Below are 72089 nucleotides of genomic sequence, written 5' to 3'. Positions count from 1 at the left end.
ATTTTTATAGATTGTTTATCACCCTGTTTTACCAAACATGATTTCTGCTGCTGTGTACACAAGAAGACTGCTAAGTTTTTAGCAGAATAGTGTTGCTCTGGGACAATTCATAGAGCCCAAGATAATCTCACTGCACAGTTGTGAGGAGCCAATTTAGTTTTGATCTCTGTCTCAAAACAGGTTGTCAGAGGCATGTGGAGGAGGGGTGCACATGTGCCATGTGCAGGAGGCAACTGGGACAAGATGGGAGAAAGCCAGGTCTCTGGGAGGCTTTGCCTGGCAGCCAGTTCATGTCTCACAGGGCACAGGCAGTCAGCAGGGGAACACCAAGAACCCTCTGGAAAGGCTCTCCAGTGCCATGGCAAAAGGTCTCCACCAATGGACTGCAGTGGGACACTGGACTGGACCAATGTCTCCTGTCAGCAGGCTGATCCTGGGAGGGGCGAAGGAGCATAAAAGGAACACCATCACAAGCTCTGGGGGCTTTTGAGACTTGCTTTTTTGGCTTTGTGCTTTTTGATTCTGGGGTTTGGTGATTGGGGCACTTTGAGAATTGTATTTTGGGCTTTTAGAGTCTTGTCTTTAGCCCTGTGGTTTTTTGGGTCTTGTACTTTTTCCCTTGGCCTCAGCCTGGCTTTTGGCTCTCCTGCCCTCACTGGCTCTTGTCTCCCTCTCCATTCCTTTTCCATTTCCTTCCATCTTTTCTGTCTTTGTTTTTGGCAACTCTTTGTTGTTTTTCATTACCAATGAACAGTTCTCAGATACAATGCTTGTCTCACTTGACTTAATTTCCTTCTAGACCATATATTTTTAAAACAACTCTCAGTTCCCCACAATGGAACATGACAACAGTGCACCAGGAAGCAGGACTTCACGGGTGTACGAGGTGATCATCAAGGAATCCCTGGGGATGCTTGTACTTAACCAGGTCAAGCTGTGCTTCTTCAGGCTGTATGACATCAGCATTGGAGCCAAAATCAAGAGGTGTGAGAAGAGTGTGTCAGAAATCTTGTAATTGAGAAAAAAATGAAGAAATATGACCTTTCAAAAATGCTATTGAATCCTAGAGCATCAGGAGCAATTTGGAGGCAGTGAGGCCTAGAACACTGGAAGTTTCCTCTGTTGAGGCTTGCTTACAGTGAGATCACAAACTATTTACGTCTCATTTAGTATTGTATTTCTCTGAGTGGGGAACTGAGCTCCAACATCATTAAACAGAACAGGCAGCAATTGTCCTGTGAGCCTAGCATATGAGCTATCTCCCAGTGCACACACCTGGCATGCCAGAATGGATGTAAGGGACTAAAAAATCTGCTACCTAACACTCACAGAGCAGCAAAGTGTTCAAACAGCACATTGCTGAGATCTCTAACAAGCCCCCTGAAGCACCACAGGAAAATGTTGTTCCTGCAAGACATCAAATGCAGTAACAGGTTCTGTAGCCACTCTAACAATCAAAGAATTTCACAGTACTTAAATGATATCAAATTGGAAACATAGTGAAAAAAATATCTTTCCCTGTGAGGCTGCTAAGAAAAGTGCAGACACATGGAGAAGGAAAAGGACAGGAGGTCTTGCAACGGACTCTTGTGCCTTTTAAGGTGAACAGGAAGTTCCTTATTGATATCCAGTCTGATATCTTACTCCTGCTAAAGCTTACTAAGGGTTCATCATGAGTGTTGCTCAGCACTGAAATATAATTTTCTAGGAAGCATTCTTTTTTTTATTTTAAAAAGATTACTTCTGCTTTTCTGGACATTAAAACCTAAATTATCATGCTCTGAATATAGTTTTTGTTAGAAAGTTAGTTTACCTTTTGACCAGCCCACAATGGTAAGGTAAGGATTAAGCAAATGGACAGCATTTTCAGTGGTCATGCTTCATAGCAATGTTGATACATTCTGACTAAATACAGCTATTACAAAATGCTGCAACTGAATAAAAATGTTGCAACTAATACATTGAAGTTTTTCGACATAAATGTCAGTATGACATCCCCTGCTTGAACAGTACCTTATGGTCACCCCCAAAAGGAATTATACAAAGTGACCAAAATAATTATTTCAGATAAATGTTTCCCCTGCTGAGAGTGAGGAAAGATGAAGACACCTTGATGCCTCTTTTTAAAGTGGCACTTCATTGATGACATCTGATTGTAGAAGCACTTTTTAATCCAAGTAAAAACAAAAATAACCCTTAGAATTTATAATTTTTAGTCCTAATTTCAATCCTTTTCTGAATAGCAGCCATCAACATATCTCCCTGAAAGAATATCAATAACAAGGCTAATGGACACAGCAGAATATGCTTTATTCTCACAGAGGAGATAAACAATTTGTGGAGTATAACATGAAGCAGTAGACTAATATAATAGTTAAATAGAAGCAATTTTATGTTTGCAAAAGCTACCTTCTAGGTGCCAGATGGATATTATATTAATTTCTACAGAGTCAGAAACGCTAGTTAGGATATTGCATCAAAAGCAGTAGTTCCCAAGTAAATGACCTTGGTAGGTGCTGTGGCATGTAACAGTAGAGGGATGAACTGAACAAAAATAAACTTGTAGAAGTGAATATTATAAAAGAAATTGTAAACCAGGAGGTGAAACTCCAACTGAGGTTACATTTGAGAAATGAGAATTGAGGATATTTTAATTCTTTACCCCATTCTATTCTATGGATAATACATGCAAGTATTTCTTATTAATTCACTAAGATATTACAGGACTACTCCAAAATACTGCTTTAGACCTCACCCTTTATCTGGAGCTTTGCTGATTATTTCAAGTTACTTTGGCTATCATGCTGTGTATGACATTATTCTGACTAAGAATCTTTTCCTGTAAACCAGAAACAGCAATGTAACAGCAATAGTGGTAGTTTAACCTCACCTGGCAACTAAGCCCATGCTCATCTGCTCAGTCACTCCCCCCAAAAGAGATGAGGGAATAGAATGAAAAGGGTAAAAGTGCGAACCAATGAGTTTTGATAAAAACAGTTTAATAATGAACATAAAATAATAACAGAAATAATAGAGATACTCAGAGTATTTTAGTGTAAAGAGAAATAACAGAGAGTGATAAAACCTAAACAAGAAAATTGATACAACTGAAAACAATTATTCAACACCAACCAAAGTCTGGCCAGCTCCTGAGCAGCAGCCCTCATGGCTACCTCCTCCCTAGCCTGCTGAGCATGGCAATACATGATGTGGGTATCCATTTGTTCAATCAATGCCAGCTTTCCTGGCTGAGTGATCTTCCTATTCATGTTAAAAAACAAACATTAAGAAAAAAATAGTAGAGCGGGAATAAGAGCTTGTCAAGTTAATTCTTGCAGAGTCTTCTGAATCTCTATTTGTTGTTGACATACCTCCTAGCTAAGATATCCAAGAAAGCAGATGCAGTGTCAAAACAAACTTTGTAAACCCGTCTGACTTTTCATATAAGTACACTGACCTTCTTTCTGCAATTTCTAAAAACTGCAGCCCAAAGCAGAAGCTAGTATTTTCTTTTTAAACAATACAAATTAGCTCAGGAATTAAGAAATTAATATGTTCCTTTGTTTAAAGTGGTAGTTGCATTCTTGCCTTCACAACTGCCGATACTAAGAAAAATTTATCATACAATATTTAATATTGATGCTTACTTTACAGATAAATTGATGCCTTAATTTTAAATAAATATTTAAATGTTTGTATTCACTTACAGGAATATACATAGTTGACAGAACATGCACATTTAGTTAATTATTTGGAATGGTCCTACATTTCACTGTAAGACATTACCTCATTAATTCAAGTAAGCTACAGTTTTGTCATCTTAATCAAGTCCCTATCTAAATACAATTAATTTATTAATCTATTTTTTCTCTTTCCTCAACTGTTTATATAAAAAATATAAGTAAATTAGGACATGATTTTAGAAGCCTGTGAATAAGAGAAGCCCATGTGTCAAAATGCATGTCTAATAACTTTAGTAGGGTATTCTTCCAACAGTGTGATCTACCTTCCTAAACACCACAACTGAGACGGCTCCACAGGTAAACCTAGGGTTAGATTTTCATTCATCCAGTTACAATGAAGAAGAAATCACTGCTCACATAGTTTCAGCCTTTTAGAAGTTAAACATTTAGCCTAAACTGTTTCCAGTTTTTAAAGAAAGAATAAAGTACGCAGAAAATTATTTTTTCTAGTTAATTAATTGGCCATCTTCCAGCACAGCATCCCTTCTTTGTTAGATTCTGGATGACTTGTCTTTCCTAGGCATACATACCATATAGATAATGAAAGATGTCTGGAACTGGATGGGGTGATTCTCAGCCTTTCTGTGTGCTGTGGATTAACACAGAGTTTCATGCAGAATATTAACTGTGTAAATTTGCATCACAACATGTCACAAATTATTCTGCTCAAGCAGTCTACCTCCAAGCATGACACACTCATTTTACCTCTCAGAATTTTGTCCCAACAGATTCATATTTTCACCCAGGCATGAGATTCCAAAAGATGGAGCAAAGCATTGTTCCAGTACTGATGCTGGAAGATATGATGGGAGTAGAAGAAATCTGCAAAAAGTGATGTTACCGGTGAATATATATAGGGTTCTCTGGAACAGTTTCCAGTTTATTTTATTCAATTTGTACTTCCAGATACCAAAATATCACCTTGAGAGTATATTTTTAGTTTACATCTCTTTAGCAAAAAACTTACTCCATGTGCAATCAGGAAACATCTAAGAATTGTGAACATTTGCTTGTGGCTGGGGCTAGGAGTGCTGTAAGCTGCCTGCTGGAAACAAAAATAAACCTATTATGGATTTCTGTTAACCTCAAATTCACTGTAGAAGTAAAACTTAATACTAGAAAATGAAACCTGGAAGGAAGAGAGAGAGGTCTTCCACGTCAGGCTTCTGTACCAGGAGAGGATTGGATGAGGTATATGACAGAGAACTGTTCTGTAGACCTTAAGAGACACAACCTCTCCACACTATTTATTGTAGTTACTCACTACCCTCCTTATTAGAATGTTTTTCCTTATTTCTGTCCTGGACATTTTTGGCTGTAGCTTAGGCATATTATATTTCTCATCCTAGCTATTTTTCAGACAGCTAGATTATTTCCTTTCCTTTTGCATACTCCTTCTCTTACATAAAGGTCATTGTCTTTAGTTCAGTCTTTTGTTCTGCTAATAGCCCCACTGGTCATGGCTTCTGGATCTCTCACCAATTCTGTAGACTGGACTGGACTATCTCTAAATCACTCTGCTCTAGACAGTGTCTTTACATATCTCTGGAAATACACGTGCTGACAACTGAAAATTTCACTCCAGCCGCAGTTGTAGTAATGCTGTTTAGATTACAAGTATTCCAGATGCCTTGATGACTGTTCTCCTCCTCTTAAATTCCAGTACAAGGTGTTTAGTAGTATCATGATATTTTTAATTCATGCTGAAACTGTTATGAAATATAACATCTTGATCACTTTCAGAACAACATTTACTTTTAGCTGACTCTTCCTCATCTGTGCCATTGATACTCGTGCAGTTTCTGGTATTTTTTTATGTCAAAAATTGAGTAAGTTTTCCTAAACATTCCTCCAATTTTTTTCTGTTTTGAAATCTAATACTCTTTTCCAACCTTACCAGCCTTCCAGTTTCACTTCACTGACAATTTTTAATGAACACACTTCATATTCAGACAAAATTGGATAAATATTCTGTGCAGGAAAATGACAATGCCAAGAGCTCCACTGTCATGTGAGGAAAAGCCTGAAGCTCTGTGTAGCCATGTACTCAATCACACCTCTCAAAGCATATGAGGTAGGACTGTAGAAGTTGTCACTGCTGTTAAGGAAGCTCAAAGCACCTCATGGCTTTTTGTGCTGTTTTTTTGTCCAAACTACTTTGTCTCAGCTACCACATTTTAAAGATACAGCAGCAACAGACAGAGATATATTGTGATGAAGTGTGCTGTTGTGTCATACAGCTCTCTGCCTCACTTGCATTTTCAAGGTGATCCTTTTGTCACACTGGAGTTTAGTTAAGGAATGCATGCACAGTGAGAAGACAGATTGCTGTTATTGTTTCTTTCTGTGAATGAGTAACACCTATGGTGAGGTCAAAATGACATTAAGGGAGTCTTTCTCACCACACCAGCTGACTTTTCTTCACTGATATTTGTTTTCTCTAAATTAAAAAATATTTGCATAACTAAATATTATATACAGCCATCTCATATTGACTGAAGTGTGCATTCCAAAAGTAGTTTTAGACCCCAAGTTCTATTCTATGTATTCTTTTAGCATTCAACATTCAAGTATCTATCAAGGGATCAATCACTGCCATCCATTAAGAAAACTAACCAAAAGGAGAGAAACTGTGGATGGATATAGCAATAATTACCAGTACTAGACTGAGAGTACAAGATAAAGATGCTTAACTGATTCACAGAACAGGAATCATTTCAGCTTGGTGATGCTATTCAAAAAACATGCCTTGGGTAAAACTCAGCTCAGTTGCTGTTAGTGTCCAGCATACGCAGATCCCTCTCTCCATCATTCTCTATTTTCTTCAAAACTAACAAATGGGGTATCAGTTAAATAACTTTTGTGAAGCTAATGATTTTCATTCTGAAGATACATGTACTCTGCAGATAAAAATACTCTATTTTTTTCAAGTAGACAAAGAGTTCTATATGAACCACCTCAGCTATCCATTTCATGTTACTCATATATACCTGATGTATATATTGCCTCTATTCAGTTTGAACTCCTGGAAAGATGCAGTTCAGCTGATCACATGGTTCACAAATGTTCTTGTAGGCCCTTAAATTTACAAGAACAGCTTTCAAAAACATTTGTGAAATATAAATTAATATTTCAAAAAAATAAAATCATATTAAAAACTTACCTAGTTTTTCCTTCTTCTCACATTAAAGTCCTGAAATAATCTCGAAATTTTTTTTGCGCATTAGGAAAAAATAATATAAACAAAACATAGAAAAAGGCAAATGCTGTAGATGGAGTTCTAGCACTGCTTAGCACTGAGGTTCATGACCTTTCCAGAAAGTCTTGATGTCAGTCATTTATAACTTCATCAGACCATGACCTTTAGCAATTACTTTTTGCATGCTTCATTGTCTGCATAAAATTGGATCTTTCATAATTTCCTTATGAATTTATCAGAAGCGGCTTGTTTTTCCCCTCAGAATGCTAGAATAAAGGGGGATTTTATGCTATTCAGTTATTCAGTGATGAACTGTAGAATTTTGTACAGTGAAATAAGGATCCAATAAATGTCATGGGATATTATGTGAGGAATTTAATGGCTTTGTCATATTAGTCTGGCTAAGTTATCCATTACAGTTGCAAAGCTAGGATCCCAAAAGATAAGATTCAAGATTAAAATCACATGTAACCCACTATAAATCCACTGTGTGCATGCTGTAAAATACACAATTCCTAGTTGCATAAATACAATTTTTTGCAAGGCCCCTGCTTCGTTCACTTCATGAGGGCATTGGCAGCTATTCTGCAAGCCAGTGTTTTGCATTTTTTATTAATGCTCATCTGTCATCAAAATGTGCAGTGCAGCAGGCTATAATCCAGGCTGACAGGACATCAGCTGTCCCCCTAATCCCCTTGTGCAGGCAGGCACTGCCTCCCCAGCACAGGGAGGGAGGAGGAGAGGTGGATGGGAGGAAGATCCTTCCCCTCTGAAAGAGCAGTAGACTAACACACAGATTCTCTCAGCTGTAGTGAAGAGTAACCACAGAGAATGATCACTTCAAAATTACTGTCCTTTAAAAGTCTACGTGTATAAAAAGTTTAGTACTTCCTTCATAGGCAAAATCCTCATTCGGCAAATAATGTTCAGTCCAGCAAAAAAATCCAGTGGATTTCACCTGCAAAATTTATATCCAAGCTGATTCACTACCAGAGCAAGTCTACCTTAACTATGCTACGAGTCAGGGCTCCTGGAAAAGACAGCTTGTGGGACATGCAATTTCAGAAGACAGATGCAGTCAAGCAGGATGACTTAAAACACTGCATAGGATCTTCAATTCTAATGTTTCCTACCTTCAAATATTTAATTTTGTGACCTCAATGGTCTTTTATTTTATTATTTCTATATGCATATCAATGCATACTGTTCCTTAGGCAAAGTATCTTGCCTTTTTTTTCTTTTTATTTTTTATTTTCTTATTGTTCCTATCTACACACATGAACATTATTATTTGTCATGTTTGTTTTTACATCCACAGGGCTGGGGATTTGCCCTATTAATCCATGAATTGCCATGCACCTCCATGATGTTATATAAATATAATAAATGGAAAAAATAAACCAGAAACTTACCTTGTGGAGTCCCACTACAAAGTATTGCTGAACTCTTGAATTAGATGTTGTTGGGAACAAGGGGTTGAAGGCAGAAGAATGGTGAGGAGGATGATAAATTATCTCAAGTGGCCTTGTAGCTGGGAATGCCAAAACCTAGAAAATAATTGTGTGGGAAATGCCATATCTTATGCCTACTACTGTTTTCACTTTGTCTGTTTTGAGAAGTAGAATTTTTGTGTAGAGATAATGCAGGTGTTTGGAGAGATTTGGAGGCACCCTCACTGGCATGCTTGAGCTGCTCATTTCAGGAAAAGAAAAGACAAGAGAACACCAAAGCTCAGAGTTAAAAAAAAAATGTACAAGGGAGGTCACAGCAGGGTGGTAAACTACAGGTGCATGAATCAAATGGACAAAACCAGGAGTCCCACCAGTCACCAGGGTGGTCTGAGCCTGAGGGTGCCTCTGTTCCTGCTTGACTGTCTCTCAACACCTCCAGGTGTTGCTTCAGGGTCCTCCCACTTGTGACACAATGAAATAAATTTACTCTGCATTTCAGCCATGATTTTGTGCTGCCTGCCTGTATCAACTCACACAGGTCTAATTGACTTGGTATAATTAAAAATAAATTTGATGCTCTGACATAATATTTTTCTGTACTTTATTGTACTAAATACAAAATGATATTGCCTTAGTTGGTCTAATGCAGCACACTAAGGCAATATGATTTTGTATTGAGTACAATAAAGTGCTACTAAGGAGACAGCAATTCAAAGGCAGTAATGCTTGCAGCCTAAGCTTATGGCCGAGTTGTTCAAAAAACTGTGCTGCCCTTTTACTGACATTTACTTTACTGAAAAAATATTATTCATCTTGCAAGGGCACAAATATGAAAAAAGAAGAATATATATTGTGGAGAGACAGGAAGAGAGAAAGGGAGAGAGAGAAACATGCCGGGAACTCCAAATGTACACCTCTGCATGAATGGATGTAGGGAATCATAGAAAGTAAATGTTCTCTCCCTACAGTCATGGATCTACCACTGCCTTATAGCAATATAGATACACACACCTGAGATCCTAGTAAGTTCAAAACAATGCTCATCAGATTTCTAAGCACTGAAACACAAATAAAACAAGATATTTTAACAGAAATGTAGAAAATTAAAATTTCAACAATATAAATGTTGTAACTAAGGCAGTAGCAGCTTTAAAAAATATGAACTCAAAGTTGACTAAAATCTCTCATAAAAAAGCTTATTCCATGTAATCTAAAACACCTCAGTAGTTCACAGTTATTCTTATCATATTTAATGAAGAAACCTGGAGGTACCTTCAGGATGTCCTGAATTCCTTGAAATGCCCAACTAATGGAATTGACAACCTATGTGCTTCCTTAGATCCAAAAGACAGCCAGGACCACCTGTCTCAGTTTCAACTGATCCATTTCTCAGGCTATAAAAAGTGTATTAATAATCTGGGAAAACAATTACACTTTGGCTGTAGCTACTGCAGCCCAAATAGAGAAACAAATAATTAATTAAGATAAAGTGGTATTTTATTAAAATAAGTGAGGAGGGAAAAGTAACCAGAATGTTCTTTGAGATCGATTTTGGAATGCCAAAAGTGAGGTCTGAAAAAGTGTGTATTCCTCAGTAAGAATACAGTACATCTCACAAATGCAATAGAAATGCCTCTACAAAATAGAGGCCAAGGAAAGTTGTTACAGTATAAATATTTGTCTAAGCTATAGTCTTGCAATCACAATCTCCTTCATCCATCAGCATCTTTTACTGAACTTTTTCTTGTATGGCTAGTGAGATTGATAAAAAGTGCAACCACCATGGAGCTGCCTTTAAACTACTTGAAAGACTGCAAGATGGAAGAATAACTGAACACAATCTAGAGCAATGGTATCCATTTACAGTGTATTTCTAAAATCTTGGTGAAATTCAATTATTTCTGTTTTCCATGGTGCAGGTCTTCCATCCGTGCAAACACATCACTCACAGGTCAGATATGCAGTTTGGTTTTGCACCATGGGTTCTACACTATTGTATGACTTGCAAGAGATTAATCAGGCTAGGTAGGGCCTAGGAAATAAGCATCAGCTCTCCAGGTATTTCAGAGAGACTCCAACACTCCAGCCCGGATCTGAGTGTTATTTGGATGTCTGGAGCCATCTGCAGTCTTTTGAACATATGTGCCTCCAAACTTTTCCCATAGCATGCCTGTTTTCAAACACAAACTCTGATTTTCCCCATTATAGCACGACAACATGCGCAGCATTCACTCATAGACATTCATGATGTGCACCTGGAAAATGTTATATGCAGATTATATACAGAGATTTTTTTGCTCAGCAAAACCCCCCAACAAAACCACCCCATCTTACTCCACAGATGTGGAGAGGCAAAATAAACCTATTGCTTTAAATAACTCCAAATTTCATACTGTTTTATTTGAATAATTTAAATCTGCTGTATTATGCATTTAGACATACATAAAAGAAAAAAAAAAAGAAATAGAAGAAGAAGAAGCAGCAGAAGGGAAACTAAAAAAAAAAAAAAAAGAAACAGCTTTTGATGTTTGATATATAACATGCCCTATTTCTTTATTGCTCACCTGCTGTTAGAAGTGCTGTGATTGTGACTCTTCTGGAAGGACATTATTCATATGTGATTAAGGTTGAAAGGCACTGTTTTGTGCCTCTGTTTCCACCCTAATGGGGGATACCTGCAGTACAGTGTCTGACTAAATACCTCAGCTGCTGCTTTTTTAACTGCTGATTTTTTCTCTTTGTCCCAAGCACATGTCTACATTTGAAAAATAATCTAGGAAAATGCTCCTTTTTCATATAAGGCTGGTTCATTCTATTTCTCTGTGCAGCAAAACTCATAAGAGTTTTGTTTAACTATGAAAATGTCTAGAACAACATATAGGCATAAAGGAAGTTTTGATAGCTTTGATTAAAAAGTCTACCAGACGTAGAGAAGTCACTGTTGTATAACATCAATGTAAATAAGATTTAAATCAAGGTAACTTCTGCTATCTGTTTCAAAACCGTGAGATCTCAAATGGTTTCAGTTCACAAGAAGCTACAAATGCTTTTATGTGTGCACTTGGGTCAACTTTGACAGAAATTTGGTTGAGACTGTTTTTCCCATGTTCTCATTTGGGGAAGATAAAAGAGATCTTTCAGCTTCCCATATTCATTATTTGTTCTCAGTTTTATTTGAAATGGGTAATGCTCTTGTCTTGTCCCCTAGAGCTCAAAAGCTTTTCTATGGCCATGTGATGCTTCCATTCTTGCACAGAGCACCTGCACCTTACCCGTGGTGTAACAATGGGAAAAAAAAGAAAAAAATATTATGCTGATTTAATTCCTTCTGATTGCTCTGCATAATTCTATAAGCAAGTGTGGTTTTAAAGCAATGTTTGAATTCGAACAGATTTAGTCCAAAATAGAACATTAGAGACTGTTTAAAGACATTTCAAATGTGTGTGTGTGCACGTGTGTGTATTTGTACACCTACAGGGAAAAACATGCTATCAGACCTGATCAAGTGGTGTTTATTTTTTCTAATCTGAACTAAAGAAAAACTAGAAAACCTGCCTAAAATTTGAGGATTAGTAATCTCTGATTATGAAATCCTTTTGCTTTTTGGCAGAAAATCTATTTTCTTGATGACATAATAACTGTTAGAAGTACAGTTTCTTTCCAGTAAAATTCTTTTGTATGCACAAAATTAGGTAACAAGTACCAGTATAAACAGCTTATTCATTTAAATAGACAAACTTCTGCTCCTCCTGAACATTGAAAGGAATGTTAACATGCTTGCAATCCAAGGATTCCCAAATCAATTCCATCATGGACAAGATAGTGTCATTTGAAGCATTTGGAAGAGTTCAGATTATTTTTTTTAACACACTTTAGTGTAGTTTTTATTCAGAGACAGGCTGTGGAAAAGTTAGTTCACTGCTAAATCAAGTGTCAGAAAATAAAATACAATGGAAGACTGAAAAGTGCCATTTGTGCAATTTCAAGATATTACCTTGGACAGTAGTAGACCCCAGATACCTTTCAGCATCACACAAATCAAAACTAAATTATTCATTATGACTCTGATATTAACTAAATATTTATTCTGACTGTAAAGGCAGGAATTTGGGTCATGTTAACAGATAGTTAATATTTTGGATTATAATGTTATAGCATTTTGTAGCCTGATTCATTTGACAGTGAATCCTGGATTGGAGGTGCTCATGCTGTTCAGCTGGAAGATATATATGACCAGCATGCAAGGTCAGCTCAGATCTGGCAGGTCTCATTAGTTCAGGTGCAGTGATGTGGAAATGCTTCATAGCTTTTCCAGAGCTGGCACAATCCAGAAATAGTACATCTGCCATTTGTGCATCAATCAGACACCGAGACAATTATAAACCGGCTTCACAAAAAGACATATTCTGTATCTCCACAACTTGTTCTCACAAAGAGGAGTATTTCTTGCTATTTGGTATACTCTTTGTGCGTCAGAAAACAGTGTGGGCTCACCTCAGAGTACTAGTTCTGAGCACCACAGGTGTCAGCTAATTCATTTCCTAGGAGTGTTTAATAGACTAAAGCATAAATGCACAGATGCTGCCTGTGCCAGCACTTCATTTAAGCAAATACAAGACCCTTGACCACAGTGCAAAGATCGAGCAACTGGCTCTGTAGGAAACAGCTGACAAATGTTATGCAGAGAACAAAACTACAGCTGCAGCCAACCTGTTTCTTGCAGTGTCTCTCTCCTCACTGTTCCTTGAGATTAGAGAGGGGTTCATTGACAAAGATATGACAGGAGAATTTAGGAGAAATAGTATAGAAAAGACCCATAAGTGGGTTTATACTGGATTTGCTTCTATTTGTAAGCATGCATATATATATATAACTGTTGAAGTAATTTGTACTGTTTACAGGTTATACTTAGTCCAGCCATGTTTCAGTTGAAACTAAAAATTCAGGAGTTCTGTGTGCCTCTTGTAGGCTTACAATGACAATATTTTTTACTACTTTCATTTCTGCATCTCTTAAGGACCTGAAAATGTCACCTATTTGTCTCTATTTACCTATGTCCTTGATCTAGCATAAATGTGGCTGCTTTTATAATCTATATGAATATATAATAGCATTATAATTAAATTGGAGATGTTTAAATGCCAATGCATATGACTAGGAGGTGTGACAGCTAATAATACAGCACCTCTTGCTCAGTGCAGTCCCCCCTCACAGTACATTTCCATCCAGGACTGCTCTGCTTTTGCACTTTAAGATGGCAGCAGAGGAATGCCCATCTAGGCATAAATCATTACAGTATGCAAGAGGAGGAAAAGTGGATTACCCCGTCCATTAACTGATCCTGCAACCAGGGGGAATCACAATTGAACAGGACGAAGAAAATGTGCTCTCCATGCTCTGTGTACACAATCAATGATGAAAAAAAAAGGCTTCTCTTGTTGGAGTAACTTCATGTTAATGCATTCATAAGCACTGACACAGGGGTTTCCAATACTGTTCTTTTTGCTGATTATGGAAGTCCAAGATGGTTGTCAGAGGCTGCAAACATATCCAGCATTTTACAGACTGAAGTGCCCGGGAAATGGCGCTGAAACAGAATACTCCCATAGTTACTCAGTCTTCTGTCAGTTAAAAGGTGATTATGTATCCTGCCTCTTTTATTTTTTTTCATCTTCATGGTGGTCTTCATTCAAAACAGAGATTACTAATGCTACTTACTCTTCTTAAGATTTTTTCCCAAATCTTCTCAAAAATTAGTTTATCATCTTCTTGTTGCCCACTGCCATAGTAATTTTCTGTGCTACAATTAAATAATTATTTTAAGGAAAGATTTACTTTTAAAAAATCTTGGTTTTTATCCAGCCAAAACTTGCTGTTGTATATGCCTTTCCTTCTTTCAGCCATTGTTTTCATGCAGTGGATTATTCTTTAATATTCATTTAAACAGACACATCATTTCTATGAAAACAAAAGCTAGAACCAGTATCTAGTCATGGACATGCAGTAAAGGAAGTAATAAAATCTGCATTGTCCCACATAAAATTTTAGCCTGCATTGTCCCACATAAAATTTTAAATTTAGACATCAAACTTCCTCATATCACACTCTTTAATGTGTAAAAAGTACATCTTACAACTATTCTTAATCACTGGTGAGCAAAACCATCAACACTTTTAAGTGTGACACATTTCTTGTTTTGAGGTAAAAATAGAGGAGAAAGGTGATAAATGTGGCTGTTTCTTGCAAAAAATATAGTATTAAAATATTTATATTTATATAGATATAAAATAACACAGATATAATTACAATTACTGTGAACTGATAAGGAAAATACCTCCACAGCCCTAAATTTTCTTGTTACTCTTGATTTCATATAGCAAAGAGTATTGCTACTGACATTTCTGGACAAAGCAGTAAATTAGTATGTAACCAAAACAGTCATAATTTATAGATTTTTACAATGAGCAGGCAATTCAATTAACTTGTTGGACACCTCCCCACTTTACTTCTCTTTAATGGTACTGAGTTTCCTCTTCGGATTGCCACTAGTGTTTTCCACTTATTCATCTATAAGTAAGTGAAAATTTTATGGAACACATATACCTGGTATTTAAAATCTATTAAATATTTCAGGTCTGGTTCTTATAAAAAATAAGGTTCTTTGCAAGTTCTTGGATAACGAAGGCCAAAATATTTGACATTACGGTCCTTACTTTTTGAAGCTCCTGATCCAGTTCAGTTTTTCTGACTCTAAAAGAGGATATCTGTTGTGAAAGGTGTCTCTGCCTGAAACAGGGGGTTGAAATGGTCTTTAAGGTCATTTTCAATCTAAACCATTCCATGATTCTATGACATTTGTTTTTGTGTCACAACATTGCTTTCAGGCTATTGACTCTTGATTTTCTCTAAATGTTGTCTTCTGCTATTGTCTTAACATGGAATAACTGCTTCCATCAAAATTAAAATGAAGTAGATAATAAATAACTCCCAAATAGCACATGTTTTTTGCTCAACCCGTGATTGAATTCAATGATCTGTGCAGTAATTTTGTATGCCTTAAGCAAAATGAGTCACTTGTGCATTCTTTTTGTAGAGGTGTACAGTCCCATTTCACTGACACTAACTCGTTCTATCATAGACATCCTTTACTTTTGGCTGTAGGTATGATTACATGTTGAAAAGTTGAACTCAAATAAAATTGTCAGTGGCATTGTACCTCTTGCTGCTATGCATTTTAGGGAATTTCACATTTAATCAGACAACAAAGCGTCAGTTTAACTTCAGCATTCCCTAATATAGAAATGGAGATGACACTTCAGAAAACACCTACCTTCAGTCTGTAATTCCCTAAAGGAATTACAGTACCACACTTGGTCTTGAGCAGAATTCTAGCAGGGCAAACAGCATCTGCAAAAGTTGCCTACACTTGTAGGACAGAAACAAAACTAAAAATTCCCTCTTGGAGAATGAACTTTAAAAAAAATTAAAAAGCCTCATTATGGCAGCTTAACTGAAGAAAGTCCTATTTCAACATACCTACTTTTATTTTTTCCAAACCACCCAGTCCCTGTAACAATGAAAACAGAAGGAAGGCAACACAATAGACACTTTATTGCTACAAATTTGCAAAATTTGTCAATTGCATAATTTGTTCTTGTAAATTTTACTGATCCTACAGTCAGTATAGTAAAGAAATGAGATTTGAGAATATTCTAATAACTCACTTTAGCAAATAATAGTGACTGCTGAAAGCAGAGGTCTTCCAAAATATATTGCTGTAGTGAAGGCACTGAAACTCCCTCAGATAGTCCCAAAAGGTATGGAATATTACAAAGTTTATTTTTGCTGCTATTATAATGCACAACTAGTTGGACACCATGTAAAAAATATTAATTTCTACTGTATATATTCATGATGGGTAGGAAAATCCACAAATTTACTGAATCCAAGAAAATCCAAGAAAATCCAGATTTATGCTTATTAAACATTTCCAGAAAAAAGGAGGAGTGATTTTACTGTATTGGTTACTGGCCTTAAATAGAGCTGGCCACACAGCACAGGAAAGCTTCAGAATGATACTGTGTTTGTTAGGATATGCTAATATACAATATTACATGCAGAACATAAATAATATACTCCACTGCTGTGAGAACCTTACCAAAAATCAGTATTGCATAACTCAGCTACTTGTATTAAATCTCATATGAAAAGAAAGAAAAAGTAAACCATGAACAGCCTAAAACTTCTTTGTTTCCCTTACTGGAATTCCCCTCCACTTGTGCCCTAAGCTGACCCAGGCCAGCAGCCAAGCACCCACACAGCCAAATGCTCAATTCCTCCGGCCCAGCAGGACTGAGGACAGAATAGGGATATCAAAAAAAGCCACGTGTCAAGATAAATGTAGTTTAATAGGTGAAGGATAAAACAACCTCACAGCCACACCAAATGACGCAGAGCTGGTCATCTACCACCTCCCACAAGCACAGTGACAACCAGCAAATATCAGATTGGTGGCTGCCTTGGAAGAATCCCACATCCATCATTCTTCAATTATCCCCATTTTTGAATGCAAATCATGGTAAGACCTATCCCTTTGTTCAGTTGCAGGCAACTGCCCAAACTCTGTCCCTTCCCAGCTTGTTGTGCACCTCTAGCTTACACACTGGGACAGGGGTAGAGTCAAAAGTGAAGAAAGCCTAGACATTGAGCAAGTAGTGTACAGTATAGGCAAATTATTAGTGTGGTATCAATTCTCTTTCAGCCAAAATCAAAGATACAGCACCATATCAGCTTCTGCAATGAAAGCTAATTCCTTCACAGCACAGTCCAGTACAAATGCAGCACTGGTGATTTTTTCCACCAATTTAAGGTAAGACTTCCCCTTAAAAAACAGTTCATAGTCTAATAATGACTTTCCAAAAGCTTTCCCTGCAGATCTCCTGACACTTGGATGTTGATAGGAAAAGAACGATACCAGGAAAACATTAGGTTTTCTAACTTCTTCTCCTTTTTCTAACACGCAGACAGTGCCAGTAAGAAATGCACTGCCATTACAGCAATTGCCAAAAGTCTCACTGAAACAAACCAAAAGCAGAGACCTCTTTAAATGGCATGAAATACGAGACATTGGTATTATGGCAGTTCTACTGAATATCAGGGGGTGTGCAGTCCATTTTGCAATAAGGAAAGAGAGACAGTGTTTTGACTGAAAATAACGCCTGTATCCCATATTAGTGCTGACATCATTTTATTATGGGGAAGAAGGAAGTGGACTTTTCCTGCTGCAAGCTTTGCCCATCACGGGACACCACACTGTGTCATGCAGCAGTCACTGCTGAAGGAGACCTGCCCACTCTGGCCTCACCCAAGGCTCCTCGTGCCACTCAGTCCAGAATGACCCGCACCAGGAGCGGTTCGTCCCTGGGCTGATGCGGGCAAAGGGTAGCAGCACTTTCTGGCTGTGTGGTCTCATTTTCCACAGGAATTAATTCCGTCACACAGGGTGCTGAGGAGGCCTTGAAGAGGGACTTTCCTTCAAGCTAAGTGTCTGAGACACTGGAGTCTTCTTCACGTCTGCAGTTGCTACAAATAAAATAAAAATATGATATTTTTAATATATCAGTATGATAAAATATGGGAGAATTTTGTTGTGTGAAATATAGCAGGAAGGGTGATACTGTGCTACAACAGGCCCTTGCGCTGCTCCAAAAGGAGAGTCCTTTCCTCGGCGAAGTACACACAAAGCACCAAAGGACACAGAACTTTAATATTCCAGAATTCAGCAATTCGCAGTTGGCAGGTGCACATATATGCACGCACTAGTTTTTTCCCTTCCGAGAAGCCGGCAACAGCCACCCTTCGATCCTCTGTCCCCAGCGTAGTGTTTAGCAATGACACGTCCGTCCTCCAAAGTCAGATGCCCGAGGGGCGACGCGGGCGCTACAAGGAGCGCAAGCCAGGGTCCCAAGGAGAGCCGGCACGGCGGGGTCCCAAGGACAGCCCCGTCAGGCGGCACCCAGGGACCCGCCCCACAGGGTCCCCACCAGCCCGTGCCGCGGGGGCCGGGGGACACGGACGGTCCCTCGCCCAAGGGAGAAGCGACGCCGGCGGGTCCGGGGGCCGCAGCGGTGCCCGGCCCTCAGGCCGCGGCCGCCTCCCCAAAGAGGGGTCCGGGGGGCCGGCGGCCGCGCCCGCTGGAGAGGAGGGAGCGCTCGCCCACACCGCGCTGAGGAAGTGGCCTCGGCTGCGAGAGAAAACGAGGAAGCGGCGGATCCGGCGGCGCTGAGAGAGGGTCCGGCCCCGCTCCGGCCGCACCCCGGCGCGGCTCGGCACGGCAGAGCCGCCCGCCCGAGGGCTGCCTGCCGGGAGGAGGAGGCGGCGCGGAGCCCAGCGACCCCGAGGCAGCGGTGAGCAGCGGCCCCGGCCGCCAGCACAGGGAGCACGAGGGAGACCGGCCCGGGGCCATCGCCCCTTCACCGCCGGGCCCCGGGACGGGGACGGGGACGGGGACGGGGCCAGAGGAGCAGCCGGCGCTGCTGCCCCCGCTGCAGGGTTGAGGGTGTCGCGGACCCCGGCAGAAAGGAGAGCAGGAGAGCTCAGCGGCGGCTGGGAGGGAGGGTGAAGCGCTTGGAGCGCAGGAGAGTCCTCAGGAGCGGCGGCAGAGAGGGACGCTGGTGTCGGGGTGGGAGCGGACGGCTGGAAACGCACCGCCAGCCTGGAACCTTCCTGTATCGCTTCGAAAAATAAATACCACTAACCCGGCGTCTCAGGAATTTAAATCTAAAACTTAGGTGGAAAAGAAAATTCATTTTGCTTTTTCTCGAGACGTTACTGTGGTGGCAGGTTTTAAACGGAGCCAAGTGTATACAAAACTACGGTTTACTGTCTGAATGGTGCATAGCCTGAGAAGGATTTATACCTGAAAAAAGATATCTTTAAAAATGCGGGTTTTCTTACCAAACTTCCCTATTTTGTTTCCAAGTAAACAACTGTGCTTATTGTATCACTAGTAATCGATTCTACAATCCTGGTTCCCGAGAAATTTCTCTTAATTTTTAGTTCTGCCAGTATTTTCCAGTGACCTTTGTTAGCGCTGTGCTGCATGCACTTTATGATGTAGCTGTCTAGATTAGTTTGAAGTGATGTTATTTTGGACAAAGTAAAACAAGACTTTTGCTAGATAAAACAATCCATTAGAAGAATGGCAAGTAGAATCCTAGTCTGGCCAAGGAACATGATATATTATAAAACAATTATTTAAAGTAAATTTAAAATGAAATTTGTTCTTCTTTAGGGAATGAACACTTTATAGGATTTTTAAATGTTCTTTTCCATTAGGTTTTTTCATGCTCTTTTTATCCACAGATGCTTAGATCTCCTGAGCTCTTGGGTTGAATCCTTGGGTGTAATCCATGGACACAACCATCCAGTGCAGATGCATGCCGTTTCAGCATGCAAAGCTCTGTATTTTTACAGTCTTGGATACCTGTAAAATACCATACAGTGGATACCATACAGTGTAGCAGTGGAGACTGAGGCAGTCCCCTTAGAGGAACTGTGACTTCTTTTTTTTTTCTTATTTTCTTTTTTTTTTTCTCTTATCTCTTTCTTGAGCATTGAGAGATAAATAAGGAAGTTTGGATGTTCTTTATATTGTGACAGTTATCTTGTGAGAGAGAAAGATTGTAGTCGTAGATATGTATATTTTAACTAAGGAGTTTGAAATCAGCTGTGATTATTTTAAAATGGCTGAAAAAGAAGTGTACAATTCTTTTGGTTTTCACAATCACTTGAAATCACTACAAAATACCATCAGAAATAGTTGATTTGTTCTGGTTTTTCTTCAGTTAAAAAATATTAGCACTCTGTGAAAGCAAGGGTGAACTGTGCAGCTTTCCCGTTTGCACATTGTTGCAATTCTGATACAAGAGCAAAATTAGATCCGAAGTCACTCCACAGGAAGACAAAACTAATTTATTTTTAGACTTAGCTAGCAGTTTATGTTGAGCACAAAATACAGTTTAGCAGAGTGACGGTGAAATTAGAAGCTTGTCTTGTTTATAAGCACCTTTGAAGATACCAATGGCCAAAAAGAAAAAAAAAAAAAAGAAAGGAAAATTAATGAAAAAAATCTAGAGTAATTTTCATAGTCTCCCATATTTTCGTCTGTATCTGTTAGGATACAGAAGTATTAAAAGTGAGAGAAATCACTTCTGAAATGTTGTGTTCAGAAGTCATGGTCTCTCAATGATGATTTTCTCCTTTTTTTGCGAGTTACACTTCTTTTTTTCTTCCTAATCCTTTTTTTCAAGATGCAATATTTAGCAGAAAACAATTAGTCCGATGCCATTGCTGGAACACTATAAGAAATTCTATTTGCATCTGAATCTACAAAAATTCTAGGTAGTGTTATCCTTTTTCCAGCTTTATAGACTTTTGGGTCAGTGCACCAAGATCTGTTGCTTACTCATTACACAGACTTCCAGAATCTGCCTTCAGTTGCATGTGTTTAGCTCCAGAATAGCACAGATGAAAAGGGGAACTTGTCAGGGTTTATGTTGTAATTGCAAGGAATACAAGGGTTTTCTATGAATGTGAGTAATAGTCACAGAAAAATCATTCCAAATGAGTCTTCTAATCTGTTATGTTGTGCTCGACATAAACTGCTAGCTGCTTCTCAAAAGAACTTCTTTTTTCTTGAATGTAAACATGTGTTTGAGTTGCTCCACTGGGGCAAGAGTACTTACACCACTCAAGGTGTCTGTTGCAAAGCTGAACATGGACTTGCAGGTGTTTGTGGGTGTCAGTAGGAAGGTTTGGTCATAAGAATGAAAAATTCTCATCTTGCATGGATTTACAGTATTATATTCTTAATTTCTAATTTAAGAAAAAGTACAATACCAATTCATTGTAGGGAAACAATTTTGTAGTTCAGTTTAATGTGGTTTTGCTTGCATTTGACAAAAGAAGAAAAACTTGGTGGAGGAGGAGAGGGCAGCTCACTAGGTGTCTCAGCTGGCATTTCTGGAAATGCTTTTACAAAAAAAAAGGTTCTTAATATCTATACTACTTTTCCAGAAAAACATTATTAATTTCTGCACTTGGATTTAAGCCTTTCAACCTCTCTCAAGAGAAAAAGAAACCTTGGGATTTGCAGTATCCTTTCCTAATTTTCTATCCTACATTGTAGGATAGTACAAGACATGATAATTAATATTTATTTGAAGCATGGTAAAATAATTGGATCTCAAAACTCTGGCTTAGTAGTTGCATTTTATTTTAATATTCCAGCAACAAGGGTACTTAGCTGAGGCTGTTTACCTTTTAATTTCATGACATGGGGTAATGTGAAAGCATACAATTAAGAAGAAAGTATTTCCCAGTGACTTCTTCACTGGATGTTGGGGTGATTGGAAAACATCAGCATTGCAAACACAAGAACTGTGAAGGATCATGTATGCCCCTGAACCAAAAAGAAAATAATGCCAGGATTTGCTGTAGCAAATGATAATTAATAAATATCAGGTTTGACAGAGAAATAGTGCCTGCCTCAAAGAAGTAAAATGCAATTTTCTAGTCTGTGTATGCATTCCAGATTGAAATTAAGTTATAACTTCCTGTGCTTTTACATACATGATTAATTGTAATGATTAGTGACTCTTCTGAAAGTGAAAGAAAAGGTAAAAATATTTTGGAGCCACTGTTATTTAATATCTTCATTAATGACAAAAAAAAGGATCAAGTGCATGATCAAGAAATTTTTAGATAACACCGAGCTAAAAGGTTCAGTTTACACACCTGAAGGGCGGGATACAATGAATAAGATCAACAAGTGGGACCATGGGAACCTGAAGAGATTTAACAAGACCAAGTGCAAGGTGCTGCACCTGGGTCAGGGCAAACGCCCGGTACCAACAGAGTCTGTGGGATGAACAGATGGAGAGCAGCCCTGGGGAGAAGGACTTGGGGGTGCTGGTGGGTGAGAGACCCAGCCATGGGCACTCCCAGCCCAGAAAGCCAAACGTGTCCTGGGCTGCATCCAAACCAGCGTGGGCAGCAGGGGAGGGAGGGGATTCTGCCCCTCTGGTCTGCTCTGGTGAGACCCCAGCTGGAACCCTGCATCCAGCTCTGGGGTCCAGCACAGGAAGGACATGGAACTGCTGGAGGGAGTGCAGAGGAGGGACACCAAGTTGATTAGATGGATGGAGCATGTCTCCTGTGAGGAAAGGCTGAGAGAATTGGGATTGCTCAGCCTGGCAAAGAGAAAAAGAGAAGGGTTCAGGATGACCTAATTGCAGCCTTCCAGTATCCAATGGAAACTCCCAAGAATAATAGAGAGACATTCATAAGAGCATGTAGTGATAGGACAAGGTAGAATGGCTTAAAACTGAGTTGATATTAGGAAGAAATTCTTTACTGTGAGGGTGTTGAGACACTGAACAGCTTGCTCAGGGAAACTGGGGATGTCCTTCCCTGTAAGTAGTCAAGATCAGGCTGGGGCTGGTCCCCCAGGATTGGGCTCTGAGAAAACCTGGTCCAGTGAAAGGTGCTTCTGCCCATGACAGGGGGATTGAATCTAGATGATCTTTAAGGTCCCTCCAACTCAAGCCACCCTATGATTCTATGATATGCAAAATGCTGCTTTCCTTTATACTGGGTCCTAGAGCAAATAATTTAAGATGTACATGTATTAGAACTTAAATAATGAGTGTACAGGAGTATAATTACAGATAGTTTGTCCAGTTTCATTAACACTCAGTGTGTAGTAAACTGATATTGTAATATGTTGGTTGAATAGTTAGGACTACTCAGTCATTGCTCCAGTTTTGCCCTCATTTGCTTTGAGATAGCATTCATCCAAACAGATACGAATTTCTAGGTGTCTTGGGTGGCCAAAATGTCCAATAAAAACTCCAACAATTTCTCCTCCTTAAAAAATGGAAAAGGCAGCAGAAGGAATTTTTCATCACTGACACTGAGCAGAAGTAAGATATGAGGTGCTAAAAGCTTTGATAAAGAAGCAGGACTTTTGGCATGGTAGTATGTGTGTCCAGCCATGTAAATCCCTGAGACAATATATATGCTAGGAGTGGAGTTGAAATTGGCAGGAAACACAATAGTGATTGGAGGGAACTAGAGAAAACACATCCCGGAAGTGTTAGAGTAGGATATGTACTAAGGAAACAGGCAATTGTTCAAATATTTTAGTATCACAAATCCTTATCTTAATCAACAGATTCAGTAAAATTAGTAAATTGTCACCATTTCATGCATCAGGCACAGCTTATCCCTACCCTCTTGGAGAGATACTCTCTTATTTTTTACCCCCTGTTTGTATAAAACAATGAAGTAAATGAGTGAGGGGAAAAAAAGAGGAAGAAACCACTAAACTTCTAAGACCAGAGTCTATAGAAGAAATAGAATCCAGAACATATAAAGATAGTGTGTCTTAGCTAAAGTCAGTGTGACTGAGAACGTGTGGTATACTGGATCTAAATGTTAAAATATGTGTTGCTGCTGACCACCGAGTGTGTAGTTCTGCTTTTAAAAGTTCTAGTATCAATTTCAAAATTAGCTCAGTTTAAAACAATGTCTACATGTTTTTTACTAAACTGATTTCTTGATTTTTTTGATAGGGTGGCCTGAAAGTTGATTTTCTTCATCTAGATTCAAAAAATGAGGTTAGAAATATGCTATAAAGACAATCCTTTCCCCACTAAAATTCTTGTAAAGTGCATTACAGAAAAGCTTCAACTGAAAAGAAATATTTTCATTATTTTATTTGGAAAGAACACGGAAAAAGAAGCTGGTATATGTGTAATAAGGAGTTGCTTATGGTAAGTTCCTACTCTGGGAAAGAGGCCAGATTTGATAACTTGAATCAAAAGTTCAATCTATACAAAAAACAGCAGACCTAAAATTCTGTCAAGATGTTAATCTTTGATATCACAGTACCACAGAAAGGTTCGGATTGGAATGGACCTTAAAGATTATTTATCTCCAACTGTACTACCATGGATAGGGAAATTTTTTGTTAAACCCAGTTGCTCAATATCTGAAATATGGGGAATGTTGAGCAAAGCAAGCAGCACAAATATTGTCAACTTTGGCATAAAGTTATAAATGTCACTGCTGCATTTTACAGAATTCATATGAATTCCACAGCTCAAGAGTTAGTAAAGCAGTCAGGATGTTTAAGATTATTTTTGAAAATCAGATAACCAGATTACATATCTTTTGAATCAGTGAGAACCTTGCTGCTGTGAAGTAAAAATGGCAAATTACTTAAAATAAGTATCAAGTGGAACAGCAGTGCTCTGAACAGGTCTGACACCCCAGAACTGATATGGTCGTTGAGGGAGGTGTTAAGTAACCTTTCCATCCTCAGTTATCAGATGCAGTTGGCAAGAAATCTCACGCTGCCTCAGGTGCCCTGAACAACTGTCTGACTATCATCATCCAATAAATGCATCAAAATCTGGTCTGCAGGTATTTGTATGCATAGAAGTGCAAGGGAAACCCCCAATATGGGATGAGCAAGCTAAAACCCACTGGAACATGCTTTCTGAAAAGGACACAGAGCTGTGTTCACTTGGAAGCAGTGGTGTGTTGAGGCCATGATGTTGCTAGTGTGAAATCCAGTCACCTCCACCTCTCAAGAGACAAGTTTCACCAAATGGTGGTGGCTTTTTTTTATCCTGATATAGCAACTATCCATAGTGACAACTACCCATGGACCGTTTAGAGATGTAGCTGTTGATGCTGTGCAGAGGACAACACACCATGAAAAAAGAGGCCTGACTACAGGCTGTTTTTTCCAGCCTGGCAGTTTGTCACGCAAGAGATAGGGAAATACTGCCTATTGACCCGCAAAATGCTGAGGCCAGGTGCATCCTCCTTCTGCCCAGAGTGATAAATTTGCCTTGTCAAGAGTATTTAGTTGGTCCAAGAGTTTCAAATGGGCTTCCTCTGCAAGATCGGAGGAGAGGGCTGATACGCCTCTCTCTCGCTTTCCATCTCTCTTTCATTCTCTCTCTCTTTCTGTAGTGTTTATGGAACATTCTATATTTTGTATGAGAGGGTAGGTTACATTTCAGTTTCTTTGCTGGCTAAAATGAGTGCCTGCCTGTTAAGAGACTGTTCTCTCTTTATACCAATGAGAAGAAAGTTTTATGTGTGCTGATTGTTCTGATGATAAAAGCTGATACTGGGGAAGATACAGACTTAGTCTTTTCTGGGTGGCTGATTGACTGCTGCACTAATTGTTATGAAGTGTCTCTTGCAATGCAGTCTTTCTTTTATGATGCCCATGTCCTCATAAAACCTAGTCAGGAAGAGCTGGTGCAATAGTTGGATGATAGTATTTTTTAAGAGAAGCATTCCTTTCTGAACAAAAATGCTGTTAAATTAAAAATGCTTTCTGGGAGAGTGTTGAGGCACTTGAACTGGTTGCCCAGAGAAGCTGTAGATGCCCATCCCTGGCAGTGTTCAAGGCCATATTGGATGGGGCTCTGAACAACTTGGTACAGTGAAAGGTGTTTCTGCTCATAACAGGGGGCTTGGAACTAAATGACATTTAAAATGCCTTCGGACCCAAACAATGCTGTGTTTCTGTATTTCTAATTATTCAATAGATTTTAATAAACTGATCCTTAATGTTGTCAGCCTGGCTGTGTGAGCTAGTATTACATCTTGCTTTCAAAAAACAGAAATGTTTGGCTTTTTCCATACCTCTGTGGGTGTCAGTTCTTTCTGAGTGTAATTTCCACTAAGAGATGGTGTTTCTATAGCAGTGTGTCTGTAGCAGAACACTTACCTGGCTCCTAGCAGAAGTTTTTTTAAAAATAGGGTAAAATGGCATGGTTTTTATAGACTCTAGAAAGTGGCACTGAGAAGGCTTGGCCAGTTTTATAGAAGCTTGCCTATTCCAGGAGTATGAAAGCAAGTTATTTTTTGTTTCTGCAATAATTTCTGTACTTTATATATAAAGCAGTGTACTACAGACTGTTTCAGACGACAAAATAACCTTGGCCTGAAAGAGGAATCTGCCTAATTCTGCCACTCTGACTCATGGGGCCAGTCCATTGAGGCATCTATTCAGCAAAGATTTTAGTAGTTCTAAAGATAGACCAATAAATTTCAGATAAAGAAATTAAGTATAATGGGGTCCAGGTGCTCATGGCTTGTTGTTTGCTTAACAGTAAGTGAAAGCTAATGTTCATGGCTGAGAAACAGATGATTTATACATCTGTAGCCTCTAGACTTGGAACTAAGTAGAGATAGATTTGCACAAAGAAGAGGAGTTCATATCTTCATAACAGCTTTGGAAATGTTAGCCTGCAACAATTACTGGTTTTAGAAATGTTAAATTAAGACACTTACTGGAATGTAAAATAAACCTATCTTTTGAGATTGCCAACTAGTAAGACCACAGTGGTCTTTATATGAAATTTTGAATTAAATTTGGCATTTTGTCTTAGTCCTGTAAAGCTGTAAAATTTTGAGACTGGTGTAATAATGTTGAATTTCTCCTGGGTTGTTTATTTAATAAATGAAGCTTTTCATTCACTTTCTATTTGATTGTAGCTACTTCTTGTAGAATTCATGACGCTTTAGTTCTGAAATGCCTTGTTTACCAGCAAATTTGCTAAAAATGTCACAAGGAAGGAAAAACAAAGTTATGGATTGTGGATCCATCCACACTTAGACCCTGATCCTTCTGGATGAAGCCAGCCTTTCTCAGTTCTCATGGTAATGAAAATTCACAGTATCATCAGCTCTTTGACAAGGCATTTTTTATGTGTGTGTTTGGAAATTGGGCAGATATTCCAGGTTTTGCCTTCCTGAAAAAAGAAGAATGTTTTGAATCAACGTTTTTGGTATAACACCCTGATAGATCTTTGTCTGGCAACTTCTTTCTGAGTTGTGAAAAATAATAGACTGTAGTGAACTTTGAAAGAAGATTTTGGAGTAATTTGGGAAAATTTAGTAATAGTTAGATGTGTCTTTGTTTTACTGTGCTATCACTGTCTTGTCCATAACATTTTTGTTATTGCTGTCTCTGTAAAAAAGAAAGTATATTCTACTTGGCAACAAGCTATGCTATCACATTTAATGTCACAGTAACTTTGAACTGAAAATATGCAGGTAACTGTCTAATCAGTTCAATCTTCTATTAGTGATTTTAGTGATTTCTTGCAAGAAAGATGATATTTTTTTATTTTGCTCTTCACATATTTTCACTGACTTTTAAGTTCATTTCACAACTCCCTCTATGCAGTCATTGTGGGATATATGGTATGTGAAGGAGTTTTGCTTTTTGCTGTTGTTTTGGAAATGAAATATATGTGTGAAACAAAACCATAAAGGGAGGACAATATATACATACATATATATGTGTGTGTGTATGTATATATGTATGTAACTATGTATGCATGTATGTCTCAGTAGTTCCTGAAGGGAGGTAGTTGGGGCTCCCTGAATAAGACTTTTGTAACTGCACCCCAACTTAGGCTTTCCCCCCCTCCTTTTTTTTGTGTCTTGTTTTTTTTATCCAGCATTGGGAAGAAATAATTATACCTGTACTATTTCACAGTTACTACAGAGCCACAGGTGGTCTTAGCAAAGATCTGTCTGTGCCCAGAGAAGTTTGTTCACATCTTGTCACAGCAGGAAAGTAGGAGATTAAACAGGGGTCTGCCTGCAGTGTCTTAAATGCTTTCCTGAGGGTGTAGCTCATCCCAGTGGTTCCATTATTTATAGGGTGGTTTAATAAGGATAGTCGAGTACTTTGTCCAAAAGGGAGCAGGCTTCCTAATACAAATGATGCCGCCCATTTTAGGTCTGAAATTCTTGCTTTGACTAGGGAAGTGTTTAGTGAGAGACAATGTTTGCATTTGTGACAAATGCACAAATGCTCTTTTGTAAGAGTGGAAAAGGAGGTAAGGGAATGAATAATAGAGCATGGTAAAGATGTAGAAGAAAATGCTCACTTTTTTGTGTAAGTAGTTTTGGTTTTTCTTTTTCTAAGAAGAGGGAAATAATTGATTTGGTTTGGGGTTTTTCAGTTGTTTGTTTCTGTTTTAATATATGTGAAAATAATAGGATTTTTACTTTCAGGGAGAGAATTTTTATAATACATAAATATCTGGTTTGGTTTTTTCCTTTCATATAGCATTCTGAGCTTTTTAAAAGATCAAAGCAGAAAAATCTTATTAGAGGAAAACTGTGACATGTGAAAAGATTACCAAAGACATGAGAGTCCCAAAAGAAAGTTTTTGTATAAGAGAGACAATAGATTCCTAGCATCAGTGAAGAATGTTTTTTTTAATATTGAATGCTCCTCCATGAACACAGTACAGAACCTTTTGTAGACAAGCCTTGAATAGAACATGAATGCTGTGGTACTTTTCTTAAGCATCTGTTTGCCTTGTAGTAGGGCAGTAATTGTGTTGACAGGTCAAGTAGTTTTTCCTCAGGAAATATTTCAATAACTAGAGTGCCTGGAGTAGTCTGATGATATCAGAATGCCAGATGCGATTTAGAATAAATGAGAACATTTCTGGCATATTTCAGTGGAGAAAAAACCATCTATCTATGTGTCCTTGGTATTGATTAAGACAATTCCAGAAAGTAAATCTATAGGAAAAAATATTTATTAAATCACAGGGATTTTTTAAGCTAATTATGATTTTAGGTGTGTTTGTGATATTCCTTTTCAGTTCAATTTATGAATGACTCCTTGATACAGGAAAGGAGATAAATGGTGTTTTCCCTAAACCTAGTAGATGAAATACCAATACTACCTGTTTAGTAGGCAATTTTTTGCTCTGATGTGACAAAAATGCTGAGGATTTACATGAATGACTGCAAAAACTGTTTCCTCTAAAGCTGAGAAAGATGCTAGCTAGGCCACTAACTTTCATAATAATGGTAAATGAATTTGTTATGGATTGGACAGTCCCAAAGCTCACTGATCATATTGTTTGATCCAGATTTTGAATCAGCCATCAGAAAAATCTTCTGGGCCAAAGCTACCACATTCCCTATTTTATCCTGACAAATTTTAATTAAGTTATGTTTCTGGTAAAGAATACATATCACTGTTTAAAAACCTTAGCAGAAACACCACTGTCACCCTAAAAGCATCACAATAAATCAAAAATATCTGAAAGAAAGAAAATGCTTCTGAAACTGAACTGTTGAAGTAAAATACAGAACTTGACACCTCAGACAAATATTTTTACTAGGTAGAAGTGCTAAGTAAAGAGCCTAGGGCTAAAGAAATAATAAGAAATGAAACTGGCTAAAAACTAATGCCTGCTTTGTGTGTCTATCAGCACTGGTCAGGAGCATGTGTGGAATAATATGAAAGTCTTTGGAGATGAAGAAGGCATATTTTTAGTCTTAAGTACAAAGCAAAAAACAGAGCATTGCAGCTTAGATTGTCAGTAAAAGGTTGCAGAATTCAGAGAGATGAATGTTTGATGAGGAAAGCTTTTCATGGAGGGGCTGGAGAAAGCATGTGGAGAAGGAGGCCCACGCATGAGTGATAGAAATGTTACTGTAGTCTGTAAGCTAGTCTGTAAACTGATTAGAGACTCAGTAGGTGCAGGGCACTTCCCTGAGGAAGGTCAGCAACTCAAAGTGTAAGTGTCACTTTTCCCTTTTAAACAGTGCTACAGTACATTCCCTTCAGTGTGATGAAGGGGACATTGTTTCAAGATGTCTACAAAAGTTGCAAAATCACCAGTACCACCAGCTGAATTACACAGGATTTCAAATGTTTTTCAGTAGGTCAGTAAGTTCAGTGTAGTGTCCTAATCAAACTCTAGTTCATTTGAATTACTTGATAAAATTATATTCTGCAGGATTTCCTGCCCCAGTGACTTTCTTTTATACCCTTGGTGTATTCTTCCTTTGTTTCTGTGTAATTTGCTCCTAACTCCTCTCCTAAGGTGTGGGTAGAAATTAAGTCTTCATGTTTATGCAGAAAGGTAAAGGAGACATTTAGAGCTAATCTGATGTTCAAATTAAGACCACCATTCTGCTGCCTACACACATTGGAAGGTGATTTTAAAGGTGCAAAAATGAGAGCAGAACAGTAATCCAAATCCTTTTTCTTTGTTAAAATTCTTCAAATTTAGTTTCTTAAAAGTGAGGTAGTACCAATGGGTTTATAATACTTCAAAGCTAATTACTTCAAAGCTATTATCAGTTTGGAGTATACCTTCAAGGTTCTCCTTAAACCCTGAAAATACCAAAATATTTAATACAGCATATCACATCACCATCAAATGTGTATTTCTAATTCTATACATGCTAAATTTCTGTCAGCTTTCAGGTGTTACATAACTTGAAAATGTAGAGAAGAATCTTTAAAAAACTTTTACTGCTTTTCTCAGGGGCACACATCTTGATTCCAAGAATCCCAGTTAAACAGGAGTTTTAGAAAAATGCACATTCATATTATTTCATTATTAATGTTTTCCTGTGTATAATTAGAGAACTGTTGAAGTTCTGTGGGTGCCTAAAGTATCATCCCTGTTCTAGAATTAATTGTTTCAGTAAGCATGTTTTCATCATTTGGCACTATCTAGTGAGCTTTACATGTATGTATGCATGCAAGAAATTTGCTTTAAACCTTACTTCTTTACTCTCATATTCTGCTCATAGAATACTATATTGAAAAACAAGGAAAGGTGAAAAAATAACTGGTCAAATAAGGGACATTTTTTGTAACACTGTTTCATCACTGCACAGTTTTGATCTTCTGTCACATTTCAGTCATTTTACCCAAGGAGGAGTAAACTAGTCAATCAGAAATACCTAAGTCTCCCACCACACTACTATGTGGTCTTTTTAGAAAGATTCATATTCCTATTTATAGTTTTCCATGTTAGTACCTCGGTAACATTATACTCTTTGCTAGGCAAACTTTTCAATACAGCACTTACTTTCCCTTTATCTTTGTCTGAATATGAGATGAAATAGAATTAAGCTAAATGTGGCAGTATGGGTAGCACAGATTTTTTTCTAACACCTTCCAGGTGACTTTTCCTTAGTTTTGCTCATCTGTTCTGAGAGAACGTTTTGCTTCCTAGTATACATGAAATGTGTGAGGTACTAAACTCTTGTGCTATGTCAGGAGTACCCTGCTGAGTTGATGAGGAAACTACCTGGGGGGAAATGAATACCTAATTTTCTTATGTATTTGCGTAATACTTTCTCTTTCATGTGGGATAAGTCTGATATTTGCGTGCATTTGTAGCTTCCTTAAAAGTCAAATTTAACAACTAAAGGGAGAATTGCACTTAAGACCCTATTTTGCTGTTATGCTCAAGCACCTCTCTTGGGTAGCCAGCCACACTTCCTTCAGCAGTCTTAAGGGTAAAGCCATACCTTCTGTATTAGGGGGCCTAATCTCCATTTTACAGCTTCACATTTGTAACTGCTCTGGCTTGAAAAACACTGCACTGTTTGTGCACCTGGAAAAACTCAGAGGAGGAGAAAACTCTGAATTCAAGCATTTTCTTCTACTCCACTACTCATCCTAGAAGGGTATTACACTCCCAAAGAGAAGGCAGGGTTTTGAAATTCTAACCAAAGAGAACAGCCATCTCAAATTCAGACATTATTCCAAAATTGCTTAGGAGATTTTAACCATCATCTAAAATTTTTTGTGATTATTTGCCTCTGTGCATACCCAGGAGATGCTGCATCAGTCCAAACATTTCCTACCATTGTGTAAACACTAAATATTCTTCACATATTAGAACATGGGGTAGAGAAACCTGGCCTGAAATCTACCAATGGTAACTTATTTTGTGAAAGCAAATTAGGCCACTGTTTTCTGAAACAGTTATAAATAAATAATTTGGAAATATAAGAGATAAGAATTATGCTGCTGTTTCCATAAGTGAGAAATATTATTTTAGAATATTTTAGAAACTTGTTATATATCAAGCCTTCTCATTCTGAAGATTAAAGAGACAGTCCCTCACCAGTGCCATCACTGACATTTCATCTAAATTTCAAAGGGGATTTTTCCCCCCTCTAAAATGTCTTCCTGGGCAAATCATCCTGAAGAGTGTGTAGAAAATACTAAGATTAATCTGAGACAAAACAATACTCTGCGGAGTGGCCTGATCTGAAACACATCATAGTTAAAATGAATTTAAGTTTCAGAAGCCATAAAGGTTTTTGTAACCAAGGATGATGTGTTTATCCCCTCTAACCCTGTCCCCCGCCCCACTTTGATTTTATTAGCTGTGATTTTCCTTTTAAAGTACTTTATCTTTTTAAATCTGAAGCTAGAATTATGGCAAAAATGAACTTTAATGAAATACATCCATGTAAATAAATTTCTACAGATGAAGAGTGTGGTGATATTTTTCTGTTTGATATTTGTTCAGTGTGTATTACTGAGGTGCTTTGAACAGGAACTGCAGTGCAGTACCATTCTTGGCATGAGACACACTATGAGATTATTTTGTCCTTTTCTACAAGTTGTACATTGCTGGTGAAGAGCCAGTGTCAATCAGTCATGCATCCAAATTCTTTCCTTAATAAATACTGAGCAGTAAATCTGTTTTCTTCCATCATTCCTAAAACTGGTACTGAAGACTTGGAGCGTGCCTTCCAGGACCATTTTGCTAGAAGCTGGATAATGTATAGTCATCTCCTTAGCAGCAGTTTGTGTTGTGCATAGTGGAGTGAAGAAAAAAAGAAAAGGGATGGGGGTGTGTGAGGGAAATAGGTAAGCAGGAGTGAAGGAAAAAGGAACTAGAGCATTCAGAACATCCATATTTGTAATGACTTTCAAAATAATAGAATCGAAGAGTCATATAAATATTTAGGTTGGAAAAGGTCCTTAAGATTATCAAGTCCAGCTGTAAACCTAACACTACCTGATCCACTACAAAACTATATCCCTAACCACCAGTCTGTAGGTCTTTAAATCCCTTCAGGGATGGTGATATACACACTTGCCTGGGCAGCCTGTTCCAATCTCCTCAGTGTAGAAATATTTGCTGGTATCCAGTCTAAACCTCCTCAGTACTGCACAAGGCCTTTTCCTCTCATCATCTCACACATAGGAAGAGACTGACTTCAGCCCTGCCTGGAATGTCTGGCTCTATGCCACTGCCCCTTGCGGCTGAGTTGTTCTCCCCCATGCCTTCCTAGGTGCCTGATGCCACATCCTGCCAAGGGAGATGTACAGAGTCATGGGGCTTGCCTTGTGCTAGGAGTAGAAAAGTCAGAGAGGCATCAGAAGGTGGTGGGAGCGGAGAGATGATGAAAGAGCCTCCTGATGGCTCTCCTTGAAGCAGCTGCAGTTCTGGGACAGGGCAGAGAGATGTGGGGCTCAGCTGATCTGTGCCTCCGCAACCCCCTGGAGGGCAGGGATGGAGAGCAGGAGGAAAGCCCTGATCTCCTTCACACCTCCCAAGTGCTCAGGCTGAGATGTATGTTGCATGTGGTAGGCTCTGGCAAGATGTCAGGAGAGCTTGGGATAAAAGCTTGTATATCCATAACCCTAAGCCCCCATACCCTCCCCCAGCCACCACCATCTTAGCACAGTGTATCCAGGGGAAGTGGTCAGAGAAGAAAGAGGAACTTCGTGGGAGTGTTCCTGCCACTAATGCCCTGGCACTCTTGCATCTTCAGAGTCCCAGGACAGGCTCCTGTAAGACTCTGTGCATCTGGGCAGGGGAAGGGAAGCACTGGCAGGAGTTGCCCTCGTGCAGTGCCCAGACCTGCTGCTGTCCCCCATACCAAAGCTGGTAGAACAAGCCAAGAGTCCTGATGGAGCCTGCCTGTCTTGGGTGTGCACCTACAGAGACCCTGAAGAAACCATGGGCACACAGACCCTGCTGAAAAACATCCTGGTCACTGACCTTCCTTCTATGGTGACATCACAAGGGTGTGAGATATCACCTAGCCAGGAGGACAGATGCCCCAAAAGGGGCAAAGTCTGCTCCACGTGATGCTTGCCTTTGATGAGCTTCATTAAATTCCTTTCATTCTAATTCCTTAGCCTTTCCAGGTCCCTTTGAATGGTATCACAGCCCTGTGATGTTTTAGCCACTGTGCCATTTTGTATTCTTTATGAACTTGCTGGGGCTGTTCTCTTCCCACTGTCCACCACCTCAAGGAAGATTTTAAATAATACTGACCCCAATCCTGACCCTGGGTGACAGTACTATTAACTGGAATCCAAATGGGTATTGTTTTATTGATTGCAATCCTCTGGCCCTGAATTAAGTTACTGAATGAGTCTATTCCATCTGAAGAAAGCTTTGTCTGGTACAGTCAGAATGGTCATTTTGTTTATGGAATAAATGTTTGGTGGTGACTAACTGAGGGCTGTCTTCTGTGTCTTCAGTTGCAACTTTCCTTTTTTGCAATTTACAGGCAAAACTTATGTTACTAGATTAGTATGGGAACTTAAACCAGTAACTTAGTTCCAGATCAAAATAGTAATAGGTAACATGCTGCACAAAGCTCTGTTTTGTAGGGTTTCAATATATTTGCAACTTTGATGCCTCCCTTATCTGTGATGGTAGGAGAAGACCGGAAGATCTGCACAGCATGTAGTTTATCATGATTGCGCTGTCTAGTTTTCTACACTGTGTGAGCCTTGTTGATTAGACTCTTTCCCTCCCTACGTCAACCCTTTACGTACCCACAATATAGCACAGGTATTTCTCTACTGTTTTTTGACAAAAGCACAAGTGACAGCAAATCAGCAAACTGACAGATCAAATATGAACTAAGTGGTAGGATTGCCTGCAGGACTGGTGTCAGTCTGAAGTGCTGTGTGCCAAAATGCCCTACATTAAGACTCCCATTCCTCAGTTACACCTTTGCATTATGGACCCTTGTTTTTTACAGAGTTACTCATAAAGTCTTCTACATTTTTCTTCATATAACTCAGTTGTGCACTTTGGCCAGCTGCAAGACAAATGTGGTATTAATTCCCATATAGCCTGAACTGTTTAATGCTGATTCCACAAGTTGCTGCATGGCTTCCCTAAAATCATGCTTCATTTTATTGTGAAGGACTCATATTTTAACTCATATGTGCTTCACAACAATAAAAGCAGAAACTGAACTTCTGACCATTTTGTCCACTCAAGCCAGGGTCCTGGGAAACAGGAAAAGAGAGCTGCTGGGATTTGGAAAGACAATTTTGAACAAGATGATAATAAAAGTGAAATCTCCACTTTAAAATATTTTTTAAAATTATTCAACATAAGTATCACCAACAAATGTATTAGCAAAATTGCCTCAAGCTATGCCAGGGGGCTTCAGACTGGACATCAGGAGAAATTTCTTCACAGAAAGGGTTGTTAAACATTGGAATTCTCTGCCCAGGGAGGTGACATAGTCACCACCCCTGGAAGTGTTCAAGAAACTAGCGGAGAGTGCACTCAGTGCCACGGTCTTGTTGACAAGGTAGTGATTGGTTCCAGTTTGGACTCAACAGATCTTAGAGGTCTGCTGAAGCCTAAATAATTCTGTTATTCTGCAAACATGTTGCAGGTGAACTGCCATCTTGCTGGTTTCTCCTCTTTCTTCTGCTGACATTCGTGTCTCTGTCTTTGTATTTTCAGATACAGTATTCTAGGTTTGCTACTTGGGAAAGAAAAACACATGGCTTCCAGCACATCAAACCCTGCTAACAATTTGCCATACTTCTTTGGTAATATCACACGTGAAGATGCTGAGGAGTATCTGATGCAGGGAGGAGCAAGTGATGGACTATACTTGCTCCGCCAAAGCCGGAATTACCTGGGGGGCTTTGCCTTATCCTTGGCCCACGGAAGGAAGGTTCACCACTATACAATTGAGAGGGAGCTAAGTGGTTCATATGCTATTGCAGGAGGCAAGTCGCATGCCAGTCCTGCTGAACTCATTAACTATCACTCAGGGGAAGCAGATGGCCTTATCTGTCTACTGAAAAAACCTTTCAACCGGCCACCAGGTGTTGAACCCAAAACAGGACCCTTTGAAGATCTGAAAGAGAACCTCATCAGAGAGTATGTCAAGCAAACCTGGAATTTGCAGGTAAAACCTGACTGATCTTGTCATAAAGTAATCTTTGATCTAGGATTAAAAAAAAAAATTGCAGTATTTGTTTCCATCTGTTGCTACTGCTAGGTAGTATTTTTTTCACAATGAAATCATAGCTGCTTGAGTTTTAACAGTCAGGATTTTTTCTCCCCAGTACATGTAGTAACCTGATGATAAATGTAGTTTTCCTGAAATTTAAACTCTTAGAATTTCTACAATGTCATGGGCTGGCATAATCTTACCGACTTCTGCACTAACATATGTCATCATATTTGTACCAAAAGTTAATACATGTAATAAACAAGATACAGAAATCGTTTGTTTCATTGCTTTTAATTCTGATTTTTTATGGATTGATATGCAGGCAGCCATGGTGACATTTTTTGTGACTTATTTTACATCCTACTCTCTTAGTTGGCCTTGTTTCTGTGATGCTAATTTAGATTATGCACAAAACAGAAATTGTTCCTGAAAGAGAACATTTTATGCACTGCAGAGCACTGCCTATACATATTCAGTGCTGCAGAGGTCAAGCAGGAATTTTCCATTGAGGACAAGATGTTGGATTTTTTCCTGAGAAAGACTATGAAGAAGCCAGTCTTAAGATGGAAACACTTGTGTAGGAGTCTGCAAAAGGAATATCATTTCACCTTGAGATGCCATGAATTACCTTCATGAACTCATGAAGTTACACAAGATTTCTAATCTGTTTTGCTGCTATCAACTAACCCTATGAATTGTCCTCTGTAAAATATATGAAGCAACCCCCAAACTGGAAAAGCCTGAAACTTATGCAACATTTTCTATTACTGCGGAAGTTCACTGTGTCTTTTCTGATGAGTCTGAGTTCAGTTTAGAGGGAAGTTAAGAACTCTGGTTAAACACCGGTGAAACTAGTGAGGGTTGCCCTCAGATTCTGGGCCCAATTTAGAAGTAGTAGGTTGTAGATAAGGTTAGAAATGTCTAAGTCAAGATTACTCTAAATAATTTACACCAAAATGAGGACTGCTCTGTCTGGGAAAATTTACATTGATGTCTTTGAAATAGACAGGCTGCAACAGTGTAAAGCACATTCAGTTTATTTTAGTACACCATCATGGGATATATAATTTGGAAGTATGTTTGAAATCTCAGACTAACACTAATTCTATTTAGCTATGTCTCATTAGCATAACAATATGACTTTATTTTAAGTTTAAATATATATGGTTTTATTTTCTGGTTAATTTTCTTTCTTTTTCTCAGAGGTAAAGGGAGAACCCTGGTTTTGTGATGTTTATTTTTTTTTTGATTGCCGTATGTTACTTTCTGGTTTAAAATCGTTATAGCCACCAGGCTTTCACACACAACAAATATGTGCAGATTTTGGGTGTCACAAAAGACCGGGAGTCTACCTGTTGTCTTTTTATTATAGAATATAGTTTGACTCTTTCACTGTGTTTTTACTGCTCTCTAGGGGCATGCTCTTGAACAAGCTATTATTAGTCAGAAGCCTCAGCTGGAGAAGCTGATTGCCACTACAGCTCATGAGAAGATGCCATGGTTCCATGGGAGGATCTCTCGGGAAGAGTCAGAACACCGTATCCTCTTTGGATCAAGAAGCAATGGAAAATTTCTGTGAGTTTATTTTTCTGTGGTATTGCTGTTTGCCTCCATTGGTACTCTACAGCTCTTTTGAGTAAATCTCAAATGAGACTGTGCCCTAAAACGTGTTTCACCCACAGTGAGGGCACCCTGTTCACATCATTTACATGACATGATGCTTCCTGCCCAAAGCAAGTCCCTCACTTAACTAAAGATGGAAAACTATAACAAAAGTCTAGAACAGCTGCAGGGGTGTCCAGGATCCAGTCATGGCCAGCCCAGGGCATCTCCTGGCCTTTGCAGCGCCATTTTCAAAGCCTGACCACCTGCACCTAAGACAGAGGCTTATTAAAGTGGTACAATTAGACAGAAACTGCCTATGTTAGTAGCTGTTGGGATTTGTATCTGTCGAGTCTCCCAGGGACAGTGGTCGTGCTTTGGTTTGTAGTTAAGCAACAAAATTAATCACTTCTACCTTGACAGTACTATTTTGTGTCTGCTGCTCCTAATGCTCTTTTGTTTTCTGAGCACAAATGTGTCATTAGGATAGTGACTGACAGCCAGCATCTTGTGAGGACTAGAGGCAAGGGGTTTCTCTGGAGAACCATCATTTGGAAAATGTAATTTCTTCAACAGAGCTGTCCTTCTTCACTCCCACCCTTCACCTGGAAAGCATATATACAATGATAAAAAATTAGACTTAAAAGTCATTGGCAAATAAGGATCACTTAGAGCTGTATAGTTTCTGAGGGAAATTTCATCACTTACCTATGTAGTTTTCTTCAGCATTCAGCCCTCTTTGCCTTTTTTTACAGGTAGTCCGAAGTAAAACCCCATGAGTGCAGGAAGGATATGCTTCACTTTACTGATTTTCTGTAATTGTGCCATACTAATTGCTTATGTGGGTGCAACCCTCGTGTATTTCCACATTTCAATCCTAGTTGACAGGAACCAGTAGCTTCTTTAAATTCTATTCCCATTAGAGTGAATTCCTATGAGGTCTTAACCACAAACATTTTGACTGTAGTGACATCTCATTTCTTGAACTCTCTTTTCTCCCATCAGTCCCTGAATTTTTTGCATTTCATAGCCCCTCTCACCCAAGTATCCATGCATGCCTATTTTCAGCCTCATATTCCTTATTCCCTGTTGGTAGGGATCACATCCAGAAGGGCATTTACCTTGCTCTGGCCTCCTTGTGTAATGAAACATTGTAATAAACTTGTTCCAGGTTTGCTATACTTGTATTAAAAGAACTGGTACAAAAGTTACAAAAATTTGTGGAGACCTATAATTCTTTCCACTGCATAGGAGTTCAGAGGGTTTCATGAACACAGTTGCTGTTGCAGGTTACCGGCCCAGCATCACCATGTAACCTCTCCTTTTTCTTGCCTTCTGATTTTGCTAGTTTCTTTTCCTTCTTTTTTAGACATAAGGTCCATTAATTGAGACAAGAAGCAATCGTTTATTTTAATGACAATTTCATACCTAAAAATATGTTGCTTTGTTGCTTTCTGTTTTAACACCTTACCAAACCAACTTTGTATCATCTGAGTCATGATGTTGATCATGTATTAAACTGTCAGCTTTTCCAGTTTGCTTCAGGTACACATTGGTTTCTCTGTGGCCAAAGTACTTCTCTTTGGGGCAGGGGTGGAGGGGAGAGGAAACTAGCTTTTCTACAAAGAAAAGGATCCATCAGCTAGTATTTCTCTACAACAGGGATAAGTTTTGGGGTAATTGAATGAAATTTTTTAAGAGAATTGACATTTTCAACCCAGTTATAAACACCTGGTCTCTTTTTAATCTTCTGTAAGCATTCCTAGTGCTTTCACTGGAAATATTGCACCAGTATTTTCCTGTGTTCCTTAAAGATGGCTAGGAGGCATTTCTGATGCTTTTTGCAGTGAGGTGCTCAATGACTTGTGGGGGGGCATTCAGACCTTCTCCCACAGGACTGGTAATGTCATTGGATCCATTTTTTACATAGTTTTAATGGAACTCAGGTGGCTGCTTTCATATCAGGGAGAGAAACCCATCAAGGAGAAAATGCTAATTTTAAGGCTCTGTTTAAATCATGAGACCTGCCACTGGAGCTTAAACAACATGAAATGCTAGTGTGTTGATCTTGGGTCCCTCTTATTAAGGACAAGACTGTTTACTGCTGCAACTGTAGGATGCTTTCTGATGTATTAATTTTTCTTGCACAGATTTCCTATCTGGCCATTTAAGAATGTAGTAATCACTTAGCTGCCATTTGCTCCTATGGTCCCAGGGAAGACACAGGGAGAGAACTTCATCTACCCCACAGTTCAGTAGCCAGTGCAGCAAGAGAAATAATGTGTTGCTCATTTGTGTTGCAATCAGTTATTTAACATTCCTGAGCCGTTCTAGCCCTCAGACCCATAGACTCAGAGCCACATCACAAGTAGCGAAAGAACTAATTCAGAGAGGTTTATTGCTTTCTGCAGTGGGTTGCCTAACGTGGGCTTGCTTGGCAGGTGTTGAGAAATAAACCACTCATTTCTGGTTAACTGTAGCAGAAGCAGCAAAACTGCTGAGTGCAAGAGTGATGCATTGTTTTACATTTCAGGCACAGACATCACATCGTTTTACTTAGAATATTCTGTCAGAATATTCTGTACATCTGTGGATTTTGTACATCTGTGGATTCCTGAAGGCTTTGAAGTTGTGACTGTGGATTGGTGGTTTTTTAACACTAGTTGAGATAATCAAGCCCAGTAGCTGACTGAAACGTAAAACTTTCAAACATTTAAGGTCTAAGAGATGTTTGTTTGTTGAGGTAGGAATCTGAATCTGGGAAAAAGAGGGGAGCTAGATTTTTTAAGAGATTAGGTTCTGTGAGGTTATTTAACAAGTCCACAACTGGATACTTGTGTGTGACAAATATAATATTGTTTATTATGGATAAAATAATAAATATTAGAGGGCTGGAGTATTTCTGTATTTTTTAACAAGGGTCTCCAAAACCTCATTACACCAGAAATTTGCTATCCATCTGACCTACCTACCTTGTAAAAAATCCAGTACAGCAGTTGGTGTAATGCATCTAATAATGCATCTAAATATAGATTTCTTTGGCACTGCTTTGCAGCAAGACAAGATTATAAAATCTAGAATTATTTTTAATGGTTTAAATATGGAAATAGTATAAAAGCTTCCTGACTGTCATTCAAAATATCATGAATTGCACCATAAAAATAACACTACAATACATCCAAGGAAAAAATCTGAGCTAAACATGGATGTTTTACCAGGGAATTTTAAAAGATATTTTTGAAGTTTGTTTTTTTTTCTTTCATGGCTTAAAAGCCAGTAAAGTATGTATGTGGATGCTAGAGAGTTTGTTTTCAAAACCAAATGTAGAAACCATGTCATGAAGTGACATGAAATGGGAAGTAGTTTCTACCTTTTCTGTGAAGAACATTCATGCAAGATGCCACTCTAGGCATGAACATTGGAGGAAAAAAAAAAAGCAGTGGAATAGAAATGAAATATCTCTAAAATTATCTGAAAACAAACTGAAAATAGGGAACATTATGTCTCAAGCCCCAGTTATTTTCACTAATACTATTTTACATTCTATATCGGATGATGATTTTTGACCAAATTTCTGGGGTTTGTTATATTTTGCCTGGTAAGGAACATTGATCATAAATCAAAGTATTGATATTTGTAATACTTTTATTAGTATTTTAACAGTATTTTTATTAATAATGCATCATTAAATATTTACAATATTGTTGATATCTATGTGAGTTCATGCATGCGTGTATGGAAGAGTTGAAAAATAAATTACAATTTTGCTAAAAGCAAACAGCAGAAGAATTAGTCTTCTCTGTAGTTTCACATGTGAAACACCTCTGGTATGTGCTAAGGGTTGGCATATCTTGACATCAGGAGTGATCACTTAAGTTAGACAAGCATGTGATCTTGCATATGTCTTAAAAACCAGAAGTTCTGAAGTTGGAGGAGGATAGAGAATATCCAGAAATATTGTTAAACTTAAAAATTCAGTATTGGGAAAATTGTGAATGAAGGCATTGCAAATTAACGGTTTAGTCTATATAAACTTTTACATTGGTTCATAGTTGTATGTAGTTCACATAAAATATGAAAAGTTGTGTAAAAAGAAAATAGAAAACTGTTTTAGTGCCATATGAGTGTCTTCAGTGCGTAATGAGAATATTAAAGAGGACAAATGTAGTTTAGACTATTGTAACAAGTCACAGTAATATGCCCCATCATGGCATTCCATGACAACTAGAAACTAAACTGTTTCTTAGATGTCACAAGAGTTAATACTAGCAACAGTATTTCAAAATAATAAGGTTTGAAGAGCAGTTGTCTGTAAGAGTTTTCTTGTCTTTTGTTTGACCAAAAATTTCTGTTTAGTGGTATATGTAGCAGTATATATTTACACTAATGTTGCTGCCTTCTTCTAGGAGTTTGCTGCTGAGCTAGGTTATTTTTCTGACCTTGAAGAGAGTTCTTTAGATAATTCTATCAGCATTAAGTTTGCATCCACAAAAAGGACTGAACAGTGTTGACATCATAGAAGATGAAAACAATCCTATTAAATGTGACTTAAATTCAGGGTTATTAATTAATTATGAAGTTCCTCTTGAAAGTGACAAGCAGTTGCTAGACTTAGATGACCATAAAAGGTTTTCAAGATGAATGACAATATACAGACTATGAACTGTGTTTCTGGAGGTGCTGTCTTCCTCTCCATAGCAGCCTGGGTGATGCCCATGACTATTTGGGAGAGCTGTTTACTGATCTTGAGTTAGGTACGTGTTGGGTGCCACTTGCAGACCAATGTGACAGGACTGTGGTTTCTCCAGACAGGTTCTGCACTGTGTGCTCCAGCAGCAGAGTGGGTCTGAGGTGTGAAGAAAAGCTGTGATCTAGCTGAGATAGCTGTACTAAGAACATCCCCTATTTCAGGTGCAGTTTTACTTCAGAGCTATTTGTTAGGGGTTTGGTGGAGCATGGAGGGTGCTGCCAGGTTGAAGTCAACTAAATAGATTAATGTGATGCACTCTTTCTCACAAAAGTATTTTGTAACTATGTAGCAAATTTGCCAGGAGATTAATTTTTAGAGTCCATTGTAGATAGCATAGTGTGAAGCTGAGATGTCTTCTAAATTCTTTAGTCTTCCAACATTTCTGAAGCAGCTTTGAATATGTTTGTGAACAGGGTAGAAGAAATTATGCAAATGAAGACAGCAGTCAATCCATTTTGCCCTTTATATAATTCTTTTACAGATGGCACCAAGTTCATTTCTTATTACCCTCAAACTTGGAACATATGCAATGTGCAGCAGATCTTTGAAGTGATAATGAGTAGCCATGTTGTTAACAGCATTACCAGGAAGATGGTCTTGGGGGCAAGACAAGCAGAGAAGGCTGGAGCTCCCTCAGCAGTGGGGAATGTCAATATCTCTGGCATCAAAAAAGCTGTAATTGCTGAGAAGGCAAAGCAATGCTTAGAATAAAAGTTAACATGCATTTGGATTCAGGACCAAGAATAATTTCACACCATTCTTAAAGCAGGCATTTTGCTTGTTTATTTTCTTCATAATTCTCCACTGCAGAATGCTGCAGCTACTGTTTTTTCTATACAGTCAATGAGGCATGTTGTAATAGCAATTTATTTTTTGACCCTCAGGGATATTTTATTTAGAAAGAGAGGGATCGTTTGGGTTTTCAGATGGAAGCAGAAAAAACTGGGACATTTTTCTTTTTGCTTCCAAATGAAAATACCAAAAGAAGGAATGGATGGCTATTTACACTGACTGTAATAATGCTCCAATTTTTTATTGATTGCTATCTAGATTTCTCTCCCAAAACAACAAAAAATACTCAAACACACATTGTGTGAAATATAAAATCAATACCTAAATATTCTCTGCATTGCATCAGGTAGCATTTTGAATTTCCACATTCCTTATTCTGCCATTTTTAAAAAGTATGTAGTAAAAAAAAATCTAGATACCTTGGAACATATCTGCGATAGGTATACACTCAAAACTGTTCTCAATGAAGTTTGATTAATCTCAGTGGATGAAATGACTGTTTTTTATTTACAGGTGTTTGTTATCGTTATGTTTTTCTTCTGTACATTTGTGATTCTCCGCAATAGCATGAAGTGGAAGGTCAGGTGATACCTCCCCACCACTTTGGTTTCCTTCCTTGCCAAAGTTTTAAAATGAGGACCTTATGTTTTTAGAAATTTTTATTGAAGAACAGTAAATATTGTGTTTAATTTCAGAGCACTTTAAAGCAGAGAGTGCATTTGGAATTTTGATTTTTTTCTCAACATTCTGAAAATTGTTACTCTCCATACAAGGATGGTTCCATATATGAAGAGAGCTCCCAGATCTGTTGTGAAGGCAGCATCATCAAAAAGATGTGAAACTTTTATTTCTGTTCAAAGAGGTTTCAGTTTAGAGCCTTTTGGTTTGAACAGCATTTGCCTTACATTCTATTTTTTACAGCAACTGTTGACACAGAACTGGATACCGTTACCCTGCTGCAGTTCTGGTGGCTTAGCCTAACCTAGACACCCATTACTGCAGCCTGCAGAATCAAAATGTAATTGTGAAATGTGGCCTGGGGCAATCCATGTTACCCAGTAAGGACTCTGTTTGCCAAAACTAAGGTTGTCAGTTCAATGCACTTGATACTTCTGCTTTTCAGACATATTTGGAAATGTGGTAGTATTTTCTGGTTTCATGTTTTGTGGGCATCTGGGTTGTGTACCTTCTGATTTCATCTTCTGTAGGGTTCTAGGTTGTGCTGGAGTTGACTTAACTACAACTCAAAAACTACCTGTTCCATAACCCTAAAGGAGCAAGGCTCCCCCTGGACCCTGATTAATCAATCACATGTTAGAATGGAGGTGGTTTTAGGATGTGCAGTGATAGACCTGTCTGACTGAATTTGACATTAATGTGAACTGCTCCAGAGTTGTGTAGCTGTTGGGTTAGGGGAAGGAAAAGCTCCAAAATGCAATTACAATCTTATAAACTTGAACCTCACCTAAATCCTGCACTGATGAATGATAGTGCTGTTTGGGTCTGTGCCATGGTCTTCAGAAATCAGGAGTCTCCCCTCCCATGAGTTCCTATGCTCTGAAGAAATGTTTGCAATGCCTCTCATGAAAGTAGTAACTCTTGCATGAGTTGTTAAATAAAAACCAGTTTCAATAGAACTGAATTGTATTGGAGCCTCCATTTTTTCCTGTGAAATATGAAGGATATTTGTTACTGAGAAACAGTCCATTTCATTTTTATAATCGTATTCATGCTTTATTCTGAACAGAAGCCTGATTGCAATGAAATACCATTTGTTTTTAGAAACAATACCGCCTATTCTGAAATAATTTTTCTAAACTTTATTTGCTGAGGGAAGATCAGAAGAAGACAAAGTAAAAGTCACTCTTCATTTTAGCACAGCCTGTTGCTCTTCACTGGTCAGTCAGCACAGGAAATCAGCATGCTGAGGAAACACCTACATGCCATGAAGAAACCACAAGTGGTTCAATTTTTTTATGCAAGTAGCTTTGTTTTCAGAAAACAAAAAGCTGACCCTACTTCCCTTTTCTTTTAGTCATTGTCATGTTCACATCTTAGGCAACAAGGATCACTCCACTTGAAAGAAAAACATGCACAAGTAATTCAGACAAAACACAGGTTTACTTCTGCCTTGAGAGAGTCAGCTGAGGAGTATAATTTAATAATTACCTCTTCAATCTTCTAAGATATAACAGCAAGTACCAGTGTTGTACCACAAAGCTTCTTAACACCTTTGTGAGAATTTACTGCTATATTTATTTTTCAAGGCTGTTCAAAAATTCAAGGGAGAGTAAGTAGATTTCTGTGCAAACCAGAACAAGAAATGTTTTAGTGCTCCAGAATCTAGGCTTTTCATCAAAAAAAGAAAAAAAGCCAGACAATTTTATTCTAACTCTATTGCTGTCACACTGTCAGCTGTGAGCATGGGCACTCCTTTGAAAGAAAAAGCCTTCTTTCTAAACTCAGAAATGTTGCACCAGCTATGATGGAACTGCTAACAAATTCCTATCTACTCTGGGTCCGGTCATCAGAATACACTGGTACCAGTGTCAGCTATCCCCAGGTACACATAAAACAACTCTGTCATACTTTGAAGGCATCTCAGAGGGCACTTGCAGGTCTCCTGGAAGAAGGAGATCCTGTGAGGTAGGAGGTATTACCTATGAGTTTTAGACAAAGTTTTTATATTACATTTGGTGATCTGTCCATGGTGAAGTTTAGATGAGATGTATACACTTCAATACCATGTGAAGTTTCGTATGAATTTTATGGGAAATATGCAACAAACCATTAATGTCTTTCCTGAAATTATAGGAATTAATGATTACAGAACTATATTACTGTCTTTAAATTCCCAGACACAAAAAAGCTATCTCAAACACAAAAATTTTACTATTTTATATCACATTCTTTTAGTATTTTATCTTCTGTTCTTACTGTTCTTTCTTTATTTCAAAATAAAAGATATAAGAGAGGTAAGCCAGTACTGCCAAAGCTTTAAAATGCATATTTGCCCAGAGAGGGCATGATCCAGTGTACAGTGTTCTGTAGCTGCCTCAGTGCCTTACATAATTTATTTTTTTTTTGTTTTCATCGAATGTTGCCTTTTGAAAGAAAAAAGAGAGAAACTTTAGGCAATTTATTTTAAAATAATTACACTAAGAAATAAATGAAAGGCTTAACAAAATGTTTTCAGAAGTTGCATTGCTGATTTTGTTTTATTTTTAATTCAAAAGCTTTAAGGAAAGGATGATTTTAAAAGAATTTTCATTCCTGGTAAAGTGTAACCCTGAAAATCTTTCTTGTTTCTGCAGTATCCGAGAAAGGGACAGCAATGGTTCCTATGCCCTATGCCTACTGAATGATGGAAAAGTACTGCACTATCGTATTGACAGAGATAAGACAGGAAAGCTCTCCATACCAGATGGAAAAAGATTTGACACCCTGTGGCAGGTCTGTTAAACTTATATCACATGGATATCTGTCATCACATTTCCATATAACTGACCAAGGCAACTGTTTTATTTTGATTTGTGACAATAGTTTTTGACTGAAACTAAAATGTTTCTGCAGGTTATTTGTCATGTTTCCAACATTGTGTGGTTTCTGTACATTAAGAAAATACATATTAATGTAGAAAGCTATGTGAGTGTAGAGAGTTTAATAATTTTTAAATGTGATGCTGCAGCCTGGCTGAGTTCAAAACTGAGATTAGTTATTCAGTTAGCTGAACATTCTCTAGAATGAAAGTCCATTTGCATTTGCATTTGAAGTAATCATTTTCAATAACGGGTATGTTTGGCTTATTCTTTTGCTAATGTCCTTTATGACAGCAACCAACAGAATTCTAGCAAGCAAAAAGAGGACGGTTAAAGATGTTGCACATGTAATGCAGTCTATAGCTTTGAAATTTTCCACCTCCAAGTCTACTAAAGCATAGCTTGCTGAGGCTTACCATCAAATTATGTCTGAACCCCGGTAAAGATTAAGCAATTAAGAAGTCCATATCTGACTATGCCATAGTTGATATTAAAACTGAATACTGGTGAAATGACTAGATAAATTGAAAATACTAAGGGAATTGAAATCCCTACAGAAATATCTTATGTCCTCTTGCTTAAAAATCAATCAAAATGAGAAAAGCAAGTCACAGATCTAAAATATGAATCTTTGCTTGAATATATTATTTTTTAGCATTTTTGTAAATGTCCTATGTATTTCTTCCCTGATGTCACTGGAAATTTAAAAGCAGCTCTTAAAATCTTACAATTTTTGTGAACATGTCTAAAACTGTTACACTCACAAACTTCTTTATACCCAAATGGAAAATAGCAATAACAAACCTGTAAAAAATGATGTGGAGAGGACAATCCAGGAGCACAAATGGCCACAACTGCTGGTGATATACATTTAACTGTGCACACCCCATTGCAATTCTGAGGTCCAAAGAAAGCATTGCATGCTAGGGCAATTCTTGCACTATAAGTATGCCCAAAAATTTAAAATAAAATAAAATAAAATAAAATAAAATAAAATAAAATAAAATAAAATAATAAAATAAAATTGAAAAAAGAGTGGGAATATCAGCGACATTTATAAAAAATAAATTATTTGCTCAGTTACAAAGCTGTTTAGCAGAGAACCAGGGGGACAATACTGACCCTTAAACATCCAGTTGGAGGATCACATTGCACATTTTTCCACAAGGTTACTTCAGAAACATGTACCCCTGCTAGGTAGAAGTAAAGTAAAGAACATGTGCAGCAAAGATCTGCTGTATGCCAAGGTCATTTGTTGTAACATATATTGACTATTTTATATATGCACACATATCTAAAGAGGCAATATATTTAATGATACCATCCTCATATTTTCATATCTTTTTCTCTCATTATTTCTTCTTTTCTCCTCCCCTCTCATTCTGCTAGTTAGTTGAGCATTATTCATACAAACCTGATGGACTATTAAGAGTTCTTACCATTCCTTGTCCACAACCAGAAAATGGTGAGTTATTCCTATTAATTTTATATGTGTTAAAATATATGATAATTATGATAAATATGTGTGAATTTTTTCCACTTGCCATATAGGTGGGGGCAGATTATCCACTTTTTAAAATGAGGTAATATCTGCCAGACTGTGTGTGATGGAGGCAGATCCTGTAGCTTGAGACTGGGTCTAAATTATTGTTAGATCAGAAATGTGCTTTGCTGCCTGAAGTGGCAGTGTGTGTTACTTGGACCCCAAACATGAACAGGGTGGTCTTCCCAGCAGTGCCCCAGTGGTCCTTACTCCAAACTGAAGCAGGCATAGTGCTGCTGCAGGAATTCAGGTTGGGTGCACCAACCTGCATGTGAGTTCCCATGCTGGGGAGGGCAGGGCAAAACAAGGCACTGGCTGCACCCAACACTGAAAATGGGGTCAGAGAGGAATTCTTCGATAATTCATAGGAAAGGAGGAGAAGAGGTGGGGGAAAGTGACAGTGTGCTTTTTATCCTGTTTCTTCTTTCATGTCATGTCCTGTTGAAGAGATATTTTCCTCCCTCTTGCCCTGACTGAATAAAGAGATGCATCTGACTTGTGCTCTTCCAGAACTGGTTTTCTTTCTCTAAGGCCACCTTCTGTCATTCTAACTGGATACCAGTGCCATGGTGAGAGGATATAGAATAATGTGATATGATCATAGAACCATTTGGGTTGGAAAAGACACACAAGATCATCAAGTCCAGCCCTGAAGGTTTTACTTTTTCCATTCCTTAGAATCACTACATGTTTTTTCCACCATTATATTCCTTCTCCTTTGAATAATTTAGGCTCTGCACTTACTTCTGTCCCTGTGGCCAGAAGTACCAGAGTCTGCTTCAGATAAGAGACAAAAGCAAAAAATATGGTCCAAGAGAAACGCTGTAATGTGGTCTATAAACTAGACTGTTTTTCCCCTCTGTAAAATTCTGTGTTCCTACACATATTTCTCGCCTTGCTCAGTATCATTTCACATTTGATTCTTTTGTAGATAATGTTGGTTTTAATGCTCATCCTTCTTCTGGATCACTTCCTAAGGTAAGTGAAGATGGTGGTATAACAATAATATTCATTTGAGAAGGATTACAGTCACATACTGTTCTAGAAATTCTAATTCTCGAGTATTATTTCATCTGTCAGTTTCTTTTTCTAAGGTTATAAACAGTAAGTTGAAAAGAAACTTAATATAGTCTATCATGGTATTGCTTTCATCAGTGTTTTGGATATGCTAATGATTTAATTTTGTGTACCTCTTTTACACATACAATGTATGTAGGAAAACAGTAATTTACATAGGCAAGATGCCTCATTGATGGTCATATTCTATAATGATTGTATGGAGAGGAGAGGAGAGGAGAGGAGAGGAGAGGAGAGGAGAGGAGAGGAGAGGAGAGGAGAGGAGAGGAGAGGAGAGGAGAGGAGAGGAGAGGAGAGGAGAGGAGAGGAGAGGAGAGGAGAGGAGAGGAGAGGAGAGGAGAGGAGAGGAGAGGAGAGGAGAGGAGAGGAGAGGAGAGGAGAGGAGAGGAGAGGAGAGGAGAGAGGGGAGGAAGCACATAGCTTACATTGTTTGCTTTGAGAATCTGCTGACTGAAGCAGAAATAGAAGTTCAATTTATTTTCATATTTGGACTGTGCAGTTAACATCAGACTTTCCACAAGGGTTTCATTTCTTATGCACTGCATTAGGGGTGATTCTTTCATCCAATCCATGAAGAGTGAGCAAGTCCACCTGTTATTATAATTATAAGGTCTTGAAGTTCATTGACTACACCTGAGACGTGATACATCTGCAGAATCACATAATACTGTCTTCTTCAATATAGTTGATTTCATCTGAAATAGGGAGTTAATTTTAGTTGTTTCCCTGCATGACTTAATCATCTAGGTTATTATCTTGATGCAGTCCCACATTATAGACAAAAATATTCAAATAAGCAATTACCTCTATTTCAATACAATTGACTCCTAGCAATTGACTCCCAGGCTTGTGAACAACCACTCTCATGCTTTCACTTCTGAAAATCAATTACCTTTTTAAATAATTGGAAAATTAAGCAACAAAAATCAGTCCATTTTTAATTAAAAATATTTTTAAATGCATTTCTTCGTTAATAATATTTTAACTAAAAATAATTAAATATAAAAATACTGCTTGAGGTTTGGATCTGTGACATTTTCACGGATGTCCATGAAGTTTAAGCACACAAGATCACCTGTATATAATCTGGTATGCTTGCAGTTGTAGAGAAAGGGCAAGCACATTCAGTGTGGTAATACTGTATATGTTTAATAATATCCACGGAAAAATTCACAGTATAAGTGTAAATTTAGCTGCTACTGCTTAAGACTTGTCATGATAACTAAAAAGAAAGTCACCAAAGAGCACATATTTTGCAAATAGTCTACTAAAACATTGTTTTAAGTTTCAATATATCTGGCATTTTGAACTTCTTAAACTGAAATCTGAATTTTGTGTTTTCCTAGAAATGTTTTAAAAAGGAGCCTACTAAATTACTTTCTTGTAATATAAACATAGAAAATGGAAAATTTTAAATAACTATTACTGCTTACAGAGCTCAAATACTTCACTTAATATTTCCAGGTTCTCATACCGCAATGCTTTTGTGCAAAAGCAGTAACTCATGAAGATTTTTAATATGCCTGAAATACAATTATTCAGATTATGAAAAAAAATAGTGAATAGTGAATGGAAAAATGAATTTGTGAATTTGGTATAAAAATAATTGTGAATAAATTAGAGAAATGTCCTGGAAAAACGAGTGAGGCTCAGTAGAAGCTAGTGCAAGATATTGCACATTTAATAGTCAGATATAAACCACAGAATAACGAGCAGACACAGCTTTTCAGAGGATGTTATGCCTACAATGAATCGGAATGGCAACAAGGATGAGCAGCCACCATGCTGGTAGAGGAAACATCAATGTGTTTCCAGCTTGTTCAACACTGGCAAAGTCACCTGAAAGACTTTCACCAGTTTTTGACACTGCACTGAAGAATGTTGTCTAGCAGAAGATAATCCAGAGCAAGGCAACAGGAATGATCATGGCTTGTCAGTAAGGATTGATTAATATAATATTAATATTAATTAATATTAATTGATTAATAAAGAAGCAAAAGAGAGAAAGTAGAGGAACACAACATAATAGCCAGTTCTAATCAACAATCTAATGCTGGTCCTCCCATCCAGGCAAATTTTTCAATATTTTTTCATTTTTATATATATTACAGCCTAAAATACAGCGTTGTTATTCCAGAGTCTTAGTGAAATAGCAATCCAAATTGGAAGTTGTTTTGAATTTAAGAAGGTGCATGACATGCAGAAACACCTGCTGAATTATATACAAGACATATCCGTGTCCAAATGTTTTATCTGTAAACTGTTGGTTATAAGGGCTTAGAGTAAAAACTATGTCAGGGATGTAAATCTATATCAGATTTGTCTAGTATGTGCTATTGTTCCATGGACAAATTTGGAGTAACAAATGCTTAAGTTTCTTGTAATATGGACATCTCATTTATAGTGATACTAATATGCTTCCTCTGCAAAAGAAAGGACTTTATGCTAAATGTCTGTATTGAAGCTAATTTTCCATGCAGAATATGGAGAGTTTGTTCTTGTTTCTCCCAGAACATGGATGGACTGGGATACTTCTTGCCTTTCACCAGAGGCTCCATGGCTAAGTTTAAGGTGATTTTGACCACTTACATTTTGTAAATTACTTTTTTCTCCCTGCAATCAATTTCACCACTATAACCAGCAGAGGAGCTTTTGAAATGAGTCTTTAGTTCAGTTCTGCAGCTGATGACATTACAGTGAAACTGCCGAATTCTGGCCATTTCCCAAATTTCCCTCTTAACCTTCTCAGTATTTTGTGTAGTTGCAGTCTTTCAGGTGGTAATTGACAGACCTAAACTTTATGAGTACAGCCTCACTGTAACTAGTTGCTGTGCTGTGCTGTGTCTCAACATGCATTTGTAGGTCTAATACAAACACATGAGTTAAGCAGTATTACCATCACAACAGGTGATTGCTTACTCAAGTGCTAGGAGATACACTTGTTGAAAAAGTACAATGAGAACCAGGCTCAGTTTGTGCAAAAGAGCACTTGACCTCTTGGAGAATTTACCTATTGCAAAACTGTAACTAAGTAGTACTTCAGGATTCATTTAGTCTCAATATGGAAAGAAAATTTCATGAAGTAAAAGAAAATGGCTGACTCTGTAACCTTTTTTAATATGCAGTATATTGACGTTTTATGTATCACAGCTATGAAGAATGTCAAGCATCAAAAAGGTTTCTGTTCTTCCAGCAGCAACAGGGACCACACAGCTATCCTTGGTGTCTTTAAACAAAACACACCTTTTTAATGTGAAATAAGACATTTTCTTTTAAAAGAAAACTAGGAAATATGCCAATCCTATCAATTAAAAAGAAATATACCTTTTCAGAAAATAAGAAGTCCAAATGGAATATTAAAAAGTTCAGAGCATCTAAGTGAGTTCAAAGGCTGTTTAAAGTGAGACTGAGAATGTGGCTCAGATTATTGTTTTAGCCTTGGCATCAGTCTTAACGTTTGAACAAAAGTGCTCCATCTCAGGTTTTAATAGTCAGGTATGACCTCTCACTGACCCTTAGAAATGCTAATTTGTTACATTTAATTAAGTTACATGTTCTTGTAAAATATATTTGCACATCTTTTAATGGTATCTTTACACAGAACATAAATGCATATGTAAAATGCAAAGCCTGACCCTTTTTTGTATGGAATTAATATTACTCTGTGTGCTTTCTGCTTCAATAACCACTTTGCTTGTTATATCACCAAGGTTTTTGATTATTGACCAAGGTCAAATTTTGCTTAATACATTATTCATACTTCCAGATAGGAAAGTAATCCACTCATTTCTAAATGTGTTTTGGGGTGGGGGGATGGAGTCTGAAGTTCAGTGGCAGAGGGAAGAGAAACATACAACATGGTCTTTAAATAAAGATCTGAACAAAGGCAGTGCATTTGAATTTTAAAACTGCCTTAAGGTAAGTCTACAGGTTCAGGATGATTTGACAGTAATATAGATGACAGAAAATTTAGTACTAAGATTTCCAGTACTTACATGTGTTTGATGCATCATATGTGTACTTGCAGGCACACACAACAGAAAAGTTTGGGAGTGGTTTGTTCTTTTAGAGTGTTTTTGTTTTGTGAAATACCTTTAGCTGTTTTCATGACACATTTACTGTTCCTCTTTGACATTGTGGTTTCTAGAGTTGGGCAGGAGGTGGAATTATCTCAAGACTCAAATCGTACACCTTTCCAAAGGCTGGCAGCAAAAAGGTGCCTCATATACTTTTTTTGACTGAGTTAAAAATGCTTAAAAATACTTAAACTACTAACTTAATTCTCTTCTCCCCCTCTTTTCACTTGCTTCTTGATTACTAACAATTGGGTTGTGAAGATTTTGTAAGCTTTCTGCGTCTATCCTTATCTGCATAATTATGGGCTTGATTTTATAACTGAAATAATAGGTTTGAAGGAGTTTTAAAAATAGAGGGACACTTTTTATTTAATTTCTGGCATACCAAAATAATGAAGATCTCAATATTTCTGCAAATTAAATGTAAGTGATATAATATTTTTCAAAACTACTCAGTTATGGCAAAACAAAATTATATTTCCACTCTCCTTCCTAATCAGAGAATTGTCTTGCTTACACAATTATGTTATTACTGAGCACATTTATGGTACAATAAAAACAACAAAATACATACTTATGTAACCTATGTGCACAAATCTTGTTATGCATTCACTTATATATAAGTAAGATGTCACAAGACCAAGCAGAATGGGAAAATTGGCAAGATGCCAGGAAGCCAAGGGGAGCCCAGTCCTGTCCTAGTAAAAATGTTTTTGTGTGGCCAGAAAATTATGCTGTTCAGTAATTTATGTAGTTCTGAAGCATGTAACTTTGAGTTTGTTTGCATGCTGAGAATAATATGTATGCCCCTATTTGATCCATGAGTCTCTCTTTATGTTTATTGATTTATTTCCCGTTGCTCTTCAACAAAAATGAGCAGGCATGAAAAGTCCTAGAGGTATGCTACTGTTCAGAGTGAAAAGCTCTGTATTTTACAGTATATATGTATATACTGTATTTGATAATCATGATAAATAACAAATACTCTTTTCCTTCAGCTTCAATTCACTTTTATGCTGAAGTACCAATAGCTGTTGTCAGCTGTGTATCCCTACAGGACCCACACCTCTTTTTCAATGTGTATTTATCATATATGAATACAGATGAAATCTCATGATCTGCTCTCATCCATCTGTAATTCAATACCAAACTCACACATTTTGGGTTGATTCAGAAGAATGAGTGTGGGGTCTGAACTCCTTAAAGATGTTTTTGGTAACGCTGCTCTCTGTTAACCAGGTAAATCCTGTGTCTTGCTCTGGCCACTCTCTGCTGCCAAATACCTATTTCCTGCCTTCTGGTCAACATTCACAGTGTAGAGACTGAAGCAAAACCAATCTTTAAGAAAATAATTTCGGAAACCAAATTTGAGCACCATTTACATGTACTTTACCCTGTATACTCATATCCATATCATACTGTCAGATTTTAGACTCTAAACAAAAGTTGTGCTCTGAACAATTCAAAGATTTACCATTCATTGACCCCAACAAGTAGAGTTTACTTTAGACTGGTTAATTACGCAATTACTTCTTCTATATCAAAAGCTTTCAGACTGTAAACCAGAAGAAATATTTTATTATATTTACTCATTCTTGGGAATTTTTAAAAAATTCACAAATGCAGTATTTGTATTAAATTTTAGGACCCAGATAAAAATTTTTCAGTTTTTTTACTAGTAGGTGTTCATTTATACCATTTAAGTGAAATTCTGCCACCTAGTGGTAACTGAGATGCCTTAGCCAAAGCTCCTCTCATGGCTAATGAGATGTTTGCAGTAATGTCATGCAGTATTTTGCTATTAATTTTTAATAAAATGACTTTATGATCTGCATTTTGCATTTCTTCCAGTCAGAGTTATTAACCTGAAGTAATATTGCACTTGCTGTACAATTTACCCTCATGAGAATATTACTATATATACTATTTACTATAAAATTATAATTGTCACTGTAAAAGTCAGATTTAGAGTAGTTGGAGCCATTTCATTCATGTGCCACATTTTTAAAAGCCTCCTTTAGAGAACTCTTTTCTTATATGCCTTTTTATTGTTTGAATAAATTCATGGTTATCTTGCCCATTCTCTGTTTCTCGTGGGAATACAAGAAGTAATCAGTTATCCCATACCTTAGATGTATTAAGACAAAGATCCTTTTGTCCAAAAAAGATATGCAGAATTATACTTGCTGTTTTAAAAATGTAGGGCATAAGCAACTCTGCATTTTAATGACAGTTAAATAAAAGGGAAATTTGAGTTTACTATCACTCAGATCACTGAATATGCAATGATAAAAACCTCCTGCCCCATTTTTAGTCAATCTTGCTTAACCTTTAGAGAAAAAAATTTCCAATTTCTTGTAGAAAATCCTATTCAAAGTTGTGCAGGATGCCAACTATGGCTACATGCCATAAATACATGACTGTCAGGACTGAAGAAAAATATTTGAGGTTTTCTGAGTGCTGCACAATTTTTCCAAGTTGCTAATAGGAGCTTAAAATATGTCTGTGAAATATTAAATTGTAGTTCAACCAGAAATTATAGAATCAAAGAATATTAAGGCTTGTAAGGGATCTTAAAGACCATCTAGTCCCAGCTTCCTCTGTCATAAGCAGGGACCCCTTCCACTAGACCAGGTTGTTCAAGGCCTTTTTCAATCTCTTCTTGAAAACTTCCAAGGATTTGGCATCCACAGCCTCCACTGGTAACCTGTTCCAGTGCCTCACAACCCTCACAGTAAAGAATTTCTTCCTGTTATCTCAATTGAATTGTCCCTCTCTCAGTGTATACCCATTGCTCCTATCACTACAGTTCCTGATGAAGAGTCCCCCTCCAGCTTCACTGTAGGCCCCCTTCAGATACCGTATTGTTGCTATGGGGTCTCCACACAACCTTCTTTTCTCCAGGGTGATCAGCCCCAAATTCCTCAGCCTGTCTTTGTAGGGTAGGTGCTCCAGCCCCTTTTACAACTTAGTGGTCTCCTCTGGACTTGCTCCAACAGTTCCATGTTCTTCCCATGTTGGGGGCACCAAAGCTGGATGCAGCCCTCCAGGTGAAGCATCACCAGAGTGGAGTTGAAGGGTAGAATATACTCCCTCACTCTGCTGGCCACTCTGCTTGCCACACTGCTTTGGATGTTGACTTTTTCATAATTCTCAAGTCCTTTTCTCAGGGCTGCTCTCAATGACTTCTCTGCCCAACCTGTAGGTGCGTCTGGGATCACCCTGACTCGAGTGTGGGACTTTGCACTTGGACTTGTTGAACTCTAATGAATTTCACATAGAGCCACATCTCAAGCTTGTCCAGGTCCCTCTGGATGGCATCCCTTCCCTCCAGCATGACTACATCACACAGCTCAGTGTCGTCTGTGAACTTCCTGGGGCTGCACTCAATCCCACTGTCTGTGCAACCAACAAAGATGCTGAGCAGCATCCACCCCACTTCTGACCCCTGCAGACACCACTTGTCACAATGACAATGACAATGACAATGTCATTGTGACAATGACAATGTTTCACATGAACACTGGACAACCACTCTTCACATGTGATCATCCAGCTAATTCTTTATTAATCAAGTGGTTCATCCATCAAACCCACCTCTCCAATTTAGGACAAGTATCTCATACAGAAAAGTGCCAAACGCTTTGTATAAATCAGGTAGACAGTGTCAGCTTCTCTGCCCCATTCACCAGTGCTTTAGCCCTGTTATAGAAGGTCATCAAATTTGTTGGATATGATGTCCCCTTAGTAAAGTCATGTTGGCTGTTACCAAACACGCCTTTTTACCCCATGTTACTTAGCATAGTTTTCAGGAGAATGTGCTCCATGAGCTTGCCTGGTACAAAGACTGACTGGTTTGTATTTCCCGGGGTCTTCTGCTTTCCCATTTTTAAAAATGGGGGTCATATCTCCTTTTTTCCAATATTCAGAGACTTGACCTCACTGCCACAATTTTTCAAAAATGACAATGGCTTAGCAACTTTGTCTGAGAGCTCCCTCAGTACTCTCAAATGAATCTCATTGGGTCCCATGGGCTTGTATACATTCAAGTTCCTTAGATGATTGCAGACCTGATACTCTCCTACAGTGGACTTATGGTGTTCATCCTCCCAGTAACCAAATTTTCCTTTCTTGACTTGGACAGTGACCTCCAGCGCTTGCATTGAATACTGAGGCATGGAAGTCATTTAGAACCTCAGGCTTCTCAGTGTAGTCAGGTCTCCCATTTCCTTCCAGAGGAAAGAAAGAATATTAATGAAAAAGACATTACTAAGCTACTTAATCAATCTGCAACAAATAGAAATTACATTCTACATTTATTAACCAAGCTAAGTAATGATAAGACACTATGATTCTTCTTAAACATGAGCAGCTCTCTAAGAAAGAGAACCCACTTTGTTATATCTGATGTCACTGTGTGATTTACAGTTCACAGCCACAGAGCTTTATTTATAACCATGGAAGTGATGTACTTTTTTTTTTAATGCAGTTGTTGATCAAGAGCACACAATTCCTTCCTTTTTTTTTTTTTTTTTGCTGTTGTTCTCGAATTGCAAAGAGCAGGAATGTCTCATGTGTCTAATTTGAGGACTCAGCTATGTCTTGGCCAGAACAATGTTTTTACCTGCTGTTCTTCACTGGTGAATGGATTCTTGAGGTGTACAAAATTTGGTGTACGTTAGTTAAATTTGGCTAGTTCAAAGTATGCCAATTGACTTCCGGTCTTAATGGAGGTTTGGGGTTAGTGAATTGCCCATGTGAAATAGAGTGACACAGGTCTTGGAAAGGTGTCAGGGTGACTCAGTCTAGAAAAACAAAACTAGAGCTGAGGATTTTGGTTTATACCTTCATTTCCCTTGAGAATGGTAGATCAGTCAGTTTTTTCTTTGAGATATCCCAGAACTGTCTCAGGGGTTTTATGGCTTGCCTTGACAGCAAATTGTTCCAAGTCACAAATATTACCCTTACTGTGCCTGATGTCAATGTGCTCAACCTACTGGGCCAGAATATTGCTGAAAACTGGCTTCCTACACATGGTTTGCAGTAAAATCTATGTAGTGAAACCTTTTCTATTTCATCCAGCTGGGCAGATAAATTCATTATGATTTCGAAGTCTGTAGTTCCGAGGTCAGGTGTTTCCTCTACTAAATCCCATTTCCAAATGATGACACTTCTATTGCATCCAATAGCTCACTGTAGGAAACTTCACAGAATCATTGAATGGTTTGTGTTGGAAAGGACCTTAAAGATTATTTCATTACAATCCCTTCACCTGGGACTGCTTCCACTAGAGTTTTGTTTCTCTTTGCTTGAAGAGAAATTAACCTGCAGAAATAGGTTATGTAATTCCGTGTTCCTAACAGCTTACAAACAGAAGTGACCAGATCTGTAGTTTCTCTCACCTATACTTTATTGTGCCATACTCAGGCAATGAGTTCCACAGTGGATGAGATGGTTTGTGTACTCCATAATATTTCTCTGACAAGAGTAAAGGCAGAGCAATTGTACTTGAATCAGATGCTTAATTAATTAAGTAATCTTGTCCCACCTCAGAGCAGACAGACAGGCCGAATATCTTGTCCATGGTGTTTGTACCCGGTGTTACACAAGCCTATTAAAGTATTAATTTTTTTACTATAGTTGCTTGCACTTCTTTAAAATAGAGTAACATCCACAAGAGAGACAGGAAATTGTTTTTTGTTTGCATTTGTGCTAGTAATTTTTTTATGGCCTAATTAGGGAGAGAGATAACTTGAAGAAGAAGGAAGGAAGGACAAATTAAAGAGAAATCCTTCTGACTACTTGTGTTGCATGGCAAATTTGAAAAGAGCATGTAAATATTTGCAGAATAAGATTTGTGCATGACCCATTACAGTTAATTCTCTCCTATCTAATGCTCTGAAATATATGTAATATCTTTCTGTCCTTTTGGCCTGCTCTAACAATAACCTCCACAATGAAATAACCTCTTCTGGGTGCCTTTCCTTCTAATTCTCACCTATGGGTCTCTTGCAAGCATTATGCCAAAATTTTTGGGGGGACAAATGCTTTTAACTTACCTATTCATTGTTGAACAGAAAAACTTTATTTATGCGCTACAGCTTCAGTCATCTATTGGCCACCCACAAGAAGAAGCACCGTTTAATCCCTATGTGCTGCAAAGGAACAGAGGTCTTACAGCAGCAGAAAGAGGTAGGCAGAGTAATATATACCATTAGTGCAATTTTCTTCCTTATGGCAGAGCTCTCTCTCAAATCCTTTTTTCCTGCATATATTTCACATTCTGTTACGTATTAGTATAGCCACTATCAATAACTCAAGCCTGGTAGCTGAAGATGCCAGATGTCACCATCTATAAAAAAAATCATTTAGCAGAAATCCCTTTTTCCATTTTGAAGTGGAGTATTGTTTCCGGGACTCTAAAAACTATATCCTTGCATGTCATAAAAAGAATTGTGCCCTGTTGCATCCACAGTGCCAAGAATAATGCACTTAAAGTTGGGTGCCTAAGAATGAAGTACATATAAGGCAGCATTGTAAGTGAAGAATTCTGTGAGGTAACTAATGGGAAGTACTAAGGAGAAGGGCCAACTTTTAATTGTCCTTTTGCCAAGGAACCTCCTGGTTTCACCCTGCACAAATGTTCAGCAGTTACAGCTTGTCACCAGGGGGAGGCCACTGCCTTTTTGTGTGCTCTAAAATGCATATAGATGGACTGCATGTGGTTTCTTTGTAATGCCCTTACAAGTCAAACACACTGATGATTTTGAACATGGAAAAGGTGACTATATTAGCTGTGGCAGCAAAAATGTTTGAAATCATGTCTAATTTTTTCATTGTTTGGACTGCAGGTGATCAGAGAGAGGCCTTACCCATGGATACTGAGGTCTATGAAAGTCCATATGCTGATCCAGATGAAATTAAACCAAAAAATGTCACTCTTGACAGGAAATTGTTGACTTTGGAGGAAGGTGAACTTGGCTCTGGCAACTTTGGTACTGTAAAGAAAGGGCTCTATAAGATGAAAAAGTGAGTGCTGCCTTCTGTTTTCATGGAATCTAATATGTAAAAGCTCTAGCCTTCACCTTTCGGTGCATGTCAATTGGAGTGACAGACTGTAGCTAATTTGAGCAAATATTCACCAGTTTCTGTCTTTGTATGTACACTTATGCACTCATTTTTGCCTGTAAAGTGGGTAAGTGCTGTTTGTGACTGTTTTGTCTCCTGACAGGGATAGTAGAGTGGGAATTCCACACCACCTTCCTCCATTGTTTGCAAAAGTACTAATGCTACACAGTATTTCCCATCTGCACAACATCTCTGTCAGAAAACATGGAGAGGGCCACGGACAGCTGACCTGTAGCAAAGAGACTTTTGTCTGAAGTGTGATAAATACCAGTTTCCTGAAGCTGGAATGTTGATTTTCAAGAAGACAGAACATGTTGTAACATTTTCTATCGTGTCATGTCAGTAGGAAGAGACCCTGTTTATACATGACTCTTCATGCATTTTCCTAGTAAAACGTTATCGGTATGCTGTTTATGTGCATGAAATGGTTATGTGCACTCTCATTTCCTGAAGTTGGAGGTATTTCTTTAACTGAGGTTTTCAAAGGCAGAAAGGATTTCTGTTTTTCTAGTATAGGCTATAGGGATTTGAAGGGCTCTGATCTCAGCTTGTGTATATTTTAATCTTGTTTCACATTTGAGCTATGTTGATCTCATCAGTCACTCTTTCAGTTTGCTGTATGAATGGAAGGTTGCAGAAGTAGGCTTAGATTCTCAGGATTTCCAAGCACTGCTTTGGTGCCTGGCAGTGTTGCATATTCTAGTCTCACCCCCAAAACACTCCAGTGCTTAGAAAGCTCTTTATAGCTTTTCTTGCCAGAAGACCTTTATACCATCTTTGCCAGAGTGGACAAGAAAGCTTTGTCTAGTATTTTTTTTCAGGCTTCTTTAGGCATTTTTATGACAATCTGTACTTTTCTCAGATTCTTTTCATTCTTGCTCTTTTGCTTAGCTGTTTCTGAGCATTTGATAGAGAGATGTTCCTGTTACGGCTTTTTTTTTTCCTCCTCTGAGTGTCAATTCTGACTTTTATCACAATTTGTACTATGTGAATGGAAATATCTGAGGAAGATTGTATGCAGTAGTGCACAGATTTTTCAGCAACTATTCCAGAACTGGATTCTGTTTTGCAGGGGTTCCAAGCCTGTGGCTGTAAAAATTCTAAAGAATGAGAGTAATGATCCAGCCATAAAGGATGAATTACTGAGAGAAGCAAATGTAATGCAGCAACTGGATAACCCATATATTGTCCGAATGATAGGTATATGTGAAGCTGAGGCCTGGATGTTAGTAATGGAAATGGCTGAACTTGGGCCATTGAACAAATTTTTGCAAAAAAATAGGTATGTAAACTTTGATTCCATAGGATACAGTTCCTTTCTTGTATTTTTACTTTTTTTTTGAGGACAATTAAAATTGATATGCTCTTAATGTAATAATTAATGATTGTAGTTACTCTTCACTGGAACATGTGTCCAAACTTTTCATGCCAAAAACACGCCAAATATTTCTGTCAAAATAGAGTATTTTGAATAAATTAAAGACCTTTCACATATTCTTCAACTTCTCCTTTATTGATGTGATCACAAATCATTTTGCCCAGTACAGGAGCATAGATTACCTTTTCTAATTGAAGCTTAGCTAAATGTAAGTGAATCAGGTTCCCAGTGTAATGTGGAAAAGTTCAGAGTAAAGATTTGTATTTGAACTCCATGAAAAGTCATGAAAATGAACTACTGACCTCTTTAAAATCCAATTGTGATTTTCAGACATGTCACAGAGAAGAATATAACAGAGCTGGTGCATCAGGTTTCCATGGGGATGAAATACCTGGAGGAGAATAATTTTGTTCATCGGGATCTGGCTGCAAGAAATGTGCTGCTAGTCACCCAACATTATGCCAAAATTAGTGACTTTGGGCTTTCTAAAGCTCTTAGTGCTGATGAAAATTATTACAAGGTAAGGTCTGAACACAACATGAAAACTGTGTAGTAGCATAGCTAAATAAGGATATTTTCAGTTGAAATACAGTTTTAAATCAGAAAGATTATATATAATTTATTATTTTATAACCTGATATTAAATTACCAAATTCAAAATATGTGAACAACATTTAGAGACATGTAGGGAAGAAAAAGTTTGTCCCTCCTTTTACTTGTCTACTTTCATTTACTTTTGATAAACTTGTCATTAGAAGATTGAAAGTTATTATGGAAATGAGATACTACTTTACATAAAAGCGGGAAAATGTGTTTGTTGCAAAACAGTTCTCATCATGTCCAAGAAAAATGTAGGCTAGGACTAATAGACTGTCTTATAGAACAGAATTAGGGGAGGTTCTTGAAAGGTTTTTATTATTTTGTTAAATAATACATTAACCTAAGCAAAATTTGTTTATCTTAGTTTTAAATTCCTTGGACCTTTGTACCCCCAAGTGATTAAATTAATTGCAACATTTCATGAGGTAAAAGGTAGGAGACAAAGGCTGTTACCATGTCTGTATTTGTTTTCCTGTTATATCACTCTTGCAGTTCAAATTACTTCTTCCTTCTGCTTATTCCCTTTTTTCAGCTCTTTGAAACTAATAATTGAACCCCTGAAACACTGCAGAGGGGAAGCAAGCACATGGTCCCTTCTGATGAACTTCCTGTATAGAAACAGTAGTCACTGCTGCCAGGAAAGGGATCTTAAATCCCAGTCTCAGGGCCTCAAGAATTAGTATTGAAGTCCATTTCTTTAGTACTCCATGAGATGAAGTAGGGTCCTGTCACTAAATCTAGCACTGTGCTGGTATAACTTGACACTTGAATGGTCATAATGCAGTTTGTGGCACAATTTAGATAAACTGTGGCAGTCACTATGCTTTGAAGTAGACCACCCACTTCAACCATTTGGACATCTCTTACCCTTTGTGAGAACCAAAGGGAAAAACTGATTCTAAAAAACAAATCTGAGTCACACTTTTAATGGCATTTAATTTAAAGTCATTTAGCTAAGCTTTTTTTTTTTTACCATAGATTTCATTTCAATCTACTATTTTGAAAGTGAAAGTTTAGAACAATTTTGTAACACTTTTGAAGAAGCTGTTATCCATTCTCTCTAAGGCTAACAGCATCAGAAATATATGGTACTTAGTACAAATGTGTGCAGATCTAAGTTAACATGAATTATGTGCATTCAGGTTTTGTTTACTACTTATCATTGTATCTAGTCTGCTTTTTTCCTTTGTGTTATGATATATTTTAGGCACAAAGTCATGGAAAATGGCCAGTCAAATGGTATGCTCCAGAATGCATGAATTTCTACAAATTTTCTAGCAAAAGTGATGTCTGGAGCTTTGGGGTTTTAATGTGGGAAGCTTTCTCTTATGGACAAAAACCATATAAGGTGAGTGGTCATATTTAGCCATGTTTTTTCTTTAAAAATTCAGAACAAATTTGAACCAACATCTTTTCCTAACTAAAAGGAGTTGCTGCAACAAATGAGTCACAGGATAGCCCAAAAATCAGTTCCAGGCCTCTATTTGATTTATGCTATCATGTGTGCTGTAATAATTTGCAACTTGGATTACTGTTCTGGTCACCCTGTTCCAGGGAATGAAAGGTGGTGAAGTTGCACAGATGATTGAAAGAGGAGAACGAATGGAACGTCCTGAAGTCTGCCCAACAGAACTCTACGGTTTAATGAAATTGTGTTGGACATACGAGTGAGTGTGATCGGATGCTTTTTTGATAGAAGTACATTTTAATCTACATGGTTGATAGCCAGAAAGGGGATCAGTAGGGATTTCTTCAAAACACGTATTTTCAGCAGGAGCTTAGCTTACAACAATACTCCAAGCTAAGGAGTCAATTGCACTTTCAGTTATAGTGAATTATTTGAGTTATAGAATGCACTACAAAATGCCAATTTTGTAGAACAGAATTTGCTGGAACAGTTTTATATATATATATATATATATATACACAAAATAAAGGGTACCATCAAACAGTAAGTCCACAAAAAAGTCAGTCTAATGCATTTTGAAAAGAATATTTGAAATTAAGCAAATATTTTTGTTTCCTTTTGAATTGTCTTTTGTTTAATTTTCGTTTCCAAGGCTTTAGCTTTACTGAAATTCCAAAGTCATATTGCCAAAATATTTGTTATATTCCTCAATATTTAACTGTTTTAAGCTGTTTATCTCTTCTCTCATAACTGAATATATTAAAATTGGATCCCACACTGACTTATCGGTGAGAGGCAAACTGTCTTTTCAGGTCATACCTGATACATCAGAAATATTTTTTTCTGTTTCATAACCATTTAGAAATTAGAATTATGAAATATAGAAAAAATAAAGCCTACCTGATTGTTTAAATTAGTATATTGAAAAAATGTATTAAAACTGGTTTATGATTTATTGTTTTAAACTATTCTGCTGAAGTTACTTTTAAGTTAACTGTAGGAAGTCTCCAGAAAGTACCCAAAATGACTGTAATATCACTTAATCTTCCAGTTCACTATCTGGAGAATAAGTTTGTCCAAAAGGTCTACATTAAGGAGCTCTGGTACTTCATTTTTAGGTATCTTGCTTCTTTGATAGCTTTATTAAACCTAGTACTCTAGAAAGAACATGCAAGCAAAAAGTAATTCCTGCCTTTTGGTTTGACTCAAGGAGTACTGTAACAGTTCTACACTGAAAAGGATCACATTTTTTTATTAGTAACAAACGTCATAAAGCATGCTGATTTTTAATTTTTGTATTAAAATATCTTTAATATTGAAAAGAAAATAAATTTTAAAAACAAGGTTCAGGTCAGGCAGAGTAACTATCTCAATATGTAATGTAAAATTGTGAGGGCTTATTCTCAGTTTGTGTTCTCCAAATAAAGAAACAATTGCAGATACAAAAGAAAGATGGTACAGTCATATAATGTGTAGGTAGGGTCCTCTAACCACTGTGGTGCTTCTAACCACTTTGTGTGGTGGTACTACCCATTATAAGGCAAGTATTGCACGGCAAATATTCTTTCCTCCAGATTATTCCTAAATGAAGTAGAAAATTAAATTGAGCTGATTTACCATTTCTTTGTTCTAGCACCTTCATCAACCACAAAGTAACAGGCATGACAGTAAATCCATTGAAAGGATGTTCTGTAATAGTATTTGCCATTTGGTATTAATTTTGTAGTATCGTTTTTGTAGCCTTAAAATATTGCAAGCATGTTTAAATGCGCTGTCACTGAGGTAGAGCCTCAAGGGCTGTAAGGGCCATGAACCTTGGCAGCTCTGTCCTTCTTGCACAGTGACACTTGTCATCTTTCCACAGTGTTGATGACCGACCAGGATTTGTTGCAGTTGAGATGAGGTTACGTAACTACTATTATGACATTTCCCACTAACAGCATGGAGAACAGAAGCTTCCTCGTCTCCAGACAGCACCCTCTGAGAAGCAGCTCATTTTCCAAAACTAAGCAACCTCAATTTTTGTACTTCCATTTTCAACCTGCAAAGCTCAAAACTGAGCTTTTTGTCTGTAAGGTTGCCTTTTCTTACCTTCTGCACAAAAATCCAGCCCCAAAAGAAGTGTAACAAGTGTAACAGTCTCCAAGTCTGCAGCAAGGATGTTGGATAAGGTGCTTGAATTTTTGCTGCATTCCATTTCATTTTATTTACAGCTTTATTTGCATTATATTTTGAAGTCCTGTAAAACCTATTCAATGACTTTGAGCACTCTCCCTCTTCTGTATCAGAATTGGAATTTAGATTATTCTCATCAATATTCTTAGCCTTTAAATGAGTTGTTCCAGCCTTCTCTTCTCTCTCCTCAAGGAAGAATAGCATAAACATTTCTCACAGTGAAATAAATTCACTGTCACTTTGACTGACAGTGTGTTTGATATCAACAAACCCCTTTAAACCAAATTATGTTCTTCTTAGTAGTAAAGTAAGCAAAGGGGAATTGGGAGTTCTGACTTTCTAACACCATCACATCCTTTAAATGTGGCCATCTTCTTTTGTTCCTCATCTCACATGTGGAGCCCAGCTGTTCCTCAGGAAGTTATTTTTTTCCCAGTGACAACTAGGGACTCAGAAGCTTGATCTCATCTTGGAAGATGCAATAAACTCCAACACTCCATTCCTGAAAATACACCTGTGATGGAGCAGCACTTACCTTTCTCTGTGCTCTTCCATTCTTCTCCAGACATATCTTTTCTATTTATCTATTTGGGAATACCATAGCTCCTTGTGTTGTGTTTTGAGCAGCAATCATTTCTATCTTTCCTTCAAACCTTTCTTATCTGTGAGAATTTCACCACAACTTATCGCCTCTAAAGTTGAATTTAACCTTGATTTCAAATATTTTATATTGGGCATATGGACAAGATTACTTTAGTCAGCTGCAAAATCTTATTGTTTATCCTGTGGGAAAAATCGCTGTGGACATCTCAGGAAAAGGCTTATCACTTGTCTTATCACTCTTCAGTAATGAAGTATGCATCTCCATTAAACTGGAAGTATAGTAGAGTAATAACAAATAATGTAATCATCTTCTGATTCTGTTTTTAGCCTTATGCTTTGCTTTCTCAATCTCATTTTAAGTATTATCAATAGCAACATTTCTATCACTTATTATTTACAAGCAGATACTTTATTGTCATTTGCCTATATCTCAGGAATCTGTGTATATTTTGTCTGCTGGATATAGAGATTTTTGAAGAATATAAAGAATAGGATTTAGAGTTAGATATATTTATTGCATATGGCTGGTTAGAGTATATATCTTTAAGTTTTGTGTGAACATAGTGTTCTTAGAGATGCAGTGGTATTTTTTTTCCTCTGGTAATGAAATTTTGTGAGCAATTAAACTGAGAAAGGGTAAAATAATTTCCATAAAGGACAGGACTATAAGCAAATGCAGAAGGTACTAGGTTTTTTTCCCCTTTTACTTAGTTTATGGTCTATTTGTCAAATAATGTCTGGTGCCTTTTGGTAGTTTAGTCTTGGCTGTACAGTACAAGGCACCACAGGCTACTGGAAGATATTGAGTGCGAGAGACCATGTTTCAAATGTGACCAAATGTGACTTACCTTGGAGATTATTTAATTTTTGTTTTTGAGAAACATTTTTCTACAATACTAGCTTGTGTAAAAGTTAGCCATAGTTATACATAGGTGGTTTGTCACTTTAGTTATGTTGCAAAGAATTTGTTATCTCTACATGTGCAATTAGTACACTTATGGGGATATTTGTAATAAATAAATTGCACAGATCTCTATAACCAGCAAGTGACAGTGCTCAATTTCCCAGAATGAGAGATATATTCCTCTATATCTCTCACTCTCTTTGAAAGTGATGTCTGATAAAAAAAAAAAATGGAGGAATATTTCTTCTCCTCTCTTCTGAGTGAATGTCAACATCACTGTCTGGAATTACTTGATTGTTTTTAACTTCACTATTGTGTAATAAGAGTTTACAATGAGAACATAAAGTATTGTGAAATAAATTGATTCGGTTTTAACATTTTGATTAAAGATACTTTTACAAAATATGCTGTCTTAACAATAATCTTTTCATGCTTTTTACATGCTTTGTAAAAAATCCTGATGCTGTGCGGTGTGTATATGTACTGAGTTACTCTGATTGTTGTAGAAGACTGAGATTTTCCTATTGACAGTGAAAGGTAACCAACAGGACAGATAAACCCACTGAAACTTGGGCTGCTTTTGGAGCAATTCAGCAATAGCAGAAAATTCCCAAAATATGCTTTGCCATTGTAAATAAGTGTTTTCAAGGCGATTTACGACAATACTAATCTGGAAGTTTAGAGATACCAGGAGTCAGTACAGTGTATCAGCTACCTAAGAATTTTTGCTTTACAGATGTCAGCCATGCAGGATATAAGTCATATTATATAACATGGAGCCTCCCTCAGATGCAGATAGCTGTTCTAGGTATTCTACAATATAAATAGCAACATCTTAGTCTTTCATTTAGCTTTGTTTACATGCTCAGATTCTCAGGAAAGCTAAGGCTAGATGGGTGTGAATGTGAATTTGAATAATAAACAAGAAAGGCTGAAAGGTAGACAACTCTTCATGCAGGTACTTACCTTTGGGGGGGGATCAGACAGTGACTGACTGATTCTGTTCTTCTGTGGTTGTTGTCCTGCATAGCAAATCTGGCCTAATTGCTGCACCTTCCCACTTGTGGGGCTGCACCATCAAATGATATGAAGGGATTATTTGTCTTTTGTCTAGATCTGGTTGTCTATTTCTAGATTGACTTGTCTCAGAAATTCCACTTGGTGGTGTAGGCCCACAAGCAATTGTCATGACAGAGTTAAGGGGTAGAAAACTGCAGGATGTATTTGAGGAGGCTGGTGGAGAGGAAGGACCAGGTGATAATATGCTAAGAGGGCTTTTCACTGGACAAAAAACTGTATTTACACCTTTGGTTAGGGCTCAAATTTGCAAAATCATTGAGTTTTTTGAAGTATAGGAAGAATATACCTTTTTCCATAAAGACACACCCAAATCTTAAAAACCGTGGCCCAGCTGTCCATGTTTCTAACACTGTGCAAACAGGTAGCTTTTAATCAGACAGTGAAAAAAACCCATAATTTTCACCCTTGAAATCATCACAGTCAGCCCTGCCAGTTATCCAAAGAACCTGTCTGCAGGTCAGGTTCTGCACCAAGGCAGCAGTGTGTCCTCACCCCAGCCCTGCCAGGAGATGGCAATGACTGAACACGGCTGGAGTGAAGCACTTGTCTGGCCATTCCTGACACTCTTCACGCTGCCGTGGCTGTTGTTGTGCCTGCGTGTTACTGAGGACACACTCTCTTTGCTCCTTGCTGTGAAGCAGTGCTGCATGTGAGGACGAATCATCATTTATTTATATGGTGAATAGTCAGCTGTGGATGATTAACAAAGACTTCTGAGACTCAGTGTCCCCTTGTCTTTTAAGTGATTGCAGCAGTGAGAGATTGCACGCAGAAAGATACAGACTACGCCCCACATGTGCCTAGAAGGGAGTGAGGGTGGCATATGGATTGAATAATACAGGGAAATATTGAGCAAGAAGTTGTAATTACCAGGCCTAAGTTTAGTGACGGCAGAAAGACTGCAAGGCATGCAGAAAAAGAAAAAAATAGATTCCGGTTAACAAAACAGTCAGAGCAATGTTAAGCAAATCCTGACAACAGTCCTCCAATCACTCAGAGTTCCCTGAAGCCAAACTAGAGCTGTACATCTATCTCCAAATAGGCATTTTTTTCTTTTCTGTCACATATGTGATAATTGAAGCAAAGACCTACTGCGTTCCTTGGCATATAGTTAACTCAGCATGGAGGATAATGACTGCTTCCCTGAGGTAGTGGAGGTGTGCACAGGTCTTGATAACCAGAGAAGAGAGGAAACAAGAGGCAGCTGGGGAAAGCATTACACTGCTGTACATTAAAATTCATTACTTCAAATGTAAATAGTCCCTGGATGACCAGTAGAGTGTAAATGTGCAGAGATCATTAACTCCCCTGGTCTATCCACTGTTGCAAGTGCCTTAAAATGTCAGGTTAAGAAACTGTTAGCTCTTGCTTAACTGTGCCAAAGTGTCAAAGTGGGGGAGTGCCACTGCCATGCTCCTGCAGCTACACTGCCCACCTAGCACACTCCACATGTCAGATGTTGTCAGCTGAGTGCCAGTCTCCCTGTGCTTTTGCCACATTATAAATGCAACACATTTCTGCAACAAAAGAAAAAAATAAAATTTTTGCAAAGAAGAGTTCAATGACACCATCCCGTTACACGGCCACCTGCCAGTGGCTGTGTTGACATCAACATCTGTTCTTCCTACTTCCTGTTTTAATAAAGAGAAATTGTGCCAGTTTCAGCAACAGCAAGAGTGCCAAGACTGTAATTGCATGACTGAGCAGCAGAACAGGTAGCAGAGAACTTTAATAGCTGTGTCTTGAACAGCTTAAAGACTTTCCTTTAAAAATATTACACACTTATGGACATATGCACATGTATTTCTTGTAATTTCACACTTGAGTTCAATAATGACTTGCTTATCAGTTTTTACTGCACAACCATTGTAGCTCTATCTTCATGTCTTGCTCTTATTCATGTGCAGATTTCACCAGTGTTACCAAATGATTTCTCTCTGACTGGTGTGTCAGGTTCTGCCTGCAAAAATATGAGGCTGAGACCAGCTGGCAAGAATTTATAATGCTGGTTTTCAGTGATTGTTCTAGAAGATAACAAGGAAACTACATGGAAGGAAACAGCTGTGGGGAGCATGGATACATCAAGAAATGCATGAGAGGTACAAGCTCACTGATCTTGTCAAAGAGAAGCACTTTGGGGCATTTTTCTCTCTACTTTGGAGCAGATGTAAATTGGCTATTTGGCTAGGTTTGGTGTTTCTTTTCCCAAAAGATATATATTTAGAATCAATGTTTCCTACATTTTCTCCAGTGATGACTCATCTTTATACCCATAGTTGGGTATAGAAACCTAGATCATCAATGTCATTTTATTTCAGCAAGATTTCCTCTGTTGCAAGTAAATGCCCCAAACCAGGCTGTTTCTATACATACAGCTACATTTCTTTTCTGGCAGCTTCCACGAGCCTCATTCTTTTAACTACTCTGCAAACACATGCTTAAGTTAAACAGCAGGACCAGCAGACAGCCTTCTCCCAAAGCCCTCATGCTCCTTCTGGCAATCAAAGGGCAATGCAGAGAAGCAATGAACAATAAAGTTCAGCCACCATCACAAGGAAGGTTCCCAGCCTCCTTCTTCCCCTGAATCTGTTTTTTAGACATAGCCTCTTTAAGACAGCAAATACAAAATTGTACAAATATTTGTTACACTGGTGTTACCCTGTTGCACCTGTTATATTGTGTATGCTGCACACACCTTGAACTCAGGAGCCACCTCATTTTCTGCAGACTTCTAATGCACTAGAGCACAAAATCTTATTTTTTCTTCTCTTTCTTCTGTAAGTGTGTTGTTGACTCTGTCATAGATATACACATATCTTTGGCTATTTCAAAACTGTATATTCACTGGTATTACTGCTTCCCCAGGGGCATGCAGCAATGAAGAACTATTTTTAAACTTCTAAGTCAGCCATGACTTCCTTT

At 37.9% G+C, this 72089-nt stretch overlaps 1 protein-coding gene across 1 annotated transcript; it reads left to right on the top strand.

Moving 5' to 3' along the window:
- The first annotated feature begins 18707 nt into the window (after positions 1-18707).
- On the top strand, positions 18708-66342 carry SYK (spleen associated tyrosine kinase). The gene is made up of 14 exons (XM_062513131.1): positions 18708-18799; positions 36011-36464; positions 37927-38087; positions 46971-47109; positions 48585-48660; positions 49670-49716; positions 53963-54031; positions 59993-60083; positions 60743-60920; positions 62092-62301; positions 62728-62917; positions 64205-64345; positions 64552-64664; positions 66270-66342. The coding sequence occupies exons 2-14, from the start codon at positions 36051-36053 to the stop codon at positions 66340-66342; spliced, it is 1902 nt and encodes a 633-aa protein (XP_062369115.1). The 5' UTR covers positions 18708-18799; positions 36011-36050.
- The last annotated feature ends 5747 nt before the right edge of the window (positions 66343-72089 follow it).

The sequence above is a fragment of the Cinclus cinclus genome, chromosome Z (assembly GCF_963662255.1).
Source record: "Cinclus cinclus chromosome Z, bCinCin1.1, whole genome shotgun sequence".
NCBI lineage: Eukaryota > Metazoa > Chordata > Aves > Passeriformes > Cinclidae > Cinclus > Cinclus cinclus.
This window is presented reverse-complemented; position numbering and strand designations above follow the sequence as displayed.

What these genes read in the sequence shown, in the direction of transcription:
- SYK (XM_062513131.1), top strand. Translation starts at nt 36,051, where the DNA reads ATGGCTTCCAGCACATCAAACCCTGCTAACAATTTGCCATACTTCTTT. An exon ending in TCTTACAGCAGCAGAAAGAG is followed by an intron (nt 60,084 to 60,742) that starts GTAGGCAGAGTA and finishes TTTGGACTGCAG; the next exon opens with GTGATCAGAGAGAGGCCTTA. An exon ending in CTGATGAAAATTATTACAAG is followed by an intron (nt 62,918 to 64,204) that starts GTAAGGTCTGAA and finishes GATATATTTTAG; the next exon opens with GCACAAAGTCATGGAAAATG.